Below are 57,352 nucleotides of genomic sequence, written 5' to 3'. Positions count from 1 at the left end.
ATAAACCTTGTTTAATAACAATTGTTAAATGAAAACAACTTTCAATCATTACTCATCGTCCGTATCTACAGGGAGGAAATGGGAGCCCACCCAGAGTTGGCATCTAACTCTCCATCCTCTGGAGGAGCAGAAAGCACGATAGCTGCTGAAGATCTTATCAGCCAGAGAGGCACAGTTCACCTTACAGCATGTTACTAGCATTTCACAGGGAAGAGAGAGAGAACACAGGTTGTAACAGTTTCACACCGACCTTGATAAGAATGAGATTGGGGCAAGGTTAGCTCAAGCTACAATCTAGTGGCTCCTCACATAGTGCCTCGCCTTTCCAAATCATAATTATAACTATTGATAACATATTTCTAGCATTTTACTTTTCTCATCATGGCCTCCATTTGTTGCAATGTCAGATTGGGTATCTCAATACATTCTTAGTCTTAAATTACTATACATTTCGCAGTGTGCAGACCTACACAATTATCCCTAAATCTCCCTCACCCTTCTGGACTCCTTTGTTCATGTTCTTCTTCAGACAGTGTTCGTCCTTTTTAATGGCACATGTTCGAAGTGGATGGCCCTTGATGATGTCCTTTACAGTCCGTTATGTCTTTGTCCATGAATCCGACCGGTACACCAGCAGCATGAGAGATGTCTGGACTGGGTCTCTCCATGCTCACTCCACATGGACCCCATGTCACACTCCTGAGAGAAAAAGGCAGGTTGCTGGCTCGGACTCAAGTCTCATGGTAGACGTGGTGAAGGAACGCTATTGTTGCCATTCAGCCGGATAAAGAGGGGGTGGAGGTTCACACTATTCTTGGTCAAATGATCCCTTCCATGCATCTACACACCATCTGTGGTCACCTTCACCATAACCGAGAGAGTAAGAGAGAGACCAGAACAACAGTTTAGTTTAGGGCATATCTTACATTTTCCAAACAAGGTCTGGGCGTACTGCCAAATTGCAGCTACTGATAGTGAGGATTCGTTTAGTCAGTCACTTGCACGAAAATAGAAATTGGTTTATAGAAAAGCACAAACGTAGAACATAGAAATTGGTAAATAGAAAAGCACAAGTATAACATTTCCATCACAATGATTACAATTTGAGATGTATCTCCCTTGAGTGGTAGCCTCTCCAGCAGCAAACTTGGTTTGAGATACTTGTATTATTTGCCTATAGTCTCTATACTCTGATGTGAATGGGCTATTTTCTCTTAACATTTCCACCAAGCAAGCATCACATACACCAAGCAGTGACACGTTGCAGCTCTAATATTCTCATCTGTAACCAGTAGGTGGCACTGTAACCTAATGTACAGTGGTGGTGCAGAATGTGGAACACTAAGGACTGGCACCACCAGATATGTCTACTTGAAAATGACCTGTTTTAGCATGGACATTGCCATTAAAGGCTTACACCATTTTAAAGTAGTCAGCGGTGATGTGGGAGCAATATGCCAATGATCAGAGCATTTTCTTCTTCAAATTGGGTTGTATAATCCTTCTCACCACCCCCCCCCCCCTTAATGATTTAGATGCACTATTGTAAAGTGGCTGTTCCACTGGATGTCAGAAGGTGAATTCACCAATTTGTAAGTCGCTCTGGATAAGAGCGTCTGCTAAATGACTTAAATGTAAAAATGTAAATGTAAATAATGTTTTGTAAATGGCTTTAAACTATATTACTGCCATCTACTGGCCACAATAAATAAATGACACCTGATGTGTTTCAGGACTCCAGCACTGCAGGTGCTGGTAAATCGCCAATATTTGCTTGACATTTTTTTTACATACCAAAAAAGAAGAAAATGTACAACTTTAAAATGGTGATGGCCTCAACGGTGCTGCCCGTGCTGTCACAGAAATCATAATGGGACAGATACAAAGTTAAGATCTCTTTCCATCTCTAGGTGACTGACACCTGTCCTGTGTCATTGAGTTCAGACTTCCTTCTCATCAGTGGTATGCAGAATGTCTCTGCCTAACACTAGCCCCTAACACTAGCCCAGTGGTTGTCAATCTGTGGGTACTGCAGGGGGTCCGCACACGTTGTTAAAAAAAAAAAGGTTAACTTTTTTTCAACACAGCTGTTAGCAGCGTTAATTTGCGAGTTTGGTTGATTTTGTGGTCTCAAAATGGTTGATTAGTGGTCTCAAAATGGTTGATTAGTGGTCTCAAAATGGTTGATTAGTGTTCTCAAAATGGTTGATTTTGTGGTCTCAAACCGGTGGGTTTGTTTGATTTTGTGGTCTCAAAATGGTTGATTTATGGTCTCAAAATGGTTGATTTGTGGCCTCAAAATGGTTGATTAGTATTCTCAAAATGGTTGATGAGTGTTCTCAAAATGGTTGATTAGTGTTCTCAAAATGCTTGATTTTGTGGTCACAAAATGCTTGATTTTGTGGTCTCAAAATGGTTGATTAGTGTTCTCAAAATGGTTGATTAGTGTTCTCAAAATGGTTGATTTGTGTTCTCAAAATGGTTGATTTTGTGGTCTCATAATGGTTGATTTTGTGGTCTCAAAATGGTTAATTTGTGGTCTCAAAACGGTTGATTTTTTGGTCTCAAACCGGCGGGTTTGGTTGATTTTGTGGTCTCAAAATGGTTGATTTTATGGTCTCAAACCGGTGGGTTTGTTTGATTTCGTGGTCTCAAAATGGTTGATTAGTGTTCTCAAAATGGCTGATTAGTGTTCTCAAAATGGCTGATTAGTGTTCTCAAAATGGCTGATTAGTGTTCTCAAAATGGTTGATTAGTGTTCTCAAAATGGTTGATTAGTGGTCTTGTTACGCACGCCTCTTGTTACGCAACACCCTGCTACAACTCAACTCTCCATGAAGTGAAAAAGGTATGGACTGTAGGTGCGAGTAAGGATGACAACAGACAGAATGTGGTACCGTTTACAAGGACTTTATTCCTTTACACGGTAATATGGGGAAAAGGGGCTGGACGGAACCAAAGCAAAGAAAGTAAATCTCAAAGCCCCCAGTCCTATCTTACCTGCCTAACCAATACTTACCTAATTTAGCACCACCTGGTGCCCTAACCAAAATACAGGGGGTGGTCCGCCCAGGTCTTACCTATTGTGCCTAGACAGTGAATATACTACGGGTATATGTATGCCCGCGGGCCTCTTGCCTAAGCACTCCCTAGGTGCCTTCCCCTTCCCCCCTGGGAACAAATGAAACAGGAGAGCAAATAATTTCTCAAACAAACTAAGAAACAAAGAACATCAAATAAGCTCTATCTGAGCAACAAACTCACTGAGCATACCAACCGCTACCAACAACTAACATAGTAAATTATCCACAGCCATCAGCCTCCTCTCAGCAATGATTCTCTATCACATTCCATCTCTCTGCAATGACCTCCCAGCCAAAAAAAAACTCCTGAACAGAACACTGGCTTTTATATAGCTTCAGAATGAATGTGTAACTGGAGACAGCTGCTTCTTGACGAGGGGGCGGGGTCAGCTCTCCAATTAGCCATGGAGTCGACCAATCAGCTGCTTGAGGGGATTTCAGGAAGCCATTTCCTGAAATAAACACATGCAAATGCACAAACTGGGGAACGTAACAGGTCTCAAAATGGTTGATTTTGTGGTCTCAAAATGGTTGATTAGCGGTCTCAAAATGGTTGATTAGTGTTCTCAAAATGGTTGATTTTGTGGTCTCAAACCGGTGGGTTTGTTTGATTTTGTGGTCTCAAAATGGTTGATTTATGGTCTCAAAATGGTTGATTTGTGGCCTCAAAATGGTTGATTTGTGGCCTCAAAATGGTTGATTAGTGTTCTCAAAATGGTTGATGAGTGTTCTCAAAATGGTTGATTAGTGTTCTCAAAATGGTTGATTAGTGGTCTCAAAATGGTTGATTTTTTGGTCTCAAAATGGTTGATTTTGTGGTCTCAAAATGGTTAATTCGTTTTCTCAAAATGGTTGATTAGTGTTCCCAAAATGGTTGATTTTGTGGTCTCAAAATGGTTGATTAGTGGTCTCAAAATGGTTGATTTTGTGGTCTCAAAATGGTTGATTGTGGTCTCAAAATGGTTGATTAGTGGTCTAAAACCGGTGGGTTTGTTTGATTTTGTGGTCTCAAAATGGTCGATTTGTGGTCTCAACCCGGTGGGTTTGTTTGATTTTGTGGTCTCAAAATGGTTGATTTGTGGTCTCAAAATGGTTGATTTGAGGTCTCAAACCGGTGGGTTTGTTTGATTTTGCCATCTCAAAATGGTTGATTTTGTGGTCTCAAACCGGTGGGTTTGTTTGATTTTGTGGTCTCAAAATGGTTGATTTTGTGGTCTCAAACTGGTGGGTTTGTTTGATTTTGAGGTCTCAAAATGGTTGATTTATGGTCTCAAAATGGTTGATTTGTGGCCTCAAAATGGTTGATTTGTGGCCTCAAAATGGTTGATTAGTGTTCTCAAAATGGTTGATGAGTGTTCTCAAAATGGTTGATTTTGTGGTCTCAAAATGGTTAATTAGTGTTCGCAAAATGGTTGATTAGTGTTCTCAAAATGGTTGATTAGTGGTCTCAAAATGGTTGATTTTGTGGTCTCAAAATGGTTGATTTTGTGGTCTCAAAATGGTTGATTTTGTGGTCTCAAAATGGTTGATTAGTGGTCTCAAAATGGTTGATTTTGAGGTCTCAAAATGGTTGATTTTGTGGTCTCAAACCGGTGGGTTTGTTTGATTTTGTAGTCTCAAAATGGTCGATTTGTGGTCTCAACCCGGTGGGTTTGTTTGATTTTGTGGTCTCAAAATGTTTGATTTTGTGGTCTCAAACCGGTGGGTTTGTTTGATTTTGTGGTCTCAAAATGGTTGATTTGTGGTCTCAAAATGGTTGATTTGAGGTCTCAAACCGGTGGGTTTGTTTGATTTTGCCATCTCAAAATGGTTGATTTTGTGGTCTCAAACCGGTGGGTTTGTTTGATTTTGGCGTCTCAAAATGGTTGATTTTGTGGTCTCAAAATGGTTAATTAGTGTTCTCAAAATGGTTGATTAGTGTTCTCAAAATGGTTGATTAGTGGTCTCAAAATGGTTGATTTTGTGGTCTCAAAATGGTTGATTTTGTGGTCTCAAAATGGTTGATTTTGTGGACTCAAAATGGTTGATTAGTGGTCTCAAAATGGTTGATTTTGTGGTCTCAAAATGGTTGATTGTGGTCTCAAAATGGTTGATTAGTGGTCTCAAACTGGTGGGTTTGTTTGATTTTGTGGTCTCAAAATGGTTGATTTTGTGGTCTCAAACCGGTGGGTTTGTTTGATTTTGAGGTCTCAAAATGGTTGATTTTGTGGTCTCAAACCGGTGGGTTTGTTTGATTTTGTAGTCTCAAAATGGTTGATTTGTGGTCTCAACCCGGTGGGTTTGTTTGATTTTGTGGTCTCAAAATGGTTGATTTTGTGGTCTCAAACCGGTGGGTTTGTTTGATTTTGTGGTCTCAAAATGGTTGATTTCTGGTCTCAAAATGGTTGATTTGTGGTCTGAAAATGTTTGATTTGTGGTCTAAAAAACCGGTGGGTTTGTTTGATTTTGCCATCTCAAAATGGTTGATTTTGTGGTCTCAAACTGGTGGGTTTGTTTGATTTTGTGGTCTCAAAATGGTTGATTTTGTGGTCTCAAACCGGTGGGTTTGTTTGATTTTGTGGTCTCAAAATGGTTGATTTGTGGTCTCAAAATTGTTGATTTGTGGTCTCAAAATGGTTGATTTCGTGGTCTCAAATCGGCGGGTTTGTTTGATTTTGTGGTCTCAAAATGGTTGATTTTGTGGTCTCAAACCGGTGGGTTTGTTTGATTTTGTGGTCTCAAAATGGTTGATTTGTGGTCTCAAAATGGTTGATTAGTGGTCTCAAAATGGTTGATTAGTGGTCTCAAAATGGTTGATTTGTGGTCTCAAAATGGTTGATTAGTGGTCTCAAAATTGTTGATTTTGTGGGCTCAAAATGGTTGATTTTGTGGTCTGTCTCAGAATGGTTGATTAGTGGTCTCAAAATGGTTGATTTTGTGGTCTCAAAATGGTTGATTTTGTGGTCTCAAAATTGTTGATTTGTGGTCTCAAAATTGTTGATTTGTGGTCTCAAAATGGTTGATTAGTGGTCTCAAAATTGTTGATTTGTGGTCTCAAAATGGTTGATTAGTGGTCTCAAAATGGTTGATTTTGTGGTCTCAAAATGGTTGATTAGTGGTCTCAAAATGGTTCATTTGTGGTCTCAAACGGGCGAGTTTACCAACATTCGTCATCATGAATTTGGAGTTATTCATAATTGCTACATTTATTGTCAATACATCATTATAAATTGTTTACCAGAATGCATTTTGGTGAATTTCCCCCTGCGATTCAAATATTGGATCGCGACTGAGGCAACCTGGTTAAATTTGGGTCCTGAGGAAAACAATAAACCATTGCGAACCATTGATTTAACAAACATTCATCTGTAACAACTCTTAAATTTGGAGTGAACAAAATGGTAACACAACACAATGACATTAAAACATAACTCCCATTTATGTAAATAAATATCAATAATGAATCACAGTCAAATGATTAAATTATGCGTATTATAACTGTACATTGTTGTAAAATGGATTAGGATGCTCCTACCCAGTAGAATGCAGGATAACTACATGTAAATAAACATGTATACATCCCCTCTCTCCCTCCTCTAGACAGAGATGGCTGGCACCCCGTGAAGGCCTCCCTTCACACTTGGTAACACAGATTTAGATGTTGCCTCTTCATACCATTCAGCTGTCTATGACTTCATGAGAGAAAGAGCAGGGAGAAGGAGTGACTAGTGTTGTGTGTATGATTTATCATCTACGTTAAAACATAGGTTCATTCATTGTCATCTGTCAATTTGTTTACTTTTTATTAAGACCCCTCCCCCTTTTTCATGCATATTTCTAGTTTCTTCATTTCAAGCTGTCCGTGACGACTATCAGCCTACCATTTGAAGATTACACCACTAAACTCATTTTGGTGGTGATTTTGGTTGTGATTTTGGTGGTGATTTTGGTTGTGATTTTGGTTATGATTTTGGTTATGATTTTGGTGGTGATTTTAGTTATGATTTTGGTTGTGATTTTGGTGGTGATTTTGGTTATGATTTTGGTTGTGATTTTGGTTGTTATTTTGGTTATGATTTTGGTTATGATTTTGGTTGTGATTTTGGTTATGATTTTGGTTATGATTTTGGTGGTGATTTTGGTGGTGATTTTGGTGGTGATTTTGGTTATGATTTTGGTGGTGATTTTGGTTGTGATTTTGGTTATGATTTTGGTGGTGATTTTAGTTATGATTTTGGTTGTGATTTTGGTTATGATTTTGGTTATGATTTTGGTTGTGATTTTGGTTATGATTTTGGTTATGATTTTGGTGGTGATTTTGGTTGCGATTTTGGTTGTGATTTTGGTGGTGATTTTGGTTGTGATTTTGGTTGTGATTTTGGTTATGATTTTGGTGGTGATTTTGGTGGTGATTTTAGTTATGATTTTGGTTATGATTTTGGTTGTGATTTTGGTTGAGATTTTGGTTGTGATTTTGGTGGTGATTTTGGTTGTGATTTTGGTTATGCTTTTGGTTATGCTTTTGGTTGTGATTTCGAATCAGGACTCATTTACAGAGAAATGTGCTGTTATCATAACGTGTCTTTTATACAATGTAATTGGTCGAATGAGAAAAATAAATAATACATTATTTTATTTTTGTATTTTCTTGAAAGAGAGCTGTATCTTAGGATAACTTGTATATTGGGTGTTTTATTTCACCTTTATTTAACCAGATAGGCTAGTTGAGAACGAGTTCTCATTTGCAACCGCAACCTGGCCAAGATAAAGTGTAGCAATTCGACACATACAACAACACAGAGTTACACATGGAATAAACAACACATACAGTCAATGATACAGTAGAACAAAAGAAAACAAAAAGTCTATATGCAGTGAGTGCAAATGAGGTAAGTTAAGGAAATAAATAGGCCATGGTGGCAAAGTAATTACAGTATAGCAATTAAACACTGGAAAGGTAGATCGGCAGAAGATGAATATGCAGGTAGAGATACTGGGGTGCAAAGGAGCAAAATAAATAAAGAAATAAATACCAGTATGGGGAGGAGGTAGGAAGATAGATGGGCTGTTTACAGATGGGCTATGTACAGGTGCAGTGATCTGTAAGCTGCTCTGACAGCTGGTGCTAGTGAGGGAGATGTGAGTCTCCAGCTTCAGAGGTTTTTGCAATTCGTTCCAGTCATGGACAGCAGAGAACTGGAAGGAAAGACGACCAAGGGAGGTATTAGCTTTGGGGGTGACCAGTGAGATATACCTGCTGGAGCGTGTGCTACGAGTGGGTGCTGCTATGGTGACCAGTGAGCTGAGATAAGGCGGGGCTTTACCTAGCAGAGACTTGTAGATAACCTGTAGCCAGTGGGTTTGGCGACGAGTATGGTGCGAGGGCCAGTCAAAGAGAGCGTACAGGTCGCAATGGTGGGTAGTGTATGGGGCTTTGGTGACAAAACTGATGGCACTGTGATAGACTGCATCCAGTTTGTTGAGTACAGTGTTGGAGGCTATTTTATAGATGACATCACTGAAGTCGAGGATTGGTAGGATGGTCAGTTTGGCAGCATGAGTGAAGGATGCTTTGTTGCGATATAGGAAGCCGATTCTAGATTTAATTTTGGATTGGAGATGCTTAATGTGAGTCTGGAAGGAGTGTTTACAGTCTAACCAGACACCCAGGTATTTGTAGTTGTCCACGTATTCTAAGTCAGAGCCGTCCAGAGTAGTGATGCTGGACGGGCGAGCAGGTGCGGGCAGTGATCGATTGAATAGCTTACATTTAGTTTTACTTGCGTTTAAGAGCAGTTGGAGGCCACAGAAGGAGAGTTGTACGGCATTGAAGCTCGTCTGGAGGTTAGTTAACACAGTGTCCAAGGAGGGGCCAGAAGTATACAGAATGGTGTCGTCTGCGTAGAGGTGGATCAGAGAATCACCAGCAGCAAGAGCAACATCATTGATGTATACAGAAAAGAGAGTCAGCCCAAGAATTGAACCCGGTGGCAGACCCATAGAGACTGTCAGAGGTCCGGACAACAGGCCGATTTGACACACTGAACTCTATCAGAGAAGTAGTTGGTAAACCAGGCGAGGCAATCATTTGAGAAACCAAGGCTGTCGAGTCTGCCAATAAAAATGTTGTCATTGACAGAGTCGAAAGCCCTGGCCAGGTCGATGAATACGGCTGCACAGTAATGTCTCTTATCGATGGCGGTTATGATGTCGTTTAGAACCTTAAGCGTGGCTGAGGTGCACCCGTGACCAGCTCTGAAACCAGATTGCATAGCGGAGAAGGTATGGTGGGATTCGAAATGGTCAGTAATCTGTTTGTTAACTTGGCTTTCGAAGACCTTAGAAAGACAGGGTAGAATAGATATAGGTCTGTAGCAGTTTGGGTCTAGAGTGTCAATCCATTTGAAGAGGGCGATGACCGTGGCAGCTTTCCAATCTTTGGGAATCTCAGACGATGCGAAAGAGAGGTTGAACAGGCTAGTAATAGGGGTTGCAAAAATTTAGGTAGATAATTTTAGAAAGAGAGTGTCCAGATTGTCTAGCCCGGCTGATTTGTAGGGGTCCAGGTTTTGCAGCTCTTTAAGAACATCAGCTATCTGGATTTGGGTAAAGGAGAAATGGTGGGGGCTTTGGCAGGTTGCTGTGGAGGGTGCCGGGCAGTTGACCGGGGTAGGGGTAGCCATGTGGAAAGCATGGCCAGCCGTAGAGAAATGCTTTTTGAAATTCTCAATTATAGTGGATTTATCGGTGGTGACAGTGTTTCCTAGCCTCAGAGCAGTGGGCAGCTGGGAAGAGGTGCTCTTATTCTCCATGGACTTTACAGTGTCCCAGAACGTTTTTGAGTTAGTACTACAGGATGCAAATTTTTGTTTGAAAAAGCTTGCCTTAGCTTTTCTAACTGCCTGTGTATACTGTATTTGTTCCTAACTTCCCTGAAAAGTTACATATCACAGGGGCTATTCGATGCTAATGCAGAACGCCACAGGATGTTTTTGTGCTGGTCAAGGGCAGACAGGTCCGGAGTGAACCAAGGAATATATCCTAGTTCTAAATTTTTTGAGAGGGGCATGCTTATTTAAGATGGTGAGGAAGGCACTTTTAAAGAATAGCCAGGCATCATCTACTGTCGGGATGAGGTCAATGTCATTCCAGGATACCCCGGCCAGTTTGATTAGAAAGGCCTGCTTGCAGAAGTGTTTCAGGGAGCGTTTGACAATGATGAGGGGTGGTCGTTTAGTCGCAGACCCATTACGGATGCAGGCAATGAGGCAGTGATCGCTGAGATCTTGATTGAAAACAGCAGAGGTGTATTTGGAGGATGAGTTAGTTAGGATGACATCTATGAGGGTGCCCGTGTTTACTGATTTGGGGTTGTACCTGGTAGGTTCATTGATAATTTGTGTGAGATTGAGGGCATCAAGCTTAGATTGTAGGATGGCCAGGGTGTTTAAGGATGCCCCAGTTTAGGTCACCGAGTAGCACAAGCTCAGAAGATAGATGGGGGGAAATCAATTCACATATGCTATCGAGGGCACAGCTGGGGGCAGAGGAAGGTCTACAGCAAGCGGCAACAGTGAGAGACTTGTTTCTGGAAAGGTGAATTTTTAGAAGTAGAAGCTCAAATTGTTTGGGTACAGAATTAGATAGCCTGCAGAGTTCTGTATTACAATCTTTGCAGTAGACTGCAACACCGCACCCTTTGGCAGTTCTATTTTGGCGGAAAATGTTATAGTTAGCGATGGAGATTTCAGGGTTTGTGGTGGTTTTCCTAAGCCAGGATTCAGACACGGCTCAGACATTTGGGTTGGCAGAGTGTGCTAAAGCAGTGAGTGAAACAAACTTAGGGAGGAGGCTTCTAATGTTAACATGCATGAAACCAAGGCTTTTACGTTTACAGAAGTCAACAAATGAGATCACCTGAGGGGTGGGAGTGGAGCTAGGCACTGCAGGGCCCGGATTAACCCCCACATCACCAGAGGAACAGAGGAGAAGTAGGATAAGGGTACGGCTAAAGGCTATAAGAACTGGCCGTCTAGCACGTTCGGAACAGAGTAAAAGGAGCAGGTTTCTGGGCACGATAGCATAGATTCAAGGCATAGTGTACAGACAAAGGTAAGGTAGGATGTGAGCACATTGGAGGTAAACCTAGGCATTGAGTAATGAAGAGAGAGATATAGTCTCTAGAGATGTTTAAACCAGGTGATGTCATCGCATATGTAGGAGGTGGGACAACATGGTTGGTTAAGGCATATTGAACAGGGCTAGAGGCTCTACAGAGAAATAAGACAGTAATTACTAACCAGGACAGTAATGGACGAGGCATATTGATATTAGAGAGAGGCATGAGTAGCCAAGTGAACATATGGGTCCAGTGAGTGGTTGGGCTGGCTGGGACGCGGTGATTCAGACAGTTAGCAGGCCGATGCTAACAAGCTAGCAGCTAGTAGACTAGGGCAAGCTAGCAGTTAGCAGGCGGGGTTAGCAAGCAAGCAGTTAGCAGGGGCTAGCAGGGGCTAGCAGTTAGCAGACTGGGCAGGTAAGCTAGCAGTTAGCAGACCGGGCCCGGCAAGCTAGCAGTTTGCAGACCGGGTTAGCAAGCAGGCAGATAGCAGGGGCTAGAAAGTTAGCCTTTGCACTGACGTCGATAGATCCGTTGTGGAATTAGTAGGGTTCCAAGTAGCTCTAGGTAGCTAGCAGGCCTAGCTGGTTAGCAGAATGGGCCTTCAGTAGACGTCACGCCTGAGGGGCCTGTTGGAGTCCTTGGGCAGATTATGTCAGTATTCTAGTCGTAGGGGATATGCGGGGTTCCATGAGGATATTCCGGATATTGTAGCCCAGGAGTATGCTTCGGTGGTAGCACAGGAGCCCTGGCCGGGCTAGCTTCAAGCTAATTGGTGCTTGCTCTGGGATGGAAACGCTAGCCAAGAGTAGTCATCGGGGGATTGCGGTTAGCTAGTTGTGAAGATCCAGATGAAAATGTTCAGTTTGCAGTTGGAATCCGGGGATAAAAATAACAGGTCTGTTATGCTCTGGTTAGAGTCACGTTGTTTGAACTGGCGAGAGATGACTGCTGGCAATGGCTTGCTGACTGATAGCTGGTAGTTAGCTGGCTAGCTTCAGTTGAGGGGTTCCGGATCCGAAGTAAATATAAATACTTTAGAAAAAAAAAGCAGATCCACGCTACATTGGGTGAGGCGGGTTGCAGGAGAGTATTTAGATGTTGAGGTTTAGCAAAATATTTTAAAAGATATGCGAAGAAAAATATATAAAACGATATATACAAGGGACACGACAGGACAAAGACGTCTGACTGCTACACCATCTTGGCGTCTTGTGTTGAATCAGTCAATTAAACAGTGAGGAGTATCTGACAGGTGGGATGTGTCAAACGCCTCACAGACCAGTACCTTCTCTATGTGGAAATGAATGGGGAAATGACCACACCCAATGTAGTACCTTCTCTATGTGGAAATGAATGGGGAAATGACCACACCCAATGTAGTACCTTCTCTATGGGGAAATGAATGGAGAAATGACCACACCCGATGTAGTACCTTCTCTATGGGGAAATGAATGGGGAAATGACCACACCCAATGTAGTACCTTCTCTATGGGGAAATGAATGGGGAAATGACCACACCCGATGTAGTTCCTTCTCTATGGGGAAATGAATGGGGAAATGACCACACCCGATGTAGTACCTTCTCTATGGGGAAATGAATGGGGAAATGACCACACCCGATATAGTACCTTCTCTATGGGGAAATAAATGGGGAAATGACCACACCCGATGTAGTACCTTCTCTATGGGGAAATGAATGGGGAAATGACCACACCCGATGTAGTACCTTCTCTATGGGGAAATTAATGGAGAAATGAATGGGGAAATGAATGGGGTTTTGGGCTAAACGCCGAATATAAGGTTTGCGGTAAAACTCAGGCTTAGATGATCTGACACGTTTCGTTTCTATTAGATAATATCAGTCTGTTAACATTACCTCTATGTGCTTGTTTTGATTACAAAAACGCTTCAAAATTCACCAAAAAAGGTAACATTAGCCGATGAAGATTATCTCATAGAAACACAATGTATCAGATCTCCTAAGCCTGTGTTTTCCCACAGACCTTATTTTCAACGTTTACCCCCCCCCCCCCAAAAAAGAACAAACAACCCCCGTCAAAACCCCTAAACCCATAGGTTTTGACCAATAAGCCATGGGGGAGTTAGTGTCTACAAAAATACGCCATTGTTACTGCTCTCTATACCTATAATTCTTTATAGAGAGTCAGCTCCCATCAGCCTTTGTCTGTTATAAGAAGGAGGGATTTCCCTATTCTCTTCCACCAACCAGACTCTGCTGTAGCTTCCTGCTGGTGCTGTCTGCCCCCCCCCCCCGGCATATATAACTCCCTCCACTTCCTTCCTGCTGCAGTTCTGCCTTCTCTTCTGAATCCTAAACGTCAGCCTGTGAAGAAAAAGAAAAACCAGACACAATGGTGAGTGCTGACTGCTGACGTAATGATAAATCCCCTTTTTCTCTATTCCTTCTCTCGTTCTTTCTTTCACATGGCGTTCATATTCAATGATGGGCTTAGATAAGGCTGATGATTGTAAAGGACGGATTTGGAGGAAAATAATGTGGATGATGGTGATTATTCTGTTACATAAATACCATGTGATTCTCTGCATTGTCCCTTTTAGATGTTATATATATATATACACTGTTTGTACTGGTTTAAATATTTATATTGTATCATTTTGATAAACAAATATTCTTGTGACAGAATCATCTACAGCCATGCATCAAATGTGGGTCAGATTTCAGTGTTCTAATGTCTATCTATTTAGTCATTGTTCTACTTGGTAATGAACTATCCACTGTGTAGATAGAAAACCTCTTAGCTTCCGGGAGAAAAAAAACATGAATTACTGATCATTTGGATGTTCTGTGATTTAAAAAACAATAATTTCTGCCATTCTGAGAGGAGGATGGAATGATTGAGCACAAAGGAGAACAGGGAGGAGCGATCTGTGATGTTAGCCATTTTCTCTACAGATTGTAGGGTATGTGTGAGAGATCTCACGCTGTTACACTGCAATGAGTGTGCAGTTGGACTGGGGGTGAGGGAGGAAAGAGAAAAAGAGGGAGAGAAAAAAGAGGAGGGATGAGGAGAGAGGAGGAGGGCGGGATAGAGGGTCCAGGGGTGGAGAGAGGAGGAGGGGGGAGGAGAGAGGAGGAGGGGGGAGGAGAGAGCAGAAGGGGTAGAAGGAAGGAGGAGGGGAGTGGAGGGGGTGAAGGAGTGAGGAGAGAGGAGGAGGGGGGAGGAGAGAGGAGGAGGGGTGAGGAGAGAGCAGGAGGTGGGAGAAGGGAGGAGGAGGGGAGAGGAGGGGGTGAAGGGGTGAGGAGAGAGGGGGAGGGGGAGAAGGGGAGAGAAGGAGGTGGGGAAGGGGAGAGGAGGAGGGGTGGCCCACAGGAACAAGACCTTTTCCTCTCTGGTCCTCTGCTCTTAAAGATACAGGGTCATAAATAACGATCTGTCGTCAAATGGCAGACAAAGAATTTGAAAGATGACGTGCAGTATTAGTATCATACACTCAAGATAGTGGTCACACTATTCAGCCGAATACATCCAGGATAGCCTAGCGTAGCCAATGACTTTGTTTAAATGTCATTTTGCTAAAACGGTTTGACAATTTCCCTCATGTATTTTTTTAAAATCAGATTTTACTTTCACTTAATCACAGTGATCTTATAGTAATAGATTGATGATTGATTCTGCATTACATTACAATACACTACAATACACTACAATACACTACAATACACTACAATATTACAATACACTACAATACTACAATACACTACAATACACTACAATACATTACAATACACTACAATACACTACAATACACTACAATACTACAATACACTACAATACACTACAATACATTACAATACACTACAATACACTACAATACCACAATACACTACAATACACTACAATACTACAATACACTACAATACTACAATACACTACAATACACTACTATACATTACAATACACTACAATACTACAATACACTACAATACACTACAATACACTACAATACTAAAATACACTACAATACACTACAATACTACAATACACTACAATACACTACAGTACTACAATACACTACAATACTACAATACACTACAATACTACAATACACTACAATACACTACTATACATTACAATACAATACAATACACTACAATACTACAATACACTACAATACACTACAATACTACAATACACTACAATACACTACAATACATTACAATACATTACAATACACTACAATACACTACAATACTACAATACACTACACTACACTACAATACTACAATACACTACAATACACTACAATACATTACAATACACTACAATACACTACAATACTACAATACACTACAATACACTACAATACACTACAATACACCACAATACTACAATACACTACAATATTACAATACACTACAATACACTACAATACACTACAATACACTACACTACTACAATACACTACAATACACTACAATACACTACAATACTACAATACACTACAATACATTACAATACACTACAATACACTACAATACACTACAATACTACAATACACTACAATACACTACAATACTACAATACACTACAATACTACAATAGACTACAATACACTACAATACACTACAATACATTACAATACACTACAATACACTACAATACTACAATACACTACAATACACTACAATACTACACTACACTTCAATACACTACAATACATTACAATACATTACAATACACTACAATACATTACATTACAATACACTACAATACACTACAATACAATACACTACACTACAATACATTACATTACAATACACTACAATACACTACAATACATTACAATACATTACAATACACTACAATACACTACATTACAATACATTACACTACAATACATTACATTACACTACAATACAATACATTACAATACACTACAATAAATTACAATACATTACAATACATTACAATACATTACAATACACTACAATACATTACATTACATTACACTGCAATACATTACAATACATTACAATACACTACAATACTACAATACACTACAATACACTACAATACACTACAATACTACAATACACTACAATACACTACAATACATTACAATACACTACAATACACTACAATACTACAATACACTACAATACACTACAATACTACAATACACTACAATACTACAATACACTACAATACACTACAATACTACAATACACTGCAATACACTACAATACTACACTACACTTCAATACACTACAATACATTGCAATACACTACAATACATTACATTACAATACACTACAATACAATACACTACACGACAATACATTACATTACAATACACTACAATACAATACAATAAAATACACTACACTACAATACATTACATTACAATACACTATAATACACTACAATACATTACATTACAATACAATATAATACATTACAATACAATACATTACATTACAATACAATACAATAAATTACATTACATTACATTACATTACATTACAATACACTACATTACATTACAATACACTACAATACAATACACTACAATACAATACATTACAATACAATACACTACACTACAATACATTACATTACAATACACTACACTACAATACACTACACTACAATACATTACAATACACTACAATACAATACAATACATTACAATACACTACAATACATTACATTACAATACACTACAATACATTACATTACAATACACTACAATACACTACAATACACTACATTACAATACAATACACTACAATACACTACATTACAATACACTACAATACATTACATTACAATACACTACACTACACTACACTACACTACACTACACTACAATACATTACATTACAATACACTACAATACACTACCCTACAATACACTGCAATACAATACACTACACTACAATACATTACATTACAATACATTACAATACATTACATTACAATACACTACAATACACTACAATACAATACACTACACTACAATACATTACATTACAATACACTACAATACACTACAATACATTACAATACATTACAATACACTACAATACACTACAATACACTACATTACAATACATTACACTACAATACATTACATTACACTACAATACAATACATTACACTACATTACAATACACTACAATAAATTACAATACATTACAATACACTACAATACATTACATTACATTACACTACAATACATTACAAAACATTACACTACAATACATTACAATACATTACATTACAATACACTACAATACATTACAATACTACAATACACTACAATACATTACAATGCAATTTAAACTGTCTGAAATTGCTTTTAACCTTCATGTTCATCCCTCCACACACTTCAGTGTGTCATTTAATGTGTAAAGATATTATTTAATTGACATTTCCCTGTAGTTGATCTCTTATTTTAATGTATCACGTGTTTTTGTTCTACCTTGTCATTGTTACTGATGACTGCATTGTTGGAGTTAGAGCTAGCGAGAAAGACATTTCACTGAACGTGTGCGTGTGACATTAAACCTTGAGCCCTCTCTCTCTCTCAGCGTGAGTGTATTTCCATGCATGTGGGCCAAGCCGGAGTCCAGATGGGTAACGCTTGTTGGGAGCTGTACTGCCTGGAGCATGGGATCCAGCCGGACGGACAGATGCCCAGTGACAAGACCTGTGGAGGTGGAGACGACTCTTTCAACACCTTCTTCAGTGAGACCGGAGCCGGAAAGCATGTCCCCCGTGCCATCTTTGTAGATCTGGAGCCCACTGTCATTGGTAAGATGAGACTCTTGATATCCTGGAGATTTCCTATTGGATTATGGTTTACAAGCTTTGAATGATGTGATATTCTGTCCCAAGATATTCCTCATATTCAAAATATTAGGATATTCTACCTTTGTTTTTCAGATGAGGTGAGGACAGGTATCTATCGTCAGTTGTTCCACCCTGAGCAGCTGATCACTGGCAAAGAAGATGCTGCCAACAACTACGCCCGCGGTCACTACACCATCGGCAAGGAGATCATTGACATTGTGCTGGACAGGACACGCAAACTGGTGAGTCGTCATTCTGAAACAGGCCTCTAACTAGGGTTCTACACAGAACCTTTTTCATTCTAGAAGGTTCTTCAGAAACCTGCTCTATGGAAGAAAGTGTTTTAAAAGGGTTCTTAAGGTGTGTCAAAAACTTCTACCTGGAACCATAAAGGGTTATCTTACAGGGACAAGCCGAAGAACCCTTTATGGTTCTAGGTAGAACATGGAAACAGGTTCTCCATTCTCCTCTTACTGCTGTAACATAAGATAACATCTAACAATGTTATTGTACCATTTCTCCATTCAGGCTGACCAGTGTACAGGTCTCCAGGGGTTCCTCATCTTCCACAGCTTCGGAGGAGGCACCGGTTCTGGTTTCACCTCCCTGCTGATGGAACGTCTGTCTGTCGACTACGGAAAGAAGTCTAAGCTTGAGTTCGCCGTTTACCCAGCTCCCCAGGTGTCCACGGCTGTGGTGGAGCCCTACAACTCCATCCTGACCACTCACACCACCCTGGAGCACTCTGACTGTGCCTTCATGGTGGACAATGAGGCCATCTATGACATCTGCCGTAGGAACCTTGACATTGAGCGTCCCTCGTACACCAACCTCAACAGGCTCATTGGTCAGATCGTCTCCTCCATCACTGCCTCCCTGCGTTTCGATGGAGCCCTGAATGTTGATCTGACAGAATTCCAGACCAACTTGGTGCCCTACCCCCGTATCCACTTCCCTCTGGCCACATATGCCCCAGTCATCTCCGCTGAGAAGGCCTATCACGAGCAGCTGTCAGTCGCTGACATCACCAACGCCTGCTTTGAGCCGGCCAATCAGATGGTGAAGTGTGACCCTCGTCACGGCAAATACATGGCCTGCTGTCTCCTGTACCGTGGTGACGTTGTTCCCAAAGATGTCAACTCTGCCATCGCTGCCATCAAAACCAAGAGGAGTATCCAGTTTGTGGACTGGTGTCCCACTGGCTTCAAGGTGGGTATCAACTACCAGCCCCCTACGGTGGTTCCTGGAGGAGACCTGGCCAAGGTCCAGAGGGCCGTGTGCATGCTGAGTAACACCACAGCCATCGCTGAGGCCTGGGCCCGTCTGGACCACAAGTTTGACCTGATGTATGCCAAGAGAGCCTTTGTGCACTGGTACGTTGGTGAGGGCATGGAGGAGGGAGAGTTCTCTGAGGCCAGAGAGGACATGGCAGCCCTGGAGAAGGATTATGAAGAGGTGGGCACTGACAGCGTGGGAGAAGAGGATGAGGAGGGAGAGGAATATTAAAAGGCTAAACATGCTTTGCCACCCTACATTCCAACACTGACTGTTGGAGTCCTACACTTAACATGACAGCAACACATTCCCCACTGCAGTGTTAACAGTCTCTGTTACATCTAGTCATGTTGTGTGTATTCTCAATAAACGCATTGTAAACGAACTCAACTGTATGTGGTTGTTTTTAGACTCGAAGATGGTCTATGATTGACTTTCAAATAAGCAGCTATTATTATATCAAGCTTTTATAAGGCTGCAGCTTCAAATAAGGGTTTTTAATGGTAGTGTCTGCTAGACTAGAACAGGCTTCATGTCTACTAGATTAGAACAGGCTTCATGTCTACTAGATTAGAACAGGCTTTATGTCTGCTAGATTAGAACAGGCTTTATGTCTGCTATATTAGAACCGGCTTTATGTCTACTAGATTAGAACAGGCTTTATGTCTGCTAGATTAGAACAGGCTTTATGTCTACTAGATTAGAACAGGCTTTATGTCTGCTAGATTAGAACAGGCTTTATGTCTACTAGATTAGAACAGGCTTTATGTCTACTAGATTAGAACAGGATTTACATCTACTAGATGAGAGCAGGCTTTATGTCTGCTAGATTAGAACAGGCTTTATGTCTGCTAGATTAGAACAGGCTTTATGTCTGCTAGATTAGAACAGGCTTTATGTCTGCTAGATTAGAACAGGCTTTATGTCTGCTAGATTAGGACAGGCTTTATGTCTACTAGATTAGAACAGGCTTTATGTCTGCTAGATTAGAACAGGCTTTATGTCTTCTAGATTATAACAGGCTTTATGTCTGCTAGAATAGAACGGGCTTTATGTCTGCTAGATTATAACAGGCTTTATGTCTGCTAGATGAGAGCAGGCTTTATGTCTGCTAGATTAGAACAGGCTTTATGTCTGCTAGATTAGAACAGGCTTTATGTCTACTAGATTAGAACAGGCTTTATGTCTACTAGATTAGGACAGGCTTTATGTCTACTAGATTAGAACAGGCTTTATGTCTGCTAGATTAGAACAGGCTTTATGTTTGCTAGATTAGAGCAGGCTTTATGTCTACTAGATTAGAACAGGCTTTATGTCTGCTAGATTAGAACAGGCTTTATGTCTACTAGATTAGAACAGGCTTTATGTCTGCTAGATTAGAACAGGCTTTATGTCTGCTAGATTAGAACAGGCTTTATGTCTACTAGATTAGAACAGGCTTTATGTCTGCTAGATTAGAACAGGCTTTATGTCTTCTAGATTATAACAGGCTTTATGTCTGCTAGAATAGAACGGGCTTTATGTCTGCTAGATTATAACAGGCTTTATGTCTGCTAGATGAGAGCAGGATTTATGTCTTCTAGATTATAACAGGCTTTATGTCTGCTAGAATAGAACGGGCTTTATGTCTGCTAGATTAGAACAGGCTTTATGTCTACTAGATTAGAACAGGCTTTATGTCTTCTAGATTATAACAGGCTTTATGTCTGCTAGATTAGAACCGGCTTTATGTCTACTAGATTAGAACAGGCTTTATGTCTTCTAGATTATAACAGGCTTTATGTCTACTAGATTAGAACAGGCTTTATGTCTGCTAGATTAGAACAGGCTTTATGTCTGCTAGATTAGAACAGGCTTTATGTCTGCTAGATGAGAGCAGGCTTTATGTCTGCTAGATTAGAACAGGCTTTATGTCTACTAGATTAGAACAGGCTTTATGTCTGCTAGATTAGAACAGGCTTTATGTCAGCTAGATTAGAACAGGCTTTATGTCTACTAGATTAGAACAGGCTTTATGTCTGCTAGATTAGAACAGGCTTTATGTCTGCTAGATTAGAACAGGCTTTATGTCTGCTAGATTAGAACAGGCTTTATGTCTGCTAGATGAGAGCAGGCTTTATGTCTGCTAGATTAGAACAGGCTTTATGTCTGCTAGATTAGAACATGCTTTATGTCTGCTAGATTAGAACAGGCTTTATTTCTGCTAGATTAGAACAGGCTTTATGTCAGTGATGCACTGGGCCGTACGCACAACCCCCTGTAGTGCCTTGCGGTTGGATGCCGAGCAGTTACCATGCCAGGCGGTAATGCAACCAGTCAAGATGCTGTAATTATTTTTTTTATTTCACCTTTATTTAACTAGGCAAGTCAGTTAATTAAGAACACATTTTTATTTACAATGACGGCCTCCTACAGCCAAACCTGGACGACAATGGGCCAATTGTGTGCCGCCCTATGGGACTCCCAATCACAGCCGGATGTGATTCAGCCTGGATTCAAACCAGGGACTGTAATGACATCTTTTGCACTGAGATGCAGTGCCTTATACCGCTGCGCCACTCGGGAGCCCAAATGGTGCAGCTGTAGGACTTTTGAGGATGTGAGGACCCAAATCTTTTAAGCCTCTCTTTACGACTGTGTTGGTGTGTTTGGACCATGATAGGTCCTTAGTGATGTGGACACCAAGGACCATGATAGGTCCTTAGTGATGTGGACACCAAGGAACTTGAAGATCTTGACCTGCTCCAGTACAGCCCCATCAATGTGAATGGGTTTTCTGCTCTGCCCTCTGTTTCCTGCAGTCCACGATCAGCTCCTTTGTCTTGCTGAAGTTGAGAGGTTGTTATCCTGGCACCACAATGCCAGGTCTCTGACCTCCGCCCTATAGGCTGACTCATCGTGGTTGGTGATCAGGCCTACCACGTTGTGATGGTGTTGGAGTTGTACGCGGCCACGCAGTCATGGGTGAACAGGGAGTACAGAAGGGGACTAAGAACACACTACTAAGGGGCCCCCGTGTTGAGGGTCAACATGGCGGATGTGTTGTTACATGCCAGAGTTGTGGACTAGAGTCACATGACTTGGATTCAATTCTGACTCAAGTCAAATTTGATGACTTGAGATTCGACTTGATATAAAATTACTTGAGACTTGACTTAGCCTTGGATCCTCAAGACTTGGGACTCGACTTTGACTTCAGACTGATGAATTTAAATGATCTGACCAGGGTTTCTACAGTGTAATGTTCTGTTAACTACTGATGTCCCCTTTAAGGATGGAGCACCCTTGGTCACACGCAGTTCTATGTTATTCTGGTACTAACTCGTTTTAGTAAATGTGAAGCTCCAGTTCAATTTCTTGTATTCAGAGTCTTTCTTATTATATAAATAAGTAATGAGAGCTAAGACACTACATACAATTTTGTCACTCATTTTGTGGCACAGAGTCTCTGTGGATTATTCTCCACACAGTCAGAGACAGTAGCCTCAGCATTGCCCTTGCAACAAAACTATGCAACCGATTGGCTAGTAAAATGCACACTCGGCCCTCTGATTGGACTACAAAACTGTCAATTAACACAGGTCTGGTGCGCTAGCGAACAGATTGCTGATTTGCTGAACAGCAATAGGATCGATCGGGTGCAGCGCAAATGTCAAATTGTAGGGGAGAGAGGATTGGCATAAATTAATATGCAGCTCCATAAATTGTTTGGTGATCAAGAATATTGAGGGACTATACGTTATTTATAATGAGGGATACCTGGAGAAAATCAGACCTCTCTGCAATGAAAATGGATGGCTCTTTCTTCAGTAAAATATATTTTTCCCGACCCTCCCTGAACGCTTGAAAAGAAAACCAGTGACGCTCAGCTATACCCCAAATAACAATAAAAACAAAGTAGATAGCAGAGAACATGGCTACTGTTTACCCTCACTTCTTGGGCAGAACAGAGCCTTAGATATTCAGTTTTAGAAACAGTTATATGTTTTGTAAGTCTTACATGGCAAAGTAGCCAGAAGTTTGTGGATTCACAGACCACCGCAAGAAGGGTAGGTGTGAAAAGATACCCATTATACTAAAAGCACTGCATGAATCTATCATCGTACTTGCGGTTCAATAAAAAAAATTGCCTTTTATAAAACCATTTCATGCAATTCTTCATAATTGTACATGACTGGAGACAAGAAGAATCTTTTTTAATACCCGTCACAGGATGGCTCATAGCCTGTGGCAAAAATGAGGGGACACGAACAGGTATAAGCCAATCAAAAAGGTTCTTTATTATAAACCAAAAACGATTAACTTTAAACAAAGAAAAAGGAATGAGGTGTGAAAGTATCATAATGTAAGGTGCATGTAAAGTGCAGGAATGCGTGAATCTGTGTGTGTGAATTTGACTGATTGAAAACTAAGTAAATCTACAAAGGAACAAACAAAACAGGATCATATCTGGAGGAGCAGAGAGAGAGAGAGAGAGAGAGAGAGAGAGAGAGAGAGAGAGAGAGAGAGAGACACCAAATTGAGACTCTGCATGCAGAATTCTGCAAAAATATCCTCCGTGTACAACGTAGAACACCAAATAATGCATGCAGAGCAGAATTAGGCCGATACCCACTAATTATCAAAATTCAGAAAAGAGCTGTTAAATTCTATAACCACCTAAAAGGAAGCGATTCCCAAACCTTCCACAACAAAGCCATCACCTACAGAGAGATGAACGTGGAGAACAGTCCCCTAAGCAAGCTGGTCCTGGGGCTCTGTTCACAAACACACCCTACAGAGCCCCAGGACAGCAGCACAATTAGACCCAACCAAATCATGAGAAAACAAAAAGATAATTACTTGACACATTGGAAAGAATGAACAAAAAAACAGAGCAAACTAGAATGCTATTTGGCCCTAAACAGAAGTACACAGCGGCAGAATACCTGACCACTGTGACTGACCCAAAATTAAGGAAACTTTGACTATGTACAGACTGCCAAATGTATTGAGAAAGACCATATTAGGCAGAGCTCTCAAGAGAAGACAGGCTATGTGCTCACTGCCCACAAAATGAGGTGGAAACAGATGCACTTCCTAACCTCCTGCCAAATGTATGACCATATTAGAGAGACATATTTCCCTCAGATTACACAGATCCACAAAGAATTCGAAAACAAATCCAATTTTGAAAAACTCCCATATCTACTGGGTGAAATTCCACAGTGTGCCATCAGAGCAGCAAGATTTGTGACCTGTTGCCACGAGAAAAGGGCAACCAGTGAAAAACACGCACCATTGTAAATACAACCCATATCTATGCTTATTTATTTTATCTTGTGTCCTTTACCATTTGTACATTGTAAAAACACTGTATATATATAATATGACATTTGTAATGTCTTTATTGTTTTGAAACTTCTGCATGTGTGATGTCTACTGTCTACAACAGTATGTTGGTGTGAATTGAATACTAAATGTATAATGTACAGCAACAGTATGTCAGTGTGAATTGAATACTAAATGTATAATGTACAGCTACAGTATGTCGGTGTGAATTGAATACTAAATGTATAATGTACAGCTACAGTATGTCGTTGTGAATTGAATACTAAATGTATAATGTACAGCTACAGTATGTCGGTGTGAATTGAATACTAAATGTATAATGTACAGCTACAGTATGTCGGTGTGAATTGAATACTAAAGTACATTCTTTTCTGTATTTTGCAGTTTCACAACATAAACATTTTCAATATATTAATTCAAGAAAAGTCACGCCTTGGGAGTTTTATTGAAGACTTTGTTGTTAGCTATCTGTCTAGTTTTGCATGGGAACGCAACTCAAGGGCAGAATAAGTAATATCTAACAATTCCACAACAAATACCTAATGGAATAAGGAATGGAATGAGAATACATAAATATAAATATATGGATGACAGAGAGAAATGGAGAAATGACAGAGCAGCATAGGCTAAGATGCAATAGATGGTATAGAATAGAGTATAAACATACAGTATGAGATGAGTAATGCAAGATATGTAAACATTATTAAAGTAACTAGTGTTCCATTTATTAAAGTGGCCAATGATTTCAAGTCTGTATGTAGGCAGCAGCCTCTCTCTGCTAGTGATGGCTGTTTAACAGTCTGATGGCCTTGATATAGAAGCTGTTTCTCAGTCTCTCGGTCACAGCGTTGATGCACCTGTACTGACCACGCCTTCTGGATGATAGCGTTTGTGAGGTTTTTAGGTGACAAGCCAAATTTCTTCAGCCTCCCGAGTTTGAAGAGGCGCTGTTGCACCTTCTTCACCACACTGTCTTTGTGGGTAGACCATTTCAGTTTGTCAGTGATGTGTACACCGAGGAACTTTAAGGTCATACACAGGAGGAGCTGGGTCCAGGGGCAGGCAGACGGTCATACACAGGAGGAGCTGGGTCTAGGGGCAGGCAGAAGGTCATACACAGGAGGAGCTGGGTCCAGGGGCAAGCAGAAGGTCATACACAGAGGGTCCAAAAAGGGAACAGTACAGGAAGGGAAAAGGCTAGTAAAGTCATCCAGTAGATCAGGAAAAAGGTTGATAACAGGAAATCCGCTAAAGTACAGGCAGGGAATAGGCAAAAGTGAGGCAGGCAAAAACTATCATACACAGGAAGACCTACCTGTTTGAGAGTGTGAGCTGGAGAGTGGGCTGGAGAGTGAGCAGTGTTCAGGGGACCTACCTGTTTGAGAGTGTGAGCTGGAAGGTGGGCTGGAGAGTGAGCTGTGTTCAGGGGACCTACCTGTTTGAGAGTGTGAGCTGGAAGGTGGGCTGGAGAGTGAGCAGTGTTCAGGGGACCTCCCTGTTTGAGAGTGTGAGCTGGAAGGTGGGCTGGAGAGTGGGCTGTGTTCAGGGGACCTACCTGTTTGAGAGTGTGAGCTGGAAGGTGGGCTGGAGAGTGAGCAGTGTTCAGGAGACCTACCTGTTTGAGAGTGTGAGCTGGAAGGTGGGCTGGAGAGTGGGCTGTGTTCAGGGGACCTCCCTGTTTGAGAGTGTGAGCTGGAAGGTGGGCTGGAGAGTGAGCAGTGTTCAGGGGACCTACCTGTTTGAGAGTGTGAGCTGGAAGGTGGGCTGGAGAGTGAGCAGTGTTCAGGGGACCTACCTGTTTGAGAGTGTGAGCTGGAAGGTGGGCTGGAGAGTGAGCAGTGTTCAGGGGACCTACCTGTTTGAGAGTGTGAGCTGGAAGGTGGGCTGGAGAGTGAGCAGTGTTCAGGGGACCTACCTGTTTGAGAGTGTGAGCTGGAAGGTGGGCTGGAGAGTGAGCTGTGTTCAGGGGACCTCCCTGTTTGACAGTGTGAGCTGGAAGGTGAGCTGTGGTCAGGGGACCTACCTGTTTGAGAGTGTGAGCTGGAAGGTGGGCTGGAGAGTGAGCTGTGTTCAGGGGACCTCCCTGTTTGACAGTGTGAGCTGGAAGGTGAGCTGTGTTCAGGGGACCTACCTGTTTGACAGTGTGAGCTGGAGAGTGAGCTGTGTAATACAGTCGAAGTGTGAAATGTATAGGCATGCTGTTGAAGTGCTATTGTTGATGAGTTGTTGAAATGCTGACCTTGCTTCTGCCAGCCTGTAGCGTGTCACAATGTTTTACAATTTGTTTCTTAAATGGCAGGCCATAGCCTTTAAATAATAATAATAATATAGCCTAAATAATTAATTTTAATTCCTTCTTAGGCTACCTGGCTAGCTCCTGACTGATTTTAGAGTTAGCTTGTTGTTTAATAGCCTGGCTAGCTCCTGACTGATTTTAGAGTTAGCTTGTTGTTTAATAGCCTGGCTAGCTCCTGACTGATTTTAGAGTTTGCTTGTTGTTTAATAGCCTGGCTAGCTCCTGACTGATTTAGAGTTAGCTTGTTGTTTAATAGCCTGGCTAGCTCCTGACTGATTTAGAGTTAGCTTGTTGTTTAATAACCTGGCTAGCTCCTGACTGATTTTAGAGTTAGCTTGTTGTTTAATAGCCTGGCTAGCTCCTGACTGATTTTAGAGTTAGCTTGTTGTTTAATAGCCTGGCTAGCTCCTGACTGATTTAGAGTTAGCTTGTTGTTTAATAGCCTGTTGAACTGTTGAACTCCCATTGACAGTGACAGAATCACACACTGTGTAATACTCCGGGTGTCGTGGGTGTGGAGTCAAAGGCAGGAGACAGAGAGTACAATGCTGTGCTCTTTAATTGCACCAACGCACCACAGGGTGCTCACAATAATAACGGCCCCAAAACACAGGGAATGAAAAATGACTACTGAAAACTGCACGACCGGGAACTAACACGTTCCTCTACTACAGAGCCGAAGGTTACAATGAATAATCCCGCACAACAACCAGGCGGGCCGGCTGTCTAAAGAAGCCCAACTAATCATGACAAACAGGTGCTACCAATAAACATACAAGGAGGGGGAGGAAAGACAATCACTGGCAGCTAATAGGCCGGTGACGACGACCGCCCAGCGCCACCCGACCGGGAAGGGAATCCACCCTCAGTCGGACTCGTGACACACTGCTTCCCGGGCAAAGTCATTTTTTTTATCTTCTTGGTTATAGAAGGTTGTAGAGCAGCCTGTGAATGTCATAGACAAACCAAAGATCTCCCGTTTATGTCAGAGTCATGTCTTTCCCCTGGCATTTACAGCTTGTTTCTATCATAAAGCATTGCCAACTAAAGCGTGGCTATACATCACTTCATATTGGTTTTGACGAATAAACAAGTTGTGGAGTGGGTCGAGTATTGGCCCTTCACTGGCCAATCAGAAAGTTGCTCCATGGGTATATACTGCATGTGACTGCTTCAAGTTGTCTTTTATGTATTGCCTTGGAATGAACTCAAATTTGAATGTTAGTCCGTTATGGTTTGTTAAATCTTTAAAAAAAAAGTTTTTATAACAACAGCAATACATGAATGTAAAATGTAATGATATCATAAAACCTCTAGGATAAAAAAGACACATAGCTGTTGAACCAGCCTTCTTTATAATAGGCCTGTAGGGGTGCGTGTTGGTGGCAGGGAAGTCAGGCACAGGAGATCGAACTTGGTATAAAACAGAGCCGTTTAATAAGTACTCAAAAACTCTGAAACCCAAAATATACAAAATAATACAAGTGGGTACAAAACCTGTCGCACACCAGAACATATCTTGCACAATGCTCACAAACAAACAATCACCAACAAAGACAATGAGGGGGAACAGTGGGTTAAATACACAACATGTAATGGATGGGATTGGAACCAGGTGAGATACAAGACAAGACAAAACCAAAGGGAAATGAAAAGAGGATCAGCGATGGCTAGAAGGTTGGTGACTTCGACAGCCTGAACAAGGAGAGGGACCGACTTCGGCGGAAGTCGTGACAGAATGTAACATTAAGGTTCAATGCACTGCATTTCAAACAGTCAGGAATGATCTAATGAAATCAGGACTTGTGAAATTATACCTAGGCTAAATATAAGTCTTCCACAACCACAAGACCCACTAATAATTCAATTATTTTTATCAAAATAGTTTAACCTGCTTTTTTTGGTTGTTGCAATAATCACTGATCTGGCTTTCAAGTCCGTCTATGGAAAACAAACTGAGGAAGTCGTGACAAGGTCTAAAACCTACAGAGAGAGGGCTTGGGTTTTGAGCATAGGAAATGGAAAACAAGCAATCGTTACAGGGAAATTACTTCTAAATTAGAAGCTCAGCGGGAATTCACAGAGGTTCTCATCTGTCGTTTCATGACGGAGTCTTATTGTGATCATGTGTCCTGTTGGTGCTTTCAAGACACACTAGGAACTCTGGGAAAAAGGTCAAAAGTTGAAGTTCTAGAGCAGGGTTTCCTAAACACGGCACATGTCTCTATTATTCTGGTTGTGCATAATATATCCGCATGTAATAGGTACATGTAGGTAGTGGCAAAGTAGTTATGCATAGATAATAAACAGTGAGTAGCAGAAGCATAAAAAAGGGGAGCAGGGGGGTCAATGAAAATATTCCGGGAAGTAGCCATTTGATTAGCTGTTCAGCAGTCTGATGGCTTGGGGATAGAAGCTGTTCAGCAGTCTGATGGCTTGGGGATAGAAGCTGTTCAGCAGTCTGGTGGCTTGGGGTAGAAGCTGTTCAGCAGTCTGATGGCTTGGGGGTAGAAGCTGTTCAGCAGTCTGATGGCTTGGGGTAGAAGCTGTTCAGCAGTCTGATGGCTTGGGGATAGAAGCTGTTCAGCAGTCTGATGGCCTTGGGGGTAGAAGCTGTTCAGCAGTCTGATGACCTTGGGGATAGAAGCTGTTCTACAGTCTGATGGCTTTGGGGTAGAAACTGTTCAGCAGTCTGATAGCTTGGGGATAGAAGCTGTTCAGCAGTCTGATGGCTTGGGGGTAGAAGCTGTTCAGCAGTCTAATGGCTTGGGGTAGAAGCTGTTCAGCAGTCTGATGGCTTGGGGATAGAAGCTGTTCAGCAGTCTGATGACCTTGGGGATAGAAGCTGTTCTACAGTCTGATGGCTTGGGGGTAGAAGCTGTTCAGCAGTCTGATGGCTTGGGGATAGAAGCTGTTCAGCAGTCTGATGGCTTGGGGATAGAAGCTGTTCAGCAGTCTGATGGCTTGGGGGTAGAAGCTGTTCAGCAGTCTGATGGCTTGGGGGTAGAAGCTGTTCAGCAGTCTGATGGCTTGGGGATAGAAGCTGTTCACCAGTCTGGTGGCTTGGGGGTAGAAGCTGTTCAGCAGTCTGATGGCTTGGGGATAGAAGCTGTTCAGCAGTCTGATGGCTTGGGGGTAGAAACTGTTCAGCAGTCTGATGGCTTGGGGATAGAAGCTGTTCAGCAGTCTGATGGCTTGGGGATAGAAGCTGTTCACCAGTCTGATGGCTTGGGGGTAGAAACTGTTCAGCAGTCTGGTGGCTTGGGGATAGAAACTGTTCAGCAGTCTGATGGCTTGGGGTTAGAAGCTGTTCAGCAGTCTGATGGCTTGGGGATAGAAGCTGTTCAGCAGTCTGATGGCTTGGGGGTAGAAGCTGTTCAGCAGTCTGATGGCTTGGGGATAGAAGCTGTTCAGCAGTCTGATGGCTTGGGGGTAGAAGCTGTTCAGCAGTCTGATGGCTTGGGGGTAGAAGCTGTTCAGCAGTCTGATGGCTTGGGGATAGAAGCTGTTCAGCAGTCTGATGGCTTGGGGGTAGAAGCTGTTAAGAAGCCTTTTGGACCTAGACTCGGCACTCCGGTACTCCTTACTGTGCGGTAACAAGAGAGAACAGTCTATGAGAAGGGTGGCTGGAGTCTTTGACAAATTTTAGGGCCTTCCTCTGACACCGCCTGGTATATAGGCCCTGGATTTTAAGAAGCGTGGCCCCAGTGATGTACTGGTTTAGGGTTTTACAACCCTCTGTAGATCCTTGCGAATGGATCTACAGTCGGTATATCTGACGAGTGTCAGAGAGGGATTTTTTTCTCATCTGGTTGCGTCACTGGGCAGCTCTCGTCAGAGCCAGTGTAGTTGGCGTAGATGTTAGTCCTGTATTGATGCTTTACCTGTTTGATGGTTCGTCGGAGGGTATAGCGGGATTTCTGTTAAGTAACTTTCTTTAATATTCTTGCTGGTTTTTCTATACATTGGCAGGACAGAACGGCAGTAAGCTTAGGGGGGGGGGGGGGGGTTCTCTTTGTTAACAAGCCCTGAATGCTGATTGGCTGACACCCGTGGTATATCAGACCGTATACCATGGGTATGACAAAACATGAGTTTTTATGGTTCTAACTACGTTGGTAACCAGTTTATAACAGCAATAAGGCACCTTGGGGGTTTGTGGTATACGGCCAATATACCACGGCTTAAGGGCCTTATTTCTTGATTATGTTCCTGCCCCCAACCATCTGCTCAAGAAACAAATTGGCCCGCGGCTGAATCTAGTTACCAAGAGAGTTTTCATCTATATTTTTTCTTTTGTTGCCGATTTACAACCACAGACCAAATGCACTAAGACCCGACTCAACCCGCTGTATAAGGCCATAAGAAAACAAGAAAACACTAATTCATAGGCGGCGCTCCTAGTGGCCAGCGATTTTAATGAAGGAAAATTTAAATCCTTCTTACATAATGTCATCATCTGTATTCCACACACAGAGACAAAGCTCTCCCTCGCCCTCCATTTGTCAAATCTGACCATAACTCTATCCTCCTCATTCCTGCTTACAAGAAAAAAACCTCAAACAGGAAGTACCAGTGAAGCGCTCAATACTGGAAACTGGAAACACTTATCTCCCTCACTAGCTTTAAGCACCAGCTGTCAGTGCAGCTCACAGTTCACTACACCTGTACATAGTCCATCTATAATTTAGCCCAAACAACTACCTCTCCCCCTAATGTATTTATTTATTTTGCTCCTTTGCACCCCATTATTTCGATCTCTACTTTGCACATTCTTCTACTGCAAATCTACCATTCCAGTGTTTTACTTGCTATATTGTATTTACTTCGCCACCATGGCCATTTTTTTGCCTTTACCTCCCTTATCTCACCTCATTTGCTCACATCGTATATAGACTTGTTTATACTGTACTATTGACTGTATGTTTGTTTATTCCATGTGTAACTCTGTTGTTGTATGTGTCGAACTGCTTTGCTTTATCTTGGCCAGGTCGCAATTGTAAATGAGAACTTGTTCTCAATTTGCCTACCTGGTTAAATAAAGGTGAAATAAAAAAATAAAAATACAGAAGTGGTCCAATGAAACAGATGCTAAGCTACAGGACTGTTTCCCTAGCACAGACTCAAATATATTACGGGGACTCATCCAATGGGATTGAGGAGTTTACCACATCAGTCACTAGCTTCATTAAGTGCATCGAAAACATTGTCCCCACAGTGACCAGTGACCAAACGTACATATCCCAACCAGAAGCCATTGATTACAAGCAACACTCGCACTGAGCTCAAGGCTAGTGCAATCACTAACGGGCTACCACCTGGTTACTCAACCCTGAACCTTAGATGCTGCAGCCCCATGTACATAGACATGGAATCACTGGTCACTTTAATAATGGAACACCGGTCACTTTAATAATGGAACACTGTTCACTTTAATAATGGAACACTGGTCACTTTAATAATGGAACACCGGTCACTTTAATAATGGAATACTGGTCACTTTAATAATGGAACAATGGTCACTTTAATAATGGAACACTGGTCAATTTAATAATGGAACACCGGTCACTTTAATAATGGAACACCGGTCACTTTAATAATGGAACACCGGTCACTTTAATAATGGAATACTGGTCACTTTAATAATGGAACACCGGTCACTTTAATAATGGAACAATGGTCACTTTAATCATGGAACACTGGTCCCTTTAATAATGGAACACTGGTCACTTTAATAATGGAACACCGGTCACTTTAATAATGGAACACTGGTCACATTAATAATGGAACACTGGTCACTTTAATAATGGAACACTGGTCACTTTAATAATGGAACACTGGTCACTTTAACAATGGAACACTGGTCACTTTAATAATGGAACACCGGTCCCTTTAATAATGGAACACTGGTCACTTTAATAATGGAACACCGGTCACTTTAATAATGGAACACTGGTCACTTTAATAGTGGAACACTGGCCACTTTAATAATGGAACACTGGTCACTTTATTAATGGAACACTGGTCACTTTAATAATGGAACACTGGTCACTTTAATAATGGAACACTGGTCACTTTAATAATGGAACACCGGTCACTTTAATAATGGAACACCGGTCACTTTAATAATGGAATACCGGTCACTTTAATAATGGAACACTGGTCACTTTAATCATGGAACACTGGTCCCTTTAATAATGGAACACTGGTCACTTTAATAATGGAACACCGGTCACTTTAATAATGGAACACCGGTCACTTTAATAATGGATCACTGGTCACTTTAATAATGGAACACTGGTCACTTTAATAATGGAACACTGGTCACTTTAATAATGGAACACTGGTCACTTTAATCATGGAACACTGGTCCCTTTAATAATGGAACACTGGTCACTTTAATAATGGAACACCGGTCACTTTAATAATGGAACACTGGTCACTTTAATAATGGAACACTGGTCACTTTAATAATGGAACACTGGTCACTTTAATAATGGAACACTGGTCAGTTTAATAATGGAACACCGGTCACTTTAATAATGGAACACCGGTCACTTTAATAATGGAACACTGGTCACTTTAATAATGGAACACTGGTCACTTTAATAATGGAACACTGGTCACTTTATTAATGGAACACTGGTCACTTGAATAATGGAACACTGGTCACTTTAATAATGTAACACTGGTCACTTTAATAATGTTTACATACTGCTTTACTCATCTCATATGTATATACTGTATTCTGTTCTACTGTATTGTAGTCTACGCCACTCTGACAATGCTCATCCTAATATTTACATATTTCTTAATGTCATTCTTTTACTTTTAGATGTGTGTATTGTTGTGAATTGTTAGATGCTACAGCACTGTTTGAGCTAGGAAGAAAAGCATTTCACTACACCCGCAATAACATCTGTTAAATATGTGTATGTGACCAATACAGTTTGATTTGATTTAGAGCTGCCTGCTTTTAAGGATAAGGTTCTGGAAGTGTTGTACTTTGACCCGCTATATATCTCCAATAAACCATTGAACAAAACCTTTTCCATATATAGCTTAATGGTTTATGGAAGCACATACAGCTTGCTGTACATTCATTTCAAACCACTATAAATACACTCGAGTCTAAAATGAAAGCGATCATGTTCATCACAATGCAACAGGTGTGCAGGGAAGGGCGACTGACGTTCCAGAACACTGACATGTTCTAGATCTTCTCAGTCTCCTCTCTCTCCGCCTCAGCTGTTTGTGACGTGGTCACTGGGACGTAAGACAAGAAAAGAGCAAACTGTAGAAGTAAAGGGGATTGTGGAGTTATGGTGCCGGTAGCAGGGCACCGAGAAAAACGGGCAACTCATAACGTTAAATAAATATATAATAGCCCTTTAGGTATACCGAATTATATTATTCCGTGGACCACCTGTCACGAACTGCATTCCAGAAGCTCTCCACAATAATCCATTTCCATTTTAAGAAGAGACAGAGACGGAAAGCATTCGCTGTTACTCCTACAAAAGGTACAGTAGTTTATTCATTAATACCCATTATCCATTTATGCGTAGGCCTATTTTTGTTGCTTTGGACTTTCCGCCAAATGATATTGACTACCAACAGCAGTGGACTTTGTCTCTCGGTTCATCCCAAAAAACTACATTGCCATTCCAATGCCGTAGCCCGTAGCCTACATGCTTACCATATTAGGCAATATTTAGTTACAATGTGTCCACGGCTTAAAACATTGTGTTTAGTCGGAAACACACTCCGGCTGGCTGCCGACGCTGTGTGTGTGTGTGTGTGTGTGTGTGTTGGTGGCAGTTGTCGGAAGTCAGGTTTCGGGAGATCGAGTTGGAAATAACCAAATCATATTGTATCCGGCTTCCAGAGAGCTCAGAGTATATGGCCAATATCAGTGGGGTTATACCCGTGAACGGTCCAACATTACCTTACAGGCCCCGCGGTCCGGGGTTTCTTTTGTTGGTGCTGAATAGATTGACCGGGCTACAGGACGCTCCATTCTCAATGTTATCCTTAGTCATTGTCAATTAATACATGACTTCATGAGTCATATCCCACCCGTTGAAAGCAAAACATTAACAGTGTACGGTAATATAAATAGACTAGTGGCCCACTAACAGTGTATTAATACGGTAATACAACTAGACTAGTGGCCCACTAACAGTGTATTGTAATGAAACAGGCAGGGAGTAGGTATTTAACCCTCGACCTTCTAGCCAAAAGTCCAGCGCGCTATCGCCCCAAAAGCATGCTCGTTCGGCACTTTCGATATCCGCGCTTATAAACCCAGGGTCGTTACAGTATTAATACGGTAATACAACTAGACTAATGGCCCACTAACAGTGTATTAACACGGTAATACAACTAGATTGCAGCTAACTAAGCTCATGAGGCATTGTTAAAAAAAAGAAACAAGACTGTTTTGATTTGGAATGACCATTGAACAGCAGTAATCATCACTGATTGTGCCATTAACAAGTTATCCTGTTTTACACAACATGTCCAGCAGTATGTGGACACTCCTTCCAATTAGTGGATTCAGCTATTTCAGCCACACTCGTTGCTGACAGGTGTATACAATCAAGCACACAGCCATGCACAGCCATGCAATCTCCATAGACAAACACTGGCAGTGGCACAATGGCACATACTGAAGAGCTCAGTGACTTTCAACGTGGCACCGTCAAATTTCTGCCTTGCTGGAGCTGCCCCGGTCAACTGTAAGTGCTGTTATTGTGAAGTGGAAACATCTAGGAGCAACAATGGCTCCGCCGCGAAGTGGTAGGCCACACAAGCTCACAGAGCTGGACCGCCTAGTGCTGAAGCACATAGCGCGTAAAAATGGTCTGTCCTCGGTTAAAACACTCACTACCGAGTTCCAAACTGCCTCTAGAAATAACGTCAGCACAATAACTGTTCGCCAGGAGCTTCATAAAATGAGTTTCCATGGCCGAGCAGCCTCACACAAGACTAAGATCTCCATGCGTGATGCCAAGTGTCAGCTGGAATGGTTTAAAACTCAGTCATTGGACTCTGGAGCAGTGGAAACTCGTTCTCTGGAGTGATGAATTACGCTTCACCATCTGGCAGTCCGACGGACAAATCTGGGTTTGCCGGATCTTAAGAGAACACTATCTTCCCGAATGCATAGTGCCGGCTGTAAAGTTTGGTGGAGGAGGAATAATGTTCTGTGGCTGTCTTTTTTTTAGCCTAGTGGTTAGAGCGTTGAACTAGTAACCGAAAGGTTTCAAGTTCGAATCCCCGAGCTGACAAGGTACAAACCTGTCGTTCTGGCCCTGAACAGGCAGTTCACCCACTGTTCCTAGGCCGTCATTGAAAATAGAATTTGTTCTTAACTGACTTGCCTAGTAAAATAAAGGTCAAATAAAAAATAAAAATAAAAATTTGTTCCAGTGAAGGGAAATCTTAACGCTAACAATGACATTCTAGCCAATTCTGTGCTTCCAAATTTGTGGCAACAGTTTGGGGAAGGCCCTTTCCTGTTTCAGCATGACAATGCCCCCGTGCACAAAGCGAGTTCCATGCAGAAATGGTTTGTTGAGATCGGTGTGGATGAACTTGGCTGGCCTGCACAGAGCCCTGAACTCAACCCCATTGAACAACCTTTGGAATGAATTGGAACGCCAACTGCGAGCCAGGCCTAATCACCCAACATTAGTGCCCAACCTCAGTTATGCTCTTGTGGCTGAATGGAAGCAAGTCCCCTGCAGCAATGTTCCAACATCTATTGGAAAGCCTTCCCAGAAGAGTGTAGGCTGTTATAGCAGCAATGTTCCAACATCTAGTGGAAAGCCTTCCCAGAAGAGTGGAGGCTGTTATAGCAGCAATGTTCCAACATCTAGTGGAAAGCCTTCCCAGAAGAGTGGAGGCTGTTATAGCAGCAATGTTCCAACATCTAGTGGAAAGCCTTCCCAGGAGAGTGGAGGCTGTTATAGCAACAATGTTCCAACATCTTGTGGAAAGCCTTCCCAGAAGAGTGGAGGCTGTTATAGCAACAATGTTCCAACATCTTGTGGAAAGCCTTCCCAGAAGAGTGGAGGCTGTTATAGCAATAATGTTCCAACATCTAGTGGAAAGCCTTCCCAGAAGAGTGTAGGCTGTTATAGCAGCAATGTTCCAACATCTAGTGGAAAGCCTTCCCAGAAGAGTCTAGGCTGTTATAGCAGCAATGTTCCAACATCTAGTGGAAAGCCTTCCCAGAAGAGTGGAGGCTGTTATAGCAGCAATGTTCCAACATCTAGTGGAAAGCCTTCCCAGAAGAGTGTAGGCTGTTATAGCAGCAATGTTCCAACATCTAGTGGAAAGCCTTCCCAGAAGAGTGGAGGCTGTTATAGCAGCAAAGGGGGGACCAACTCCATATTAATGTCCATGATTCTGGAATGAGATGTTTGACGAGCAGGTGTCCACATACTTTTGGTCATGTATTGTATATCTTAGGGTATTAGGTCAGAGAGTTTTGTAAGATGGGACAATCCTCGTCCTGCAGGGAAATGACATTATTTTATAGTTTTAAAAAAAGAGCTTAAAAAGGACATTTTAGGGGATTTTCTAAAAGTTAAAGATTTGCTTTTTGAATTTTCTAGGTATTTTTTATCATGTTAATTTCCATGTCAGCTCAATTCCCAGAAATGACCTTCTCCACAGGAAAGGATCTTCATTACAAACCCTCTAAAAAAGTGTGAAAAAAGTGTGAATAATGAATAATAATGAATATTAAATTATCTTATGTAGTTTCTTGCAATAGAACTCCCTGATTTGAAAATAATTATTTCTCTCAAAACTGTGATTCCTAAAAAAAAAAAATATCTTGCGATTTGGTGAACTCTATTCAGATTTGTCTAAAATCCTAAATGAATCAGGAATTAGCAGGGTCAGCTATACCACAAGGACTCCTTCTTCGTGACCTCATTACATGTAGTTACAAGACCACTCACGGTCTGAAAAGTTCTCTACTTTTGATAGATTTAAACAAAAGTATTGAAATCACCATGGTCACAATCATAAACTGTCACCTCCATTTCCCTGATAGATTAAAGATAGGATACGTTTATTTTAATTATGGTTTAGATTTCATGAAGCAACCGAGGGATAACAAAATTGCAATTTTCTATACCACTTGAAGGAAAATGTCTATACCACTTGAAGGAAAATTATATTTTTGTCAAAACAACCCCCCAAAAAACACAAACTCCCTCAGATTTTTTTGTCTTACATCAACTTTGTCAGAGTGCTGAAATATCTTTAATAGAATGGTTGTTTTCATTAGGGATTTTCAAATTAATCATATATTTTACAAATGTTTGTATTGAACTTTTATTTTAAGAGGAAAAAAAAAATGTACTTTTTGAGTATTTGTTATTAACTCCGTCACTGGCTTGTCAACTCCTTAAGATCGATATTATAAACTTATATATATAATATTTATCCCTGTTCTGTAACATATGAAGAGTTTGTTTCCAAAACGCTATATCCACCAATTTTTCACTTTTGTGTTTTTTTTTACTAGAAATTATTCCGTATGTGTCACACCCTGATTTTAGAGAGTCTTTTTATGTCTCTATTTGGTTTGGTCAAGGTGTGATTTGGGTGGGCATTCTATGTTTTGATTTCTAGGTTTTTGTATGTCTATGTTTTGGCCGGGTATGGTTCTCAATCAGGGACAGCTTTCTATCATTGTCTCTGATTGGGAATCATACTGAGGCAGCCTTTCCCTTTGGTCATTGTGGGAAGTTATCTTTGTTAGGGGCACTATAGCCCTGTTAAGCGTCACGGTCGTTTCTTCATTTCGTGTTTTGTTGGCGTCATTTTATAAACAAAGGAAAATGTACGCTCACCACGCTGCACCTTGGTCTCATTCCGACGACGGCCGTGACAGTATGGGTATCATGTACGTGTAAAATATTACTGTATTCAGATTTTTTCTGCATAGATTTTAGCTGTGTATTACATATTTTATAATTGTCTCTTTAACTCTATATATCCATTGTTTAGCTGTGTATTACACATTTTATAATTGTCTCTTTAACTCTATATATCCATTGTTTAGCTCTGTATTACATATTTTATAATTGTCTCTTTAACTCTATATATCCATTGTTTAGCTGTGTATTACATATTTTATAATTGTCTCTTTAACTCTATATATCCATTGTTTAGCTGTGTATTACATATTTTATAATTGTCTCTTTAACTCTATATATCCATTGTTTAGCTGTGTATTACATATTTTATAATTGTCTCTTTAACTCTATATATCCATTGTTTAGCTGTGAATTACATATTTTATAATTGTCTCTTTAACTCTATATATCCATTGTTTAGCTGTGTATTACACATTTTATAATTGTCTCTTTAACTCTATATATCCATTGTTTAGCTGTGTATTACACATTTTATAATTGTCTCTTTAACTCTATATATCCATTGTTTAGCTGTGTATTACATATTTTATAATTGTCTCTTTAACTCTATATATCCATTGTTTAGCTGTGTATTACATATTTTATAATTGTCTCTTTAACTCTATATATCCATTGTTTAGCTGGAATGTAATGTTCGTATCCTGTATCTTTGATTGTAAATCACTCCAGATAAGAGCATTTCATATTACTGTATTGATTCATTCGTTCATCGGGCGGCAGGGTAGCCTAGTGGTTAGAGCGTTGGACTAGTGACCGGAAAGTTGCAAGTTCAATCTCCCGAGCTGTTGTTCTGCCCCTGACCAGGCAGTTAACCCACTGTTCCTAGGCCGTCATTGAAAATAAGAATTTGTTCTTAACTGACTTTCCAAGTTAAATAAAGGTTAAAAATACCTTTTAATTACATTTCTTTTGTGTCGATGTCACAAATGTATCATTTGTACAGTTCTTAATTAAAAACGTAGTTGTTTGATGCATTTGACATTGTAAATTTAAATAACCGAGGCCTTAATTATCACTTGTTGAACGATACATGTACAAATGAAGTGCCTTTTATGTTGTCGGACCGAGTTGACATCCATCTAGTTAGATTACATCCATCTAGTTAGATTAAATCCATCCATGTAGATTACATCCATCCATGTAGATTACATCCATCCATGTAGATTACATCCATCTAGTTAGATTACATCCATCCATGTAGATTACATCCATGTAGTTAGATTACATCCATCCATGTAGATTACATCCATCTAGTTAGATTACATCCATCCATGTAGATTACATATATCTAGTTAGATTACATCCATCCATGTAGATTACATCCATGTAGTTAGATTACATCCATCTACCTAGATAATATCCATCTAGTTAGATTACATCCATCTAGTTAGATGACATCCATCCATGTAGATTACATCCATCTAGTTAGATTACATCCATCCACTTAGATTACATCCATCTTGTTAGATTACAACCATCCACTTAGATTACATCCATCTAGTTAGATTACATCCATCCACATAGATTACATCCATCTAGTTAGATTACCTCCATCCACTTAGATTACATCCATCCACTTAGATTACATCCATCTAGTTAGATTACATCCATCCACTTAGATTACATCCATCTAGTTAGATTACATCCATCCACTTAGATTACATCCATCCACTTAGATTACATCCATCCACTTAAATTACAACCATCCACTTAGATGACATACATCCACTTAGATTACATCCATCTAGTTAGATTACATCCATCTAGTTAGATTACATCCATCCACTTAGATTACATCCATCTAGTTACATTACATCCATCTAGTTAGATTACATCCATCCATCTTGTTAGATTACATCAATCCACCTAGATTACATCCATCTAGTTAGATTAAATCCATCTAGTTAGATTAAATCCATCTAGTTAGATTAAATCCATCTAGTTTGATTACATCCATCTAGTTAGATTACATCCATCCATCTAGTTAGATGACATCCATCTAGTTAGATTAAATCCATCCATCTAGTTAGATGACATCCATCCATCTAGTTAGATGACATCCATCCATCTAGTTAGATGACATCCATCTAGTTAGATTACATCCATCCATGTAGATTACATCTATCTAGTTAGATTACATCCATCCATGTAGATTACATCCATCTAGTTATATTACATCCATCCATCTAGTTAGATTACATCCATCCATCTAGATAGATTACATCCATCCATCTAGTTAGATTACATCCATCCATCTAGTTAGATTACATCCATCCATCTAGTTAGATTATATTCATCCACTTAGATTACATCCATCCACTTAGATTACATCCATCTAGTTACATTACATCCATCTAGTTAGATTACATCCATCTAGTTTGATTACATCCATCTAGTTAGATTACATCCATCCATCTAGTTAGATGACATCCATCTAGTTAGATTACATCCATCCATCTAGTTAGATGACATCCATCTAGTTAGATTAAATCCATCCATCTAGTTAGATGACATCCATCCATCTAGTTAGATGACATCCATCCATCTAGTTAGATGACATCCATCTAGTTAGATTACATCCATCCATGTAGATTACATCTATCTAGTTAGATTACATGCATCCATGTAGATTACATCCATCTAGTTATATTACATCCATCCATCTATTTAGATTACATCCATCCATCTAGATAGATTACATCCATCCATCTAGTTAGATGACATCCATCCATCTAGTTAGATGACATCCATCTAGATAGATTACATCCATCCATCTAGTTAGATCACATCCATCCATCTAGATAGATTACATCCATCCATCTAGTTAGATTACATCCATCCATCTATTTAGATTACATCCATCCATCTAGATAGATTACATCCATCCATCTAGTTAGATCACATCCATCCATCTAGATAGATTACATCCATCCATCTAGTTAGATTACATCCATCCATCTAGTTAGATGACATCCATCCATCTAGTTAGATGACATCCATCCATCTAGTTAGATGACATCCATCTAGATAGATTACATCCATCCATCTAGTTAGATTACATCCATCCATCTAGTTAGATGACATCCATCCATCTAGTTAGATGACATTCATCCATCTAGTTAGATGACATCCATCTAGTTAGATTACATCCATCCATCTAGTTAGATTACATCCATCCATCTAGTTAGATTACATCCATCCATCTAGTTAGATTATATTCATCCACTTAGATTACATCCATCTAGTTAGATTACATCCATCCATGTAGATTACATCCATCTAGTTAGATTACATCCATCCATCTAGTTAGATTACATCCATCCATCTAGTTAGATTACATCCATCCATCGAGTTAGATTACATCCATCTAGTTAGATTACATCCATCCATGTAGATTACATCCATCTAGTTAGATTGCATCCATCTAGGTAGATTACATCCATCCATCTAGTTAGATTACATCCATCCATCTAGTTAGATTACATCCATCTAGTTAGATTACATCCATCCATCTACAGTGCCTTGTGAAAGTATTCGGCCCCCTTGAACTTTGCGACCTTTTGCCACATTTCATGCTTCAAACATAAAGATATAAAACTGTATTTTTTTGTTAAGAATCAACAACAAGTGGGACACAATCATGAAGTGGAACGACATTTATTGGATATTTCAAACTTTTTTAACAAATCAAAAACTGAAAAATTGGGCGTGCAAAATTATTCAGCCCCAGTACTTTCAGTGCAGCAAACTCTCTCCAGAAGTTCAGTGAGGATCTCTGAATGATCCAATGTTGACCTAAATGACTAATGATGATAAATACAATCCACCTGTGTGTAATCAAAAATACAGTTTTATATCTTTATGTTTGAAGCCTGAAATGTGGCAAAAGGTCGCAAAGTTCAAGGGGCCGAATACTTTCGCAAGGCACTGTATAGCCTGATTCTTTTCATGTTTTCTCTAAGTAAGTTTTGTTGCACAATTCAAGTTCAATTACACTGCATTTCAAACAGTCAGGAATGATCTAATGAAATCAGGACTTGTGAAATTATACCTAGGCTAAATATAAGTCTTCCACAACCACAAGACCCACTAATAATTCAATTATTTTTATCAAAATAGTTTAACCTGCTTTTTTCTTTTTCAATAATCACTGATCTGGCTTTCACATCTGTCTATGAAAATGCCATTTTGTCAGGTTTAACCAGAACCATGCACAATGCACAACTTAAATGCATCTTTGTATGGTCATTGCACATTTATAAACCACTGACTGGACAGCTAGCACATAACAGTCTGTGGCTAACATGCTGCTTGCCCTACGTGGTATTGCAATGCCTCGTGTGACAAACTGAGCATTTCATTTCCGCCCCACACACGTTCATTGATACTCTCGTTTTAGTAGGGGTCTGCTCTGTTCTACATTTTGGGAGTTTAAACACAAACAAGGGAATTGTTACAAAATGTCAAGTTCTCGTCTGTTACAGGAAAATAATGTAACTAAGCGTTTCAGCCGATGTCTGTTGGACCAAACCTCAAACGCAAATAACTAGTTGAAACCCCTTGTTGTCAGAGAGGAAGAAGTGATCTTTCATTTTTGTTGTAAGTGGAAGGAGGAGGGGCTTGGTGTCTGTGGAGTGGGAAGAGGCATAGTGACCACAGCACAGAAGGAGGAGGGGCCTGGTGTCTGTGGAGTGGGAAGGTACACAGTGACCACAGCACAGAAGGAGGAGGGGCTTGGTGTCTGTGGAGTGGGAAGAGGCATAGTGACCACAGCACAGAAGGAGGAGGGGCTTGTTGTCTGTGGAGTGGGAAGAGGCATAGTGACCACAGCACAGAAGGAGGAGGGGCTTGGTGTCTGTGGAGTGGGAAGGTACACAGTGACCACAGCACAGAAGGAGGAGGGGCTTGGTGTCTGTGGAGTGGGAAGAGGCATAGTGACCACAGCACAGAAGGAGGAGGGGCTTGGTGTCTGTGGAGTGGGAAGAGGCATAGTGACCACAGCACAGAAGGAGGAGGGGCCTGGTGTCTGTGGAGTGGGAAGGTACACAGTGACCACAGCACAGAAGGAGGAGGGGCTTGGTGTCTGTGGAGTGGGAAGAGGCACAGTGACCACAGCACAGAAGGAGGAGGGGCTTGGTGTCTGTGGAGTGGGAAGAGGCACAGTCCACACAGCACAGAAGGAGGAGGGGCTTGGTGTCTGTGGAGTGGGAAGAGGCACAGTGACCACAGCACAGAAGGAGGAGGGGCCTGGTGTCTGTGGAGTGGGAAGGTACACAGTGACCACAGCACAGAAGGAGGAGGGGCTTGGTGTCTGTGGAGTGGGAAGAGGCATAGTGACCACAGCACAGAAGGAGGAGGGGCTTGGTGTCTGTGGAGTGGGAAGAGGCATAGTGACCACAGCACAGAAGGAGGAGGGGCTTGGTGTCTGTGGAGTGGGAAGGTACACAGTGACCACAGCACAGAAGGAGGAGGGGCTTGGTGTCTGTGGAGTGGGAAGAGGCATAGTGACCACAGCACAGAAGGAGGAGGGGCTTGGTGTCTGTGGAGTGGGAAGAGGCATAGTGACCACAGCACAGAAGGAGGAGGGGCTTGGTGTCTGTGGAGTGGGAAGAGGCATAGTGACCACAGCACAGAAGGAGGAGGGGCTTGGTGTCTGTGGAGTGGGAAGAGGCACAGTGACCACAGCACAGAAGGAGGAGGGGCTTGGTGTCTGTGGAGTGGGAAGAGGCACAGTGACCACAGCACAGAAGGAGGAGGGGCTTGGTGTCTGTGGAGTGGGAAGAGGCATAGTGACCACAGCACAGAAGGAGGAGGGGCTTGGTGTCTGTGGAGTGGGAAGAGGCACAGTGACCACAGCACAGAAGGAGGAGGGGCTTGGTGTCTGTGGAGTGGGAAGAGGCACAGTGACCACAGCACAGAAGGAGGAGGGGCTTGGTGTCTGTGGAGTGGGAAGGTACACAGTGACCACAGCACAGAAGGAGGAGGGGCTTGGTGTCTGTGGAGTGGGAAGAGGCACAGTGACCACAGCACAGAAGGAGGAGGGGCTTGGTGTCTGTGGAGTGGGAAGAGGCACAGTGACCACAGCACAGAAGGAGGAGGGGCTTGGTGTCTGTGGAGTGGGAAGAGGCACAGTCCACACAGCACAGAAGGAGGAGGGGCTTGGTGTCTGTGGAGTGGGAAGAGGCACAGTGACCACAGCACAGAAGGAGGAGGGGCTTGGTGTCTGTGGAGTGGGAAGAGGCATAGTGACCACAGCACAGAAGGAGGAGGGGCTTGGTGTCTGTGGAGTGGGAAGAGGCATAGTGACCACAGCACAGAAGGAGGAGGGGCTTGGTGTCTGTGGAGTGGGAAGAGGCACAGTGACCACAGCACAGAAGGAGGAGGGGCCTGGTGTCTGTGGAGTGGGAAGAGGCACAGTGACCACAGCACAGAAGGAGGAGGGGCTTGGTGTCTGTGGAGTGGGAAGAGGCACAGTGACCACAGCACAGAAGGAGGAGGGGCTTGGTGTCTGTGGAGTGGGAAGGTACACAGTGACCACAGCACAGAAGGAGGAGGGGCTTGGTGTCTGTGGAGTGGGAAGAGGCACAGTGACCACAGCACAGAAGGAGGAGGGGCTTGGTGTCTGTGGAGTGGGAAGAGGCACAGTGACCACAGCACAGAAGGAGGAGGGGCTTGGTGTCTGTGGAGTGGGAAGAGGCACAGTGACCACAGCACAGAAGGAGGAGGGGCTTGGTGTCTGTGGAGTGGGAAGAGGCACAGTGACCACAGCACAGAAGGAGGAGGGGCTTGGTGTCTGTGGAGTGGGAAGGTACACAGTGACCACAGCACAGAAGGAGGAGGGGCTTGGTGTCTGTGGAGTGGGAAGAGGCACAGTGACCACAGCACAGAAGGAGGAGGGGCTTGGTGTCTGTGGAGTGGGAAGAGGCACAGTGACCACAGCACAGAAGGAGGAGGAGCTTGGTGTCTGTGGAGTGGGAAGGTACACAGTGACCACAGCACAGAAGGAGGAGGGGCTTGGTGTCTGTGGAGTGGGAAGAGGCACAGTGACCACAGCACAGAAGGAGGAGGGGCTTGGTGTCTGTGGAGTGGGAAGGTACACAGTGACCACAGCACAGAAGGAGGAGGGGCCTGGTGTCTGTGGAGTGGGAAGGTACACAGTGACCACAGCACAGAAGGAGGAGGGGCTTGGTGTCTGTGGAGTGGGAAGGTACACAGTGACCACAGCACAGAAGGAGGAGGGGCTTGGTGTCTGTGGAGTGGGAAGAGTCCCAATTTGCAATTTCAACAACCTGACCATATCACTTTTGTTTTCGTAAACTGGGGCTGGGGAATTGTTTCCACTATCAACTTTTAGCTATGACTGACAGTCCATGATTTATGATAGTTTTAAACATGGTTTGGTTTGCAGTTCTCTGCTGCCAATGACTGGAACGAACTGCAAAAAACACTGAAGCTGGAGACTCACATCTCCCTCACTAACTTTAAGCACCAGCTGTCAGAGCAGCTTACAGATCACTGCACCTGTACATAGCCCATCTGTATACAGCCCATCTATCTACCTCATTCCCATACTGTATTTATTTATTTATCTTGCTCCTTTGCACCCCAGTATCTCTACTTGCACATCCATCTTCTCCACATCTACCATTCCAGTGTTTAATTGCTATATTGTAATTACTTCGCCACCATGGCCTATTTATTGCCTTAACTCCCTTATTTGACCTAATCTGCACTCACTGTATATAGACTTTGTTTTCTTTTTTTTCTACTGTATTATTGACTGTACGTTTTGTTTACTCCATGTGTAACTCTGTGTTGTTGTATGTGTCGAACTGCTTTGCTTTATCTTGGCCAGGTCGCAGTTGCAAATGAGAACTTGTTCTCAAATAGCCTACCTGGTTAAATAAAGGTGAAATAAAAATAAAATATTTTATTTATTTATTTACAAAGACAAAAAAATGTCAACAACTACAATAAACAGTATGATTATAGAACCACAAAACCTTGGTTATGATAGGGTTAACACAGTTCTACTAAACTAATAAAGCATTTTAATTGGTTAATCGATTATGCCACAAGATAAGATGCCATGAGGCTTCAAAAAGATCCATCCGTTGAGAAGTATCGTTGTGTATCTCCCATTGATGAGAATTGTGTTGTTGTTGTTGTCGTCGACAGTTGCCGTGACGTCAGCGAAGAAGACATGACGGATTATTATGATGTTCTGGGAGTGTCACGAAACGCCTCTCCGGAGGACGTGAAGAAGGCGTAAGTACAGGACCGGTGACAACTCACCCTACGCTATAATCTGTCTCTTTCCACTCCAAAATAGGCCGATGTAGGGCTTCATGAGACATCATCTCCCAGGCTAACTATTAGACTTGTGTGGTTCATCTGTGTACCTCTACAGTAGCTGTTGAAAGCTCAACCACACTGACTGATAGAGGTACTGGACTTACGCTGAGTGATAAAAGCATTAACAACACTTTTCTAATATTGAGTTGAGGGATGCATTCTATGTTGTGTGTCTAGTTTTCCCGTTTCTATGTTTGGCCTGATATGGTTCTCAATCAGAGGCAGGTGTTAGTCATAGTCTCTGATTGGGAACCATATTTAGGTAGCCTGTTTTGTGTTGGGTTTTGAGGGTGGTTGTCTTCTGTCTTTGTGTCTATGCACAAGATAGGACTGTTTCGGTTTTTCCACATTTGTTGTTTTTGTATTCATGTGGAGTTTTTCTTATTAAAACATGGACACTTACCACGCCGCATCTTGGTCCTTGCTACACCTCTTCAGAGGAAGAAATCAGCCGTTACAATTCTATAGTATTCTTTGTTTAAAAAAAATTGTTTTCTTTAGTCTTTATTTTCTGTAGTCTTCACGTCACTTGTCCTCTGCTCGCTGTCCCTTCCAAAAAGGAATCGTGTTGTTGTCGAACTTTGCCTCTTGAAATAAGAGAATGCAGACAATTACATACAGTACATGTATCAATCCCAATCCTGTAGTCAAATGACTTAGTGGCCTCAGGGGTGGAATGTTATTAATATTTTTCATAATCTCATAATTAGAATATAAATAAATCAAAAATACACAGACAATCTGGAGTTTCTATGTGAAATGGTTGTGTTATATTTCAGTGTTCTGTGATGTTTATAAAATGTAATATTGGGAAGCAAACTCCAAATGTAATACATTTAAACTCTATATCTGACATGGTACAGGTGTCTTATTTTAAAGCCCATAACCATGTGTGTGAGGTGGATACTTTTGTTTCCAAGTAGATTTGTTTAAGAAACACTCTGTGTGCCCTTGATTTAGCCCACTGCAGTAGAAGGTTAAAGGCAGCTAATATAAGTTTTGTCAACAGTATTGAAGATGTTGCTGTGTGGGAAAGTTATTGAATGAGATAATAAACTGTATCTCCTCTAATGTGAAGGTACAGGAAGCAGGCTCTGCGATGGCACCCGGACAAGAACCCAGACAACAAGGAGGAGGCGGAGAGGAAGTTTAAGGAGCTGGCTGAGGCCTATGAAGTTCTGTCAGACCGTAAGAGATACCACCACCTGTTAAATCTGTTAATAACTGAATTATTGCCCTTTCTCTACTCTTAAGCATCCGCCCCTTTTTCCCATTTTTTTGCCTCGAATGACATCCCCAAATCTAATTGCCTGTAGCTCAGGCCCTGAAGCAAGGATATGCTTATTCTTAGTACCATTTGAAAGGAAACACGTTGACATTTGTGGAACTGTGAAAGGAATGTTGGAGAATATAACACAGTAGATCAGATAAAGGATAATACAAAGAAAAAAACAACCTTTTGTATATTTTTTGTTCCATTATCTTTGAAATGCAAGAGAAAGGCCATAATGTATTATTCCAGCCCAGGTGCAATTTGAATTTTGGCCACTAGATGGCAGCAGTGTATGTGCAAATTTTTCGGCTGATCCAATGAACCATTGCGTTTATGTTCAAAATTTTGTATCAAGACTTCCCAAATGTGCCTAATTTGTTTATTAATGTTAGAGCTAGGGCTACTTTTTTCAACATTTTGTTAAAAATCGTGCAACATTTCAACGTCCTGCTACTCATGCCAGGATTATATAGTATATGCATATGATTAGTATGTGTGGATAGAAAACACTCTGAAGTTTCTAAAACTGGTTAAACCACGGCTGTGACTATAACAGAACGTGTGTCTCGGGGAAAATCCCAAGGAAAACTGATCACCCAAAAGAAAAAAAATATCAATATGCCAGTTGCCTGTATTGTCTATGGCAAGAGAAAATAGATAGCTCCCAGTTGACAATTCCTACAGCTTCCACACGATGTCGCCAGTCTTGGCAATTGGTGTGACGTTATTCCTTGGTTCAACGAAGAAGAGGTACTTCCTGTCATCACTGCATCACAAAGGAAGTTTTGGTAGAGAGAATATCGACCATCGTCTCAAGACTTACTGCTATTGAATACAGATCGCCCCGTGATGAATTCGATCGCGTATTAACGTTTACTAATACCTAAAGTTGGATTACAAAAGTAGTTTGAAGTGTTTTGTCAAAGTTTATAGGTAACTTTTTTAATTTAAAAAAATAACATTGCGTTTAGAAAAAGTGTTTTTTCCTGGATCACACAGTCTTCATAAATGGACATTTTGGGTATACAAGCACCGATTTAATCGCAAAAAAAGACCCAATTGTGATGTTTATGGGACATATAGGAATGCCAACAAAGAAGCTCGTCAAAGGTAATGAATGTTTTATATTTTATTTCTGCATTTTGTGTAGGGCCGGCTACGCTAATTCTTTTGTTTACGTCCCCTTCGGGTATTTCGGGGTGTTGCATGCTATCAGATAATAGCTTCTCATGCTTTCGCCGAGAAGCATTTTAAAAATCTTACTTGTTGGCTAGATTCACAACGAGTGTAGCTTCAATTAAGTACCCTGCATGTGTGTTTTAATGAACGTTTGAGTTTTAACGAGTGCTATTAGCATTTGGCGTAGCGCATTTGCATTTATTGTTGGCAAGGTGGGACGCTAGCGTGTCGGGTGGGCCAGAGAGGTTAATAACTTTTCATGTTAAAATTTGTGCACTCTCTTTGTGCACTCTCTTTGTGCACTCTCTTTGTGCACTCTCTTTGTGCACTCTCTTTGTGCACTCTCTTCAAACAACAGCATTCTTTACCTGTAATAGATACTGTAAATTGCACAGTGCAGTTAGATTAACTTGTTGACGCTACCCATCCTATGCTAAGCATTAAATAGCTAGGTCACGAAAATCAGAAAAGCAATCAAATTAATCGTTTACCTTTGATGATCTTCGGATGTTTTCACTCACGAGACTCCCAGTGACACAACAAATGTTCCTTTTGTTCCATAAAGATTATTTCCATACCCAAAATATCCCCGTTTGTTTGTCGCGTTATGTTCAGATATCCACAGGAAAGAGCGGTCACGACAACACAGACCTATATTCCAAATAATATCCATAATGTCCACAGAAACATGTCAAACGTTTTTCATAATCAATCCTCAGGTTGTTTTTAAAATATATATTCAATATTATATCAAACGGGTGTGTAGGTTTTTCAATAACACCGGGAGGAACAATGGCCGCTTTACTCTTTTGCGCAAAACTCACTCTAAGAGCCCCCACCTATCCACTTGTGCCATGTGATCTTTCAAGCTCATTTTTCATAATAAAAGCCTGAAACTATGTCTAAAGACTGTTGACACCTTAGGGAAGCCATAGAAAAACTAATCTGGTTGATATCCCTTTAAATGGAGAATAGGCATGCATAGAAACAGAGAGGTTTCAAAATAAGAGGCACTTCCTGATTGGATTTTCCCCAGGCTTTCGCCTGCAATATCATTTCTGTTAAACACACAGACAATATTTTGACAGTTTTGGAAACTTTAGAGTGTTTTCTATCCTAATCTGACAATTATATGCATATTCTAGTTTCTGGGGTGGAGAAATAGGTAGTTTCAAATGGGTAAGTTTTTTTGCCAAAAACGAAAATACTGCCCCCTACACGCAAAAGGTTAAGAAGAATTTAAGCTTTCTGCTAATATCAGATATGTTTATGTCCTGGGAAATGTTCTTCGCTACTTACAACCTCATGCTAATCGCATTAGCCTACGTTAGCTCAACCGTTACGTGGAAGGGACACCGATCCCGAAGAAGTTTGTGATAACAGTCAGATAATATGGCCTTATCTTTACAGGAAGCAAGTCAAAGGCGTATGATACCTATGGCAAAGACAGAATGCCCAACAACACAGGTGAATGAATCTCTCTGTTCTATCTCTTGGGGATTTGTGTTCTGTTTTTGATCAGCCATGTTCGTAGTGTCCATAATTATCAATCAACATGTATTTATTTATCCCTCCCTCCCAGGCTCAAGTAGTCATCCTGCTCCGGAAGATTTCCCAGGGTTCCCCTTCACATTCCGCAGTCCTGAGGAAGTGTTTCAGGAATTCTTCAGAGGCCAGGATCCTTTCGCCAATTTCTTCGGTGGGGCTGACCAATAAACTACGGTCCTTAAACAGTATCCTATGTCTTCATGTGCTTCTTAGTCAAGGATAACTCTGACCCGGGAAACCAGTCCGTCTGGGAATCTCAGCAGTTCATACAAGCTACACGAACACTTCTTCTTCCTGTCTCACTAACCTCCTTGTTTTGACTGCTCTCCCAGACGACGTTGCCTTTGGAAGAGGGATGCACAGTGGCTTCCATGGACATCCTGGCACTTCCAGGCTCGGCACCAGTCGGTTCTCCTCCTTCCCCTCCGCTGGAGGTCAGTAATAAACAATGTTTGTGTCCCCAAAAATGGCACCCTGTAAACTATGTAGTGCACTACTTTCAACCAGGGCACATAGTAGTACACTCTATAAGGGAACAGGATGTCATTTGAGTCACAACCGATAACAACATGGTAATACATTTATATCAGCTCCATTCACTGATTAGTTCATTAGTTCCATTCTGAGCGGTCCTCCCTCCCCCGTCTTTCACAGTGCATGACTTCACCTCTTTCTCATCCTCCATGGGTGGAATGAATGGGATGGACGGTATTGGAGGAAGGGTGGGGAATTTCAAGTCTGTCTCCACTTCTACGCGTGTCATCAACGGCAAAAGCACCACCACCAAGAAGTCAGTTCTCTGTTCTCTCTCTTTCTCTGTTTTCTGTCACTGAAGTGTTTTAGGGAATCTTCTCTTTACTTGCTTCCCAAAATGTGATGATAATGTGGATGATCACTGTTCTTGATCTGACAGGATCAAAGAAAACGGTCAGGAGAGAACAGAGATCGTGGAAGATGGGGTCTTGAAGATGGTGCTCATCAATGGTAATCCATCCACTCTGTATCGATCCCTTCCCTCATCCAGTCCCCTTCCAACTGTTCTGACAGGAATGTGTCTGTGTTGTTCTCCCTCCTGTACCCCTCCTGTTCCCCTCCTGACCCCTTCATGACCCCCTTTGTTCCCCTCCTGACCCCCTCCTGTCCCCCTCCTGACCCCTTCCTGTCCCCCTCCTGACCCCCAGGTGTGGAGGATGAGTTGGCTTTGTCTCGAGAGCTCAGCAAGAGAGACCAACCGGCCCCTAGTCAACCCACAGCCAGGCAACACCTCCAGCAGCAGGCAGAGAGGATGGTACCAGTGGAGCTCCGGACCCAACCACACCGACCCAGCCCCATCTCCGGCCCCCGGTCTATGGCCCAGCACTCCTTCAGCTCAGCCTCGTACCCTGACGTCCCCAGTGAGGAGGAGAAGGATGATCTCCAGATGACCTATTTGTCACCACACAGCAGCCCATCTCCACTGATCCACAGGGAGCTACCAGAGGGGGTCCCAGAGCCTCCTACACACCTCCTCAACCACCTCCAGGAGCAGAGAGGCACAGGGGATCCTGCTACTAAAACCACCAGCAGCAGCAATTTAAAAATGACAAATAATTGTTGCTGTGTGGTGTGTTAAGTTTATGGTGTGTGTGTGTGTGTTAATTGTATAGTGTGTGTGTGTGTGTGTGTGTGTGAGTGAGTGTGTGTGTGTTAATTGTATAGTGTGTGTGTTTGTGAGTGAGTGAGTGTGATGCTCAGGGCAGAGGACAAACAGAAGACCACTGGTCTCAGTTCTACTCTGGTGTTATGCTGCCAATGACCATCATAAAGTATACTGTATATTATAAACTGGTTTGTTTGACCCCTGAATGCTGATTGGCTGACAGCAGTGGTATATCAGACCGTATACCAAAGGTATGAAAAAAAACATATATATATTTTTTTTTACAAATTACGTTGGTAACCAGTTTATAATATCAATAAGGCACCTCGGGGGTTTTGTGGTATATGGCCAATATACCACGGCTAATGGCTGTATCCAGGAACTCCGCATTGAAGAACAGCCGTGGTATGTTGGCCATATACCATACCTCCTCGGGCCTTATTATTATTATTTTTTTTTCATTTAAAGTTTTTACAATTTTTCTTATTTTTTTTTTCTTATTGAATATTCGAAACATACAATATACAGTGGGGCAAAAAAGTATTTAGTCAGCCACCAATTGTGCAAGTTCTCCCACTTAAAAATATGAGAGAGGCCTGTAATTTTCATCATAGGTACACTTCAACTATGACAGACAAAATGAGAAAAAAATCCAGAAAATCACATTTTTTTTTGCCCCACTGTACTTGCAGTGAAGCCGCTCAATAACTACATCATACCAGTCATCCACCAGACTCCCATTCAATAACTACATCATACCAGTCATCCACCAGACTCCCATTCAATAACTACATCATACCAGTCATCCACCAGACTCCCATTCAATAACTACATCATACCAGTCATCCACCAGACTCCCATTCAATAACTACATCATACCAGTCATCCACCAGACTCCCATTCAATAACTACATCATACCAGTCATCCACCAGACTCCCATTCAATAACTACATCATACCAGTCATCCAACAGACTCCCATTCAATAACTACATCATACCAGTCATCCACCAGACTCCCATTCAATAACTACATCATACCAGTCATCCACTAGACTCCCATTCAATAACTACATCATACCAGTCATCCAACAGACTCCCATTCAATAACTACATCATACCAGTCATCCACCAGACTCCCATTCAATAACTACATCATACCAGTCATCCACCAGACTCCCATTCAACAACTACATCATACCAGTCATCCACCAGACTCCCATTCAATAACTACATCATACCAGTCATCCAATAACTACATCACACCAGTCATCCACCAGACTCCCATTCAATAACTACATCATACCAGTCATCCAATAACTACATCACACCAGTCATCCACCAGACTCCCATTCAATAACTACATCATACCAGTCATCCAATAACTACATCATACCAGTCATCCACCAGACTCCCATTCAATAACTACATCACACCAGTCATCCACCAGACCCCCATTCAATAACTACATCATACCAGTCATCCACCAGACTCCCATTCAACAACTACATCATACCAGTCATCCACCAGACTCCCATTCAATAACTACATCATACCAGTCATCCACCAGACTCCCATTCAATAACTACATCATACCAGTCATCCACCAGACTCCCATTCAATAACTACATCATACCAGTCATCCACCAGACCCCCATTCAATAACTACATCATACCAGTCATCCACCAGACTCCCATTCAATAACTACATCATACCAGTCATCCACCAGACTCCCATTCAATAACTACATCATACCAGTCATCCACCAGACTCCCATTCAATAACTACATCATACCAGTCATCCACCAGACTCCCATTCAATAACTACATCATACCAGTCATCCACCAGACTCCCATTCAATAACTACATCATACCAGTCATCCAACAGACTCCCATTCAATAACTACATCATACCAGTCATCCACCAGACTCCCATTCAATAACTACATCACACCAGCCATCCAACAGACTCCCATTCAATAACTACATCATACCAGTCATCCACCAGACTCCCATTCAACAACTACATCATACCAGTCATCCACCAGACTCCCATTCAATAACTACATCATACCAGTCATCCACCAGACTCCCATTCAATAACTACATCACACCAGTCATCCACCAGACTCCCATTCAATAACTACATCATACCAGTCATCCACCAGACTCCCATTCAATAACTACATCACACCAGTCATCCACCAGACTCCCATTCAATAACTACATCATACCAGTCATCCAATAACTACATCATACCAGTCATCCACCAGACTCCCATTCAATAACTACATCATACCAGTCATCCAACAGACTCCCATTCAATAACTACATCATACCAGTCATCCACCAGACTCCCATTCAACAACTACATCATACCAGTCATCAAAGACTCCGATTCAACAACTACATCATACCAGTCATCCAACAGACTCCCATTCAACAACTACATAATACCAGTCATCCACCAGACTCCCATTCAATAACTACATCATACCAGTCATCCACCAGACTCCCATTCAATAACTACATCATACCAGTCATCCACTAGACTCCCATTCAATAACTACATCATACCAGTCATCCACCAGACTCCCATTCAATAACTACATCATACCAGTCATCCACCAGACTCCCATTCAATAACTACATCATACCAGTCATCCACCAGACTCCCATTCAATAACTACATCATACCAGTCATCCAACAGACTCCCATTCAATAACTACATCATACCAGTCATCCACCAGACTCCCATTCAATAACTACATCATACCAGTCATCCACTAGACTCCCATTCAATAACTACATCATACCAGTCATCCAACAGACTCCCATTCAATAACTACATCATACCAGTCATCCACCAGACTCCCATTCAATAACTACATCATACCAGTCATCCACCAGACTCCCATTCAACAACTACATCATACCAGTCATCCACCAGACTCCCATTCAATAACTACATCATACCAGTCATCCACCAGACTCCCATTCAATAACTACATCATACCAGTCATCCACCAGACTCCCATTCAATAACTACATCATACCAGTCATCCAACAGACTCCCATTCAATAACTACATCATACCAGTCATCCACCAGACTCCCATTCAATAACTACATCATACCAGTCATCCACTAGACTCCCATTCAATAACTACATCATACCAGTCATCCAACAGACTCCCATTCAATAACTACATCATACCAGTCATCCACCAGACTCCCATTCAATAACTACATCATACCAGTCATCCACCAGACTCCCATTCAACAACTACATCATACCAGTCATCCACCAGACTCCCATTCATACCAATAACTACATCATACCAGTCATCCAATAACTACATCACACCAGTCATCCACCAGACTCCCATTCAATAACTACATCATACCAGTCATCCAATAACTACATCACACCAGTCATCCACCAGACTCCCATTCAATAACTACATCATACCAGTCATCCAATAACTACATCATACCAGTCATCCACCAGACTCCCATTCAATAACTACATCACACCAGTCATCCACCAGACCCCCATTCAATAACTACATCATACCAGTCATCCACCAGACTCCCATTCAACAACTACATCATACCAGTCATCCACCAGACTCCCATTCAATAACTACATCATACCAGTCATCCACCAGACTCCCATTCAATAACTACATCATACCAGTCATCCACCAGACTCCCATTCAATAACTACATCATACCAGTCATCCACCAGACCCCCATTCAATAACTACATCATACCAGTCATCCACCAGACTCCCATTCAATAACTACATCATACCAGTCATCCACCAGACTCCCATTCAATAACTACATCATACCAGTCATCCACCAGACTCCCATTCAATAACTACATCATACCAGTCATCCACCAGACTCCCATTCAATAACTACATCATACCAGTCATCCACCAGACTCCCATTCAATAACTACATCATACCAGTCATCCAACAGACTCCCATTCAATAACTACATCATACCAGTCATCCACCAGACTCCCATTCAATAACTACATCACACCAGTCATCCAACAGACTCCCATTCAATAACTACATCATACCAGTCATCCACCAGACTCCCATTCAACAACTACATCATACCAGTCATCCACCAGACTCCCATTCAATAACTACATCATACCAGTCATCCACCAGACTCCCATTCAATAACTACATCACACCAGTCATCCACCAGACTCCCATTCAATAACTACATCATACCAGTCATCCACCAGACTCCCATTCAATAACTACATCACACCAGTCATCCACCAGACTCCCATTCAATAACTACATCATACCAGTCATCCAATAACTACATCATACCAGTCATCCACCAGACTCCCATTCAATAACTACATCATACCAGTCATCCAACAGACTCCCATTCAATAACTACATCATACCAGTCATCCACCAGACTCCCATTCAACA

At 41.6% G+C, this 57,352-nt stretch overlaps 2 protein-coding genes across 2 annotated transcripts; both read left to right on the top strand.

Moving 5' to 3' along the window:
* Window positions 1–13,477: 13,477 nt before the first annotated feature.
* LOC135547723 (tubulin alpha chain) lies at window positions 13,478–19,683 on the top strand. Its single transcript, XM_064976969.1, has 4 exons — window positions 13,478–13,559; window positions 17,762–17,984; window positions 18,117–18,265; window positions 18,552–19,683. Exons 1-4 carry the CDS (start codon window positions 13,557–13,559, stop codon window positions 19,527–19,529), a joined length of 1,353 nt encoding a protein of 450 aa, XP_064833041.1. The 5' UTR covers window positions 13,478–13,556; the 3' UTR covers window positions 19,530–19,683.
* A 14,424-nt stretch (window positions 19,684–34,107) lies between these two features.
* Window positions 34,108–53,615, top strand: LOC135547726 (dnaJ homolog subfamily B member 6-like). The gene is made up of 9 exons (XM_064976973.1): window positions 34,108–34,448; window positions 47,067–47,156; window positions 48,322–48,431; window positions 51,106–51,162; window positions 51,278–51,394; window positions 51,576–51,677; window positions 51,898–52,033; window positions 52,157–52,227; window positions 52,425–53,615. The coding sequence occupies exons 2-9, from the start codon at window positions 47,092–47,094 to the stop codon at window positions 52,853–52,855; spliced, it is 1,089 nt and encodes a 362-aa protein (XP_064833045.1). The 5' UTR covers window positions 34,108–34,448; window positions 47,067–47,091; the 3' UTR covers window positions 52,856–53,615.
* Window positions 53,616–57,352: the final 3,737 nt, after the last annotated feature.

Source organism: Oncorhynchus masou, chromosome 10 (genome assembly GCF_036934945.1).
Source record: "Oncorhynchus masou masou isolate Uvic2021 chromosome 10, UVic_Omas_1.1, whole genome shotgun sequence".
NCBI lineage: Eukaryota > Metazoa > Chordata > Actinopteri > Salmoniformes > Salmonidae > Oncorhynchus > Oncorhynchus masou.
Note: the sequence above shows the minus strand (reverse complement) of the source record. Positions and strands in the feature narration are given on the sequence as shown.

Excerpts from the sequence above, each read along its gene's own strand:
- LOC135547723 (XM_064976969.1), top strand. Across the intron at positions 17,985-18,116 it reads TCTGGAGCCCACTGTCATTG|ATGAGGTGAGGACAGGTATC; the intron begins GTAAGATGAGAC and ends TTTGTTTTTCAG. Across the intron at positions 18,266-18,551 it reads TGGACAGGACACGCAAACTG|GCTGACCAGTGTACAGGTCT; the intron begins GTGAGTCGTCAT and ends TTCTCCATTCAG.
- LOC135547726 (XM_064976973.1), top strand. The coding sequence starts at position 47,092 with ATGACGGATTATTATGATGTTCTGGGAGTGTCACGAAACGCCTCTCCG. Across the intron at positions 51,678-51,897 it reads CTCCTTCCCCTCCGCTGGAG|TGCATGACTTCACCTCTTTC; the intron begins GTCAGTAATAAA and ends CGTCTTTCACAG. Across the intron at positions 52,034-52,156 it reads AAAAGCACCACCACCAAGAA|GATCAAAGAAAACGGTCAGG; the intron begins GTCAGTTCTCTG and ends TTGATCTGACAG.